At 36.3% G+C, this 60,948-nt stretch overlaps 1 protein-coding gene across 1 annotated transcript; it reads left to right on the top strand.

Moving 5' to 3' along the window:
• The first annotated feature begins 18,492 nt into the window (after positions 1 to 18,492).
• SCEL (sciellin) lies at positions 18,493 to 60,591 on the top strand. The gene is made up of 17 exons (XM_086479780.1): positions 18,493 to 18,535; positions 23,881 to 23,995; positions 24,651 to 24,713; positions 25,026 to 25,097; positions 30,497 to 30,565; positions 32,391 to 32,456; positions 33,669 to 33,734; positions 35,802 to 35,834; positions 37,081 to 37,152; positions 47,997 to 48,056; positions 49,700 to 49,756; positions 51,078 to 51,137; positions 52,650 to 52,739; positions 56,157 to 56,231; positions 57,540 to 57,648; positions 59,442 to 59,544; positions 60,575 to 60,591. Exons 1-17 carry the CDS (start codon positions 18,493 to 18,495, stop codon positions 60,589 to 60,591), a joined length of 1,170 nt encoding a protein of 389 aa, XP_086335906.1.
• The last annotated feature ends 357 nt before the right edge of the window (positions 60,592 to 60,948 follow it).

Consider the following 60,948-nt stretch of genomic DNA (forward strand, 5'->3'; position numbering starts at 1 on the left):
AGAGCTCGTTTCCAGACTGGTGTAAACCACCTAACAGCACACTACAACTATGGGGTGGTCTTGTCCTACCCTGTATCTTTCTGTTTTTTGCGATATGCTTTGCTTCAGTTCTTTTGATTGTGAGACTTGGAGTGAATAGGATCTGTTTACTGACCTGACCAAAGCAATCTAAAGGACTAGTGGGAGAAAACGGCCCAGAGCAGGACAGGGAAAGCAGAACTGTTTCTTTTGGTGTGATTGTGGTAATAGATCAGTTCAAACTGATAACGAAATCACACCCTTTCTGTTTCCTGCAAAGCCCATTGTCAACACCTGTCAACACCTGTTTACTGGATCACTGCACTGTACAGTTAGATAAGTGACAGAGATACTGATTCATGACAATCTTTGTAGTGTTTCCTGAATGGGTAGTCTCTGCAGTTACACCTTTGACAATTTAGGAAACTGACCTTACAAAACCCTGAGAAAAATTGTATTAAGAGTCTATAGCTGAACTTGCCCTTCTGCATGAACCTTGGAGGGCTGCTTGTCTGTGGCATTGTCTTCAATACCTCAGTTGCAGCTGAGCAACCATCCTTTCTCACCCTGTGCATTGTTTGCCTTTATTTGCTCCTTCCGCAGCATAAATGTTAATCTGTTCCAATGACAAACCGTGTGGAAGGAATAGTTGACATGCCACACATTGTTCATGACATAGTTCTCATGCAACATCACTGCTCATCCTGTCTCTCTTCATTTGATTACAGTTTTTCTAAAATGTAAGATTTCTGGTGAAAGGTTTGTTCTATTTTTTATATAAACACTTCTATCATTGCTTAAAAAACAGTAGGAAACATTAATCTTCATATACAAGGTACAGTTCTCAAAACCCTTCATGAGCACAGTAGGATTTGCATTGTCAGTATATGAGATCAGACTGATCTTTGACCTTCTAGATTCTTTTCTGCTTTCTTCCATTTTCTCTTTGACATCTTCCTTCACTTTTATTTCAGCTCCTCTTCAATTACTTTGCTACCTACTTCCAAATTTCAGACTCCATCTGCTCTGCTTCTTCCAAATGTCACACTTGGAAGTCATGTCCCCACTCTGCTGTTTTCGTGAACTAAGTTTTGGTCTGGCTAGCAATGATTTTTGTGTGTCATAGTGTCCTCTTAATTACCTTCAGAAGGAGGAATTTAAAAGGTATATTTTCTCAAATAACTAAATACTGGACCTTTTGGTGCTGAATGTTTCTATTATACAGACTGTTGGATAGCGCTGTAGGTACTGTAGTATAGTGCCATGTGAGAGATCCAAAATCTAACATTTACCAGTCGGGGGAAAAAAAGTTATTTTAAAATGTTCCCTAGAGAGTGAGGTTGAATCCTTGCAAAGAAAGACTTCATTATTTGCAGTAATAGCAGGCTGAAGTTTGTATATACATTGTGCTCTGCTAATTTGATTCTTCTAGTCTAAGCAAGGGATTGAAATGGATGTTCCAGCCATGTCTTGTGAAACCCATTTAAGAAAGATTGCGCTCATTTTCAGTTGGGATAATCCTTAGTTCCAGTAGAATACCCAGCAAAAATTACCCAGTAGTTCTCCAAGGCTCAAAGCCAATGCTGTGTGTATAAAAGGTTTAAAATTTTGCCCGTTCTCCATGCAAAAGTTCTGAAAAACAAGAAAATTCAGGTTCAAAATCATGTGACTTTCGCCAAGGTTCCTGGGAACTTGCAGCCCAGACTTTGGACTCGGGTATTTCAGACCTTAAAGTTGTGGCTCTACCAACAGTAGCAAATAACTTCTGCGCTGCTCTGAGTGGAGAAATAGTTTGATTCAAGTGTTGCTTGTCCTCACCACAGCTATTTTTACAGAAAACCACAAGATTTTACTGGCTGGACTTGATGGCATGTGAATTCTGCTTTCCAAAGAGTATGAAGAACAGCAGTTCTGGCAGTTTCATTTCCTGACTGATGGCAAAAAAAAAAAAAAAAAGGAAAAAAGACAGCGACCAGTGTGACACAACTGCTACACTGGATTTTGTGGTATCACTTAAATAGAGAGGCAGGGTGCAGCTCAGCTGTTTGTAACCACAGAAACAGAAAAAGTTATTTGGAAGGAAGGAGGAAGTACTCCAAATCTACTATGTCTCAAACCTGACAGTGTCTCTTTAAAATGTTCTTAAACCTGTTTAACACGCCCCTACTTTTCACCACTCCCTTGGAACATGCACCTCTTATAGCAACTTGTAAATCAAGAAAAACCAAACCCAGCAATTTATTCTCCAGTCTGTGGTGGCTATTTTCACACACCCAACCTGGCCATATAATTAAGCTACAACATAGCTAGCTGACTTGAGGTTTCTGCTTCAACCTAAAATGAGTTTAGCAGTGTGAGTTTAAGTTTCAAATATTCTGGAGCAGAATTGTGTATTTAAACATGAAAATTAAGAAAAGATAAAGAATTCAAAGATGAGGATTTAGGCACAATACTATGGAGGTCCTGCTCACAGGTTCGTAGAAGATGCCAAACCTCATTTATGCTGGTTTGTATGCAGCTCAGGGATCTGAACAGGGTGAATATAGTTACTTACAAGTAAAGCAGTTAAATCCAAAAATTTTGCTATAGCTAGAGGGTTCAAATTCAGAAAGATCTGGCATGTTCCTTCTAAAAATAGAAGGAATATTTCCTCTGTATGTGTGAATGAAAGGGACAGAACTGCCAGGAAAGCACAATGATTTTTTGGTTTCTCTCTCTCCTCTCATCTTACAATTTCTCTGTGGGTGAGACTCCCACGTGGCCAGATTATAGTTGCCTTGTCACACTTTTTTGTAAGTGGCTGCAGTGCAGTAGGGAAGCTGTTTTCTACAATACATCAGAGAACATGCAGTTTGCTTGAGAATGAGACAAACTTTGACGTAGTACAGATGCAGTAATGCTGAGGCTGCGGAATGAGCTTTGCAACTTGAATTTTCGCCAGACACAGAGAAAAAAAAGATCTGCATGCTTGTTTCCTTTTTCCTTTTAATTTTGCAAGAAGTCATCGCTTTCTGCAAAAGCAAAAATTTTATTTGAAATCCTGCCATTACATGGCATTCATCTGACATGTCTGTTTACAGTTTAGATGCCTACATCTGACTTGTCATCTTATCCCTTTCAAGACAGTGGAGAGAAATAGTAACTTCTAGAGCCCAGTGCTCTGACCTACTTTAGTCATCTGCGTTAGAGCAAGATTACATTAGGGGTGTCTTGAGTGACAAATGTAGAGGTAAAAGCCTAGCTTTTGATGTAGCTTAGCTTTTTTGTTAAATAGGGCCTGTGATGGAAAGTCTTGCCCAGCTCTGAGGAAACAAGTGTTTGAAAATAGCTGTCAACAGTTTGGCTTCTCCTTTCATTTAGTAGAATTCAGATTATTTACTTAGACATTAATTGGCATTTAGTTTTCTCAGACTAATACCCTGCACAAAGGTCCAGAGCAGCCCGCACTTGAAATTACTAGGCTCTTGACAGTATGCTCCTGTAGCACCATGGCAGGATCTGGAACTTCAGGAATGGATCCAGGACTCTATGATTACATCCAGATAATTGTAATAATTCTGTTCTGACTCTTGCCCTTGTAATATCACTCAAATTATTTTGAAATCATCCTGGTTTAAAGCCCAGCCTTGTTTTCATTGCACTTAACAACAACAGCAACAAAAACAAATGAAAAAACACTTCAGCTCAATTCTTCATATACTGAACACTAAAACTCATGTAAAAGATTTTTCTTCTCCCGACATTCTTTCTGAAGTACTCACAGTTCCGAACACAATTATTCAGAAGAATATAATTTACTCAGAATAAAAGAGAAGGAGAAGTTGATATTTAAAATGTACTAATTGTACATTTTACCATTGTAACAGTCTATCGATCAGTTTATATCAAAGGACAAGAATTTTCTAAAGGCAAGAAGAGAGCTCAGTTGTTTCTTCAGCTTCTCAGCCCATGAAGCCCTGCTTGCAGACGTGTTAATTTAGGAAATGTATTCTCATTTCTTTCACATAGTTCTGTTTGTGTTTGAAATCTGCACCTGAAATTTATTCCTTGGAATACGCTTGGAAATGCCATTAGTCCTTCCGCTTCTATGGACAGGGGAGGAAAATGAGACAGCTGAATTCTTTTCCAAAGAAGCTGGGAGATCAATGTGGAGGGAAGACGCCACTTCTGTGATACCATTTTCTATTTTATTCCTCCAGATTACCTACATTTCAACACATACCATAAATGTGCCTTGCTATTTTATCTGTTATTTGAACAGGTGAACAATTTTGTTTGACTGCAAAGGTATTTATGAGTAAGGAAAGGGTCTTAAACATGTGCTAACGAAATACAATGCTCTCCATATTTACCTATATGCATACTCTCCACATTTGTCACGTTACTAGAGAAGAAATTCAGTATGAAGAAACTAAAATGACAACGCTGAATGAGTCTCAGCTGAGGGGCTCCTTCACTAAGAAGACTGGCTTATTTTAATACCTAAAGCACCAATGTTCTACAAAAATTTGGTATCATCTTGATTGTATTGCTAATTGTTTACATCAACATCAAAGAATTAGGAAATAATTTTAATGTGATTTTAGTTATGTGCCTTACAGAAATTTTGTCCATAGGAGCATAGCATAGCAGTGGCAGTCCTTGGTCAGCCCAAAGGTCTGTTTAGTCCAATATTCTGTCTTCAACATTGGCCAAAAGCAGATGCTCAGGGAAGAGCAGAAAAACAGGGAAAGCAGGTAAGTTGCTTTCCCTTAATGCCCTTACAGTCCCTATCAATTTACACATTAGGGTCTGTCTTAGTCAAGCGTAGTTTTTGTTCACTTAGTAAGCATCAATGGATTTCTCTTCCACGAGCTTGTCTTGTTCCTTATTGAACTATTTTATGTATAGGTACACACACATGCATATATAAGTATTTATATACATACACAAGTACACACACACAAGTGCAGATATACTTCCTAGAATCATAGAATGGTTTGGGTTTGAAACTGTTGCATTTCTTAAAGTATTGGAAACAGCTTCATGCAGCAAGGACAGTTTACATACATATTGAAGGAAGAAACTCTCTTTTTCTTTCCTTTTTATTTTTTTTTCTTCTTCCTACTAGCATAATTTTGATGCCAAATAGCTTTCGAACTGGGGGAGAGTTGGAATACACCCTTCTCATACTCTTTGTGATTTTTGGACCACTTTTACCTCCTTTCAGGTATCCCTTCACCACACTAAAAGTATCTTAGCTGATGAATTTTTTCCTCGTGTGGGGAAGTAATTTTTTATCTTTGATCATCTTTTTTGTCCTTCTCTGAAGCTTTTTAAGTTCAACTCCATCCTTTCTTATTCCAATTTTTGGCCTTTGTCTTATTTCTGCAGTTATTGATTTAGGTATGCATTTTCTAACAACTCTTCTACAGGAAGTCATTCTGTGCTAACTGTACCACAGACAGCATCTTCCAGGAATGGGGAAGAACCTACTTTTCTTCCATGCTCATATTCAGCTTTGATGTGGAAAGAGAACAGGATCGCAATCTGTTACATTTGGCTGGCATGCATAGCAGTTATGTGTGCTGATAACACCAGTGTGGAGCCCACCTGTCAAATGAAGATTTCAATAAATAGGTGGGATATTGGTTCACTGGGGTTTTTAAATTGGTTTTTAAATGACAATCAATTTCTCAATCAACTCATTTGGTCCAAATAGTAAAAGAAAGAATCATCATCACAAGAGAAAAGGCTGCTTAGCCCTGGCAGATAATCCCAGCACAATACCAGGACAAGGAGAGAAACCCAGTCTATCAGATAAGTGTAATTTGAAGTTCTTCACATGGATATCATTTTATAAGGCAGATACAAATTTGAAGTTCTTCACATGAATATCGTTTTATGGGGCAGATACATCTCCTTACCTGCTCCATAAAAATGGAGGGGGGGGGGGGGGGAGGCAGGGGGTTTTCTCCTATGTATTTACGGCGCCTGTGACCAATTAATTGCTAGAAGAATATTTCAGATAGGGAGCAGGAAGAAACTTTCCCCTCCTTAACTTCTCCTCCTCTAATATCTTTTAACAAGGAGGCTTTCCCTGAGATCAGCACTGTTGGTTCTTTCCCAGAGCTCTCTCAGTGAGTATTTTTAGGTGATGGGGATATTACAAAGTCTTTCTTATTCTCTAATGAAAAAAGCATATGAATGTTCTTTGTTAATTCTTTGTTTTGGTAACACATTAACAGATAAGCTATTTATCAATAATGTAACCTACAAAACTGGCTGCAGCCCTTCAGCTGGTACCACACAGACGTCCTTTGACTCAGCCAGATTTTCAGAACAATTTTCCTTAGGTAACTGTTTTTATCAGTTACTCTTCGTGTTCTTCAGCTAAGGTAGTAATGGCAGCAGTGCAAGATCAAGATACAAGTTTAGCATACTATGGACCATATTTTCAGGGACCTCTGCAAGGTATTTCACTCATTTGCAGAGTAGAGCAATATTCAAATTGTGGGAAAAACAAGCTCACTAACGTTGAAAATTGTTTATCTCCATGAAATGTGCCAGCACTTGCTATGAGTAGCATTTTTTTCTGCCAAGCAATTCTAGAACGGAAAACAGAAGATTCTGCTCAGCCATTTTCTGTGGCAACTAGAAGCAGTGAAAAGGTTTAGACGTTTTGCATACTATTTATAGCAGTTTTTTTTCTTCCTTCTTTAGTTTATGAACTTTGCCACACCTTTTGGGAGAACAATGGGCTGCCAAATACATCTGCATTGTCACGAAGGTTTTCTCAGCATTTAAAAATGCGTATGAAAAAGCTCTGATGGTGCTCCTTCCTCTACTCAGGAAGGTGTGGTTAAACAACCAGACTGCATACCTTAACTAATCAGCTGAAAGGTCTTCCCCAGGAACGGCAAGCTGCAATAGCAATAGGAAATGTAAGCTGGGCTGGCAAAAGTTAATCTATAAAACACAATATTATTCCTGGTGCATTCTGGTATTTCATATCAGACTTACTGAAATGTTGTACTCGCTTTAACAGTAACATAATCTCGTGAAAGTGGCTTTAAGTTGTTCTGCCTCTGCACAACAGCTGTTGCTACGTGATATTACAAAATTACTCTTCTCTCTACCTATTTTAATCACCCAAGTGATAAAATTCTGAAAAGTACAACATAAAAAGAAAAAGGAGAATTCCATATATAGTATCTAAATATTCATTTAGACAGTGGTGGGACCAATATCTATATGTTATAGTAAAAGGGCTGTAACATTATTCTCTCTCCAATGACTATTTAAACTTTAGGGAGGTAGAAAAACTATGGTAATTCTGTTACCTCTCACAAAAAAACATCTTATAACTCAGTGGTTAAGGTCGTCTTCTGGTAAAAATGGGCTGCTGCCAAAAGGAGGAATGATTTGTGCTTGGGTTTAGCCATAGACTAAGTGACTTTTCCAGCTGGTAGGCTGTTGCTTTCCTGTCCAGTCCTTTGAAAGGATTAGGCATGCTTGGAGATGAGCTTTGCATGTGGATTAGGCAGAGGAATTCTGACTTTCTGCTACCAAGGGAGGAAAGAAGTTGTTAAAAGTACCCCAGGTGCTTGGCACTGTCAGTAGTTGGCCTTTGCAAGGCTGCCCAGGACTTGCTTATCTACCTTTAAAACCTGCATCTTAGTCTGAGCTAGGGTGCCCATGGAGAAAGGGAGTTTCCATCTCACATCAGATCAGTAGTTTGTTTTATTTTGAGATGTCTGTCTAGGAGCAGGAAGATCAGAATCTTCAGGGGAAAGTTACAGAAATCCCATGGCAGTCTTGTGATAGAATAACCTGCCCATGGAAAAAAAAATCCTACTCCTTATTTCTCCCTCTCCTCTCTTTTGCAGTCATGAATGCTACTGTGATTCACACATGCATTTTGAGTTTGGTTCCGAGTCGTACATACCTCTTGGTAAGGATGTACCCATAGGCAATATGTTCCCTTTGTTAATTATTTTGACCAGGGGTGAAAAGTACTTCTGTACATAGACAGGTCCCAGGTATCCCCTTATTTTATGTAGGGCTGGACTAGGAATTAAGAGAGAAGCAATCTTTGTGTTAGTCACCTTCAAGAGGAAGGTGTCACCCTGTGCATGAGCACCATTTTCTTTGCTATGTTCAGTAGTATATATGTTTGCTGCACTGGGTTCTTTTTTCCCTTAGCCTGTTAGAACTGTTGCCTACATATGTAGGTGATCTTACACCAAGCATAAGGAAGAAGAATGTGGAGGTAGCACAGATGGACAACTCACTTACCAGATAAAGGTTACATTAACTAGCTGCATCTGCCTGCTAAATGCTGCATGGCAGCTGGCCATCATCCACTGCTGACACTTATCTATATGTTTTAGAGTATTTAGTTTTAGTCATCTTTTGACATGAGTTATGTCAAACACAATTCATTTCAGAAAAGTCAGGTCCAGTGAGTAGGACCATATTAGTTAAATAAGGAGGGGTAGGACCTCGGCTTCAGCAGTGTCCTCTGTTTGTCCATGCCATTATCATGCAGGGTCCTTGACACTGTTTTGTTCCTGACAATTAGTTATCTCTGAAAGAAACATTGAGCATGGAACTTTCTAGTACAAGCCCTGTACTGTTTCCGGTAGGAGTGTGGATGAGGCCACAGAGTTCTTTTTGGAAAACAAGTTTAGCGACATATATACAAACCACACTGTGCCACTTGCCCTCGGGCCAGAGATTGGGCTTCGGTATGTTTAACTTAATAGGATAAGTGTAGCTGCTTTATCTGTATCCTAAAACTAAAATTTTGGACAGCACTTGTTAGAATGCCTTTAAATCTTTTAGACAAACCAGTTATTATTATGACATCTTATAACCCAGAACACAATGATTTACCAATCCTGCTTGGGAAGTCTGAAGTATTAAAAGACTTTTGTTTTGGAGGACTGCATGTATGAAAAAAATGTATTTGGTAATGTATTCCTCCCTTTTTTGGAGGAGTCACAGAATGGTATTTGTCCAAAAATTTGCCTGCTGAGTCATTGCTCATTCCCATCTCTCTCTTGTGAATCTGCATTAAAGCTCAATAGAGCTAGGCTGCATTGTGCTGTATTCATATGATGGCCATCGGATAAACCGTAATAAGGACGTGGAGGTAGCACAATATTTTGCAGTATGTTTTGTACATAAAAATGGAAACTCAACAAAAATGAACACATAATCATGTAGAGAAAATCCATCTTACTAGCAATCAAGGGACATAGACTTTGTAGAAAAGTATAAACTAAAGCTAAGTGCACAGAACACAATCATCTTGTTCAGAGAAAGGCAGCAATTGGGAAGTACGATAATGTATTGCCACTGTAGGGTGCTACATGCATTTGACTTTAATACCACTGAATAGGCCATTCAAATCTAAATGATGGCATTTCTGAACTAGTTATGTTCACTTTTCTGCCAGTGCTACTCTACTTTAAGAGTCAACATCCCCTACTGGCAGTTTCTTAGGAAGCATTTTAAGAATTCTGTGGATGACAAATAAGCTTAAGCCTCCACTTTTGATGAGGTATTTAAAATGAGCTTGCTAGAAATGGCCTTCAAAATATGTTGGCAATCTAGGCAGCAAGAGGTGATGACCTCTGATTACTAATCGGCAATGTATCCCTATTGCTTGTTATTAATAAATTAGAAAGAGAAGTTAATTTATGGAGGAATTCTAAGACATTTCTTGTTTTCTCTCATAAATCATGTCAGGTCATACACTCTGCTAATGTAAATCAAGCTATCAATCAGAATGATTTTGGTGGAGTTATATCCCATAATATCAGCTAAGGATGTGGTCATTTATGTTTGTGTCTAATTTTCAGAGAAGGTCGTCTTTTTTCTTGCGAAAATGGCGAGCAAAAGCAGAATATTTACCTAACTCCCAAAAAGCAGATTACATAGTTATTATGGTGATAGGTAGATATGAAATTAGTTACTGACATTGCTAAAGCACTTTACTGTTTGAACTAAAAAAAAAATAAAATCCTTCAACTCTGATAAATCAATAGTAAAGCATGGCCCAATGTGGTGAACTAGTAGATTAGGTAAATTACATCCTTTGATTAAAAGTCGTTGGCAGACAATACAGAAGCATATAAACACTTGTAGATTTTGCATTGCTCTTTTTTGATACCGCTGAAAAATCTATGTCCAGAATACTATCTGTTTGTGCTACAACTGGGGAATTTTCTTGCAAGCGAGAAAAGGAATAAGGAAGACAATGCAAATTCTGATATAGTTTGAGCAGTTAAATTTCACTGTATCTATATTTCTGTCTCTCCTTCAGTTAAATAAGGACCTTAAACTAGAGAATGAAAAGAAAACTGTTCTCTAAATCTTATTGCAGAACAGTTCACACAGCCCGGGGGATGGCTGGATTTGTGATACATCTTATTTGTTAGCAAGGACTCCAGATTATTTTGGGTAGCAGAACAGGCTTGCTGTGCCCCATAATTTCTTCTCTGTGTTCAGAGGTCATAAATACAGGAAAATATCAATTTAATTTCTCCAGACTGTATTGGTTGCATCTCTATTTGTGTTTCTCAAATGATTTGGCTAAAGAAGGCAGCACTGTGAGACAGGTTAAGCTTATCTCTGATTTACAAGCAGAACTCTACTGATTAAATGTAAAATGATAACAAATTAGTGTCATGCAGCACCTGGATGGTGAAAGAAAAACGCTTCAAAAAGATATTCCTAGTCTCAGTTGGTATTATAAATCAAAGCTATATGTCCATTTCAACTCAAAGTGTATGTATAATTTTTTTAAGCTAATTCCCATTGTGCATTACTTATGAGGAAAGACATCTGTTTCATTTGGGAGGCATGCGTGTTAAAATTGTAAAATGGTAATATGTCTGTAAAAAGATAATTTTGTAAAATTTTCTTCTCGATCATAGAAAGATAAACATATAGTTCACTGCACCTGAACATGCCAGGACCACTATAAGTATTTTTCACTTTCAGAAACCTGGAAAATGAGATGTACAAAGTTCAGAAAGGTTTGCTTCTTTATTTGTGTTCATTAATTCTGAAACTTGTGGTAGCTAGTAGTTTTTACTTGATATTTTCTTGTCTGCTGCTCTGCTTCATCCGCTGTATTTCATCAGATATAATCAATGTTTAGACCTTAACTTCATGCTAATAAGTACCAAGCCTATGAAGAGGTAACCATCAGCAAAAATAAGGACATTAGAAATATGGCTAAGGAGACATTTACTAAGTTAATTTGTGTTAGAGTTTGCTTTTTTTTTGTGTTGAAAGAAACTCTTAATTTTCACAAAAGACAATAGGACTAAAGGTTACTCAGAATCTTGTATAACCACATCTTACATATTTCATTACAAAAGCTCCCCAAATATAAAATAAGTGTGGGCTTGTATAAGATACTTTAAAAATAGACTGTGTCTTAAACAGAACGATAGGGTCATATAGAGCATTCCTATAAGGAAGTTTATATTCCTTGCTACTGTATTTATTAATAGTAAGGCAGTTCTTAGCCTACTGAGAAACGTATTGCAGCCATTGTAAAGAAAAAAAAAAAGTGAAGGCAGCCTTTTCTTTCTGTTTGTTACTGGCTGTACTGAAGGAGAATGCAAATGTGAACAGATAAGGGGCTTGCAACAAGATCTCGTGTGGGAGGGTTTTTCCCCCACAGAGCTTTTGCCTTTGCCCACGTACTAAAACCGCGCAAATACTTCATGCTTATCAGATTCCAGTGTGTGTTCCCCTCATAACATTTCTGCAGAATTTTCCTTTGATGAAATATGGTGTTCATGTCCACTTGTGTAAATACCCGAAACCCTCTAGCTGAGATGCAGCCCTATAGCTCTCCAATGTATTTTTCTGTGGAAAATCCGAATGAGTGTAGTATATTTTTTCCAAATAGTAATTGCTCAATTTTCTGTTTCAAGGTCTGTAAAAGCATTCCATTTTGTGAAACCCAGCCTGACTGCACTTGAAAGGTACAGCAAGCACAGAAGTATAACAACTCACTGGTACTTTTAATTGATCTGGTATTTCTACAAGGTGCCACCCTTTTCCACACCTCCTACCTCCTCCTTAAGTGACTCAGCCTCTGAAGAATCTCTTGACTTTTCAGACAGCTGGATGGGGAAGGACAGTTCAGTGCTCTGTCTGCTTTGATTGTACCTCACTTCCAGGTACCTCCAGGTTGACTTATCACACTGAGCCACGCTAGGACACTAACTTCTACCATACCTAGGTAAGGGCATTTACTTTTCTGGTTTTATATACCACATATTGAAAGTCATACATTTTCAGATGTTCTGTGATTTCCTAGTGTCCAACTCAGGATCCCACTTCAAAGGATATGATTTTCAAGAAGTGTGGAGAACTTGACTATGAAAACCCAGCTCTTAAAGTGTCTTAGTTTAGGTGTTCAAATTCCCTGGACGTTTCTGAAATGTTCTCTTGGCCATACTATCTTAATTACTTCATTATATACATTATATTGTTAATTGTAATTTATTTTACTGCTATTTCTCTCATGACAAACTCACTGTTCAGATCATTTTTCCCAAATGACTGTTTTAATGTCATTTTTGCTCTTTGGTTTGCTTTAGTGTTCCTTTATTCTTTACTCGGAATTTTTATTTAAAATTAAAGAGTCTCATATTAATCTCATTTAATCATATTTGCTTCAAGTATATGATTTTCAAAAAAAAAAAGCAAGTTTGCTTTTTAAGAACAAACTACTTCTGAAGTATCTCAAAATCGTTTCCACCCTTGCTAAAGGTATAGCAAAAATACCTATTCTGCTTTGATACAATGACTTATCTGCACCATGAATGGAACCTATGTATAAACAGGAAGCATTCTTCCCTAAAAAAAAATATAGTGAAACGAAAGGAATGAGTTGAATAAAAAAGTCTAAAATTATCACCCACCTTCTCCACTCTATTAAAAAAAGAGCACCATTTAGAACTGATTATATAGTTCTAATTTGAAAGCATGTAAATTTGTTTTCTGACTTAGCAGCTGATTTTGCATTAGTGACAGGTCCAAAGCTTAATTTCTTTCAAAACAGAATCTCCTCCACCCATGTCCTGAAAAACCAGTTCTGAGAGCTCTTTCTGCTACAAATAGATGAATGATTTCTGTCGTACATTCACGTGTTCTCTAGTGCTACTTTGCCTGTTCTAACCTTGCCTGTTTTCTCTTCTACAAACATACACATTATTCCTATTCTCTGCAAGGGTTGTTGTCAATTCTGTGGCCTAAACTGTACAGTAAGATACTAATTTAAACACAATGTATTATTTCCAGAAGTTTACAAATGTATTATATGACTATTGCTCTGATATGTAACTCTCAAAAAAATATTTACTCTAGGAATATATTTTTGTTGTTCTTTAATGTCTGTAAAATAAATGTAGTTATTTTTACATGTAGTTTTCAGCAAAAGGACAAAAAGACTAACTAATTACCAAATAAAGAGAATCATATTACTTATAATTTTGAAGGATATAAATGATACTTGAGTGTTTATTTGTTAAGCTCTGAGTACCCACTTGGTACTGTGCTGAGTTAACAACACAATTGTGCTTTTACTTCATGTCCTGACCTACAGTCTTGAGCTACGGCAGTGGATACTGGTGACAATTTTGGAGGGAATAAAGTTGAGCATCGGTTGTAAGTACAGATCTGCACCTGACAGAGTGGGCCTTTAAGGCTATTTAGGAGATCATATGCTTGACTGAAATCGCAAGTTTGGAACAGTTTTGGATGGCTCTAGCTGTGATGGTGATTTGAAAAACAACCTTTACCTGCAATCATAGAGTAGCGTAGCAAAGAGTAGTCAGCAAGCTGTGGCTGTGTAAGGCCAGGTATAAGAAACCTGTTTGTTCCAGCTGACATTTTATCTGGACATGCCAAACTCAGTGGCTTCTCTACAATCCAGGCTGCTTTAGCAATGCAGCAGAAGAAGCTGGAAGACAGGAAAATTCTGAAACTTTTTTTTTTTTTATCTAGTTGTTTATCTACAACTTTTTATATCAGCTAGTTCATTAATAATAGTAGGAAGTTTGATATTTTATGCATTCACATTTGGCAATGCTTTATATGAAAAACTTCAGTATAAAAACAAATGTTTTGACTTTAAGAGAAGAAGGTGTACCTCCCTCAACACTCCTTCAACATCTACTATGTTGAATTACTTATTATACAGTGTGATGATATGCGGTACCTCTAAGCTGTGGAAAGAAATATTGTTTATTAAAATACATATAAACTGAATATTTATAAATAAGGTCTTAATCACTGTCATAGCTAGAAGCCAAAGAACAAAGACTTTTTTGGTTTTAACTAGTTCAGTCTGATGTGGAAAACATGATTCTTACAGGAAATGTTTCTATTATTCTTATGTATTTTTTTAAATACAGCAATGCATTTATGTGAAACTTAATTACGTAGAAAGCTACAGCCAAGAACAGAAGAAGGAAGGCAAGAGGACTCTGTGTTGGAAGAATGGGTGTGTTCAGATCAGCTGAAGCCAGGAAGGTCTCACTTTGAGAATTTAAGGCAGACCTGAGGTCTTCTGCTGATCAGTCACTGCAGGATGTGGAAAGGAGCTGTAGAAGTGTGAATATGGCTATCTGTGATAAAAATAGAATTGAAGACCTGTGCTGCTTTCTGAATAACTTGCTACCAGCTTGGAGGAGCATTTGACTTTCCCTGAAGTCATGACTGATTTTTTTTTCTGGATTTCTTTAGGATTATATTTGGATGTACCCAAAAAATGGGTGAAGGTCTGAGTCCTGGATTGGCATGTTTTAAAACATGAGGCAGTTCTAACTTTCTTTAAAGTTTCCTGACGCTGTTTTAAAATGCAAATTACAATGGAGCTGCATTCCTGTTTGTTTTTGTTTTGCATTCCAGCTGAGTTGTTTTGCTTCAGTGGTTGAGGTCTTACTAAGAATGCCTGAACCTAATTTACTACTATACTATACTATAGAAGCCTATAACTTCTTTCTCTCACAATTTCATTTACAAAGATAAAAAAACTTTTCTATTTTAATCTCCCTTGAGCTACGGGCTGAAGATAAGCAGTTCACTGACCTGTGTGAATAGTGGAATGGTTCCACATCTTCATGAGCTGAACTTTTTAAACTAATGTGATCCTCACAGTCTTCACTGCCCTTTCCACATACACAGACACACACACACTTAGTTCACGATAGTGAAGACCAAGAAAAAAATGCTCTGATGAGTTGTGTGCTGCCTCTTTGCGCAAGATTCTTCTTGTTTCTTAGATCTTGAAATTTAAATCTTACTCTGATGAATCTCTGCTAGAGATTAAAGTAGGACTCTTTTTTAAATTTGCATTTATATTTCAATGAATTAATCTTTGATATACAACTTGAAAGTCTGGAAGCAAGAAGTAAACCTTGAGGACAATATGGCGGTATTCTGTAAGGCTTAAATGCCTCTGTTTAAAATTTCAGAATATCTGGCACATTTTCAGTGCTGACTGTAAAAGGGAGTGTGCCTGTTTCTTATATTTATTTATGCATACTACTTTTGGGCTGGGAGATTAGGCAGTAGTTTATTCTGAATGCTGTACTCATGTGCAACGGAAATACTGTTTTGCTCTAAAAACATTAAAATATGAATATAGGACAAGAGACAAAACACAGTTTTAACGAAATGGTGGAGGATGAAAGAAACACACTTGCTGCACTTTCTTTTGTCATGCATGGACACAAGCAGGAGTTGCAAACCTGCTTTCCAGTTGCTTTTCAGGGTCTCAGTGTCATTAATGCTTTTGTAGTTATTTTGTAGATTTTAAAGACAAGCCTCAAAATGCACATATTTTTTACTTCGGTGATAATTTATATTTCAGAATCAATGTCTGAGGCTTTCTTATTTATTCTTAACAAAGGTGTGTGATAATTCCTTGCCAGTTCTGTGAGAAATTTCCGTTTCTATTATGAATCTATGGAAAGGAAGGCTATAGTATAACATGAAGTCTACATTGCAGTTTCCTGAAATTTTTAATAAGGAATATTTAAATTGCAAAATGTGTATTTTTAACAAGGGATTCTAAGACTTAGAATGACCACATTTGGTTTAATTTCCAGAAAAGAAGCCTCCGTTTTCGAAGTTTTATGATTCATTTCCCTTAGGAAACAGACTTTCTAATAAAAGTCTTTAATAGAAAATAATTACAAGTTCCTTCTATACAAACCACTGCTTCTTCTCCAGATGAAGAAATGCCAGCAGTCATTGCTTGTGAAATATACTGACATGTCAAGCTTCCTGTTTTCCTGGGACTGACTGATATAAAACCAGTATCAGATGTCCAGCTGTTGCTAAGCTGAAAACATAAGTAAATAAAAGTCCTTTCTATCATCTTGTGACAGTTCAGGAAAATCTATAGCAAGATTATTATCTAAACCTGATTGCTTGATAACCTACCTGAAGAGTTTCTAGGAAATTCAGTGCATATCTGCTTAAAACATTGTATCAGTAATTTTGAAAGATATTTTATAACATATTGCAAAATAAATAAGGCTCACCATCTCCCTGAGCATATTTTTTATTGGGTGGGAACCAGATCCATCAGTCACATGTTTTCTACACGCGCTGTGTCAATGATCAAATACCAACATCTAAGGTTAAAAGAAAGGAGTGTGGGTCAGAGCCTTCCAATCAACATGCCAGAATTTTAAACTCTTATAAACACGTGGAATTGCACAACTGGGTAAGATATATGCAGACTTTCAGACTCTGAACAAAAAATATTATTTTTGTATTTTTATCTTTACTTTCGAAAAAGATGTGTATTTGTTTACATCCAGATTTTGGTTTCCTGCTTTATTTTCTTGGTAATCATAAGCTTTTTTAGCAACTGTATGGCAGTAAAAACACAGAAAAGAAAAATCTTCTCTAAGAGCAATTAATTGTGGCAACCACTAGTTTTACATGTTTTAGTGTCAGTATTACTTTTAGTATTTTTGCTAAGTTTTTGCCAAAATTCAACATCTTTTTCACGTTCCATCAGTAAAGAAACAGGCACAGGCTCCGGTTCTCTCAATCCACTCTGTCTTAGGAGAGTGAGCAATGCACTCTATGTCTGCAAAAAGACCAGGACAACTGTGTCACCCAGAGAACCAGGAATGTTTCTAATTTTTAATGACTGCTTCTGTCACAAAAAATGTTTTGTCATGCTTCTGTAAACTTTAGTAGCCTGACCAGCAGAGTAGGTTGGGAGCTTTTCAGCTTAATGTTGTTTTCTTGGAAAATGCTGCTTTTCAAAAAGCAATCAATTTGCTAAAGAGGGTTAGTTTTGTCCACAGTCTTAAGTCAATGTTAGGATTGCTTTTTTTGTATTTAAGGGGGAATTTTTTGTCATTGAAATTTTGTTATGTTCTGCTTGATGCTTTCTCTAGGAAAGCTGATATTCAAAATCCAGTTTCAAAGCATAGCATGAAATCTTTTGAGTGGCTCAACTCCCAAATTTTATTTATTTTTTTTAAATCAGCAGTCTCAGAGGATCATTTTTTAACCTGTTTTGAGGTAGGGAAGAAGTCAGTGACTGGAAAACTACTACAGGGCCTCTGTCCTGGACCTCCGTGTTAGCTGCAGGCCACTGAAGCTGTGAGACCTGTCAGTGGGGCTGGGTGAGCCCACGTGTGCTCGAGGCACTGCTCTGAGCCACAGGCTATCATCCTACCATTAAGCTAATCACCTCACCCCATTCTTCATTACTCTGTCTTGTCCTCTGAAGGCTCTCATAACCCTGCATGTTCTCAGGGAATCACAGAATCACAGAATGGTAGGGGTTGGAAGGGACCTCTGGAGATCATCTAGTCCAACCCCCCTGCTAAAGCAAGTTTGCCTAGAGCAGGTCGAACAGGACTGCATCCAGGTGGGTTTTGAATACCTCCAGTGAAGGAGACTCCACAACCTCCCTAGGCAGCCTGTTCCAGTGTTCTGTCACCCTTAATGTAAAGAAGTTTTTCCTCATGTTGAGGCGGAACTTCCTGTGCTCCAATTTGTGCCCATTGTCCATTGTCCTGTCACTGGGCACCACTGAAAAGAGTCTGGCCCCATCCTCTTGACCCTTTAGATATTTATAAGTGTTGATAAGGACCCCTCTTGGTCTCTTCTCCCAACAAGGAGCTCCCGACAAGGAAAAGGAGGTAGAGGCAGTGCAACAGGCAGAGACACAGGGCAGGAATACATATAGTCATCACCAGGGAGGGAAAAGCTACCACCATGCCTGAGCTTTAGTTCAAAGGGGTCTGCAGCTAGTGCTAAGTCATTCCTCCCTATCAGACTAAACTTGTACGAGCAGGTGATCAAAGTGGCGAATGAACTTAAACTGTCTTTGGGGCTGATTCCTAATTTCACTGCCAACTCTCTCTTCTTTTTTTTTTCATTTTTTTTTTTAGATTCTCACAGAAGGACACCCCACTGAACAAAATGTCAGCTTTCAGCACACGAAAACAGTCTCCTAATCAAAGTGGTAATACTGAGTCTCCTTCATTTTTTGCTCTCAGGACACTTGGAGGTCGAGGCACAGTCTCCCACCTTTCTAAGCATCACCATGCCCATTGCACAGCTCCCTCATAGGGTATGCCGCCACTCTTCGGCATTGACAGGCTGGTTATTAGATTCATGGTAGGACCTGCTTCAGCAGCAAAGCTAGTGGTGGTGTTTATGGGCTTTCGCTGGCAGAGGTTCAAGCCAAAACAACACACTAGGCAGTGTAGTGTGGTGGAGCCAGGGAGCCAGGCAGTGTAATGCAAGATGGTGGTTCCCTCTGTTGGGGCCAGTGGTTGCTGTGGAAGCCTCACAGGAGCATGGCAGCTGGGAGAGGGGTGGGCAGACAGAGCATCCGTCGATCTCATCACCGTGTCTTTGACTCACTCAAGGGAGATGAGGAGAAATTGAGGAAAATTAGAATGTGGGGAGGGGAAAGAAACTCATTGTCAGACAGGATTGTTTGTTCCTCTGGAGGGATAAAGCTGCAGGAGGGCTGGAGTTCGCTTCCTATGCAGAGAAATGACCAGAGGTAAGCTGGAAACATGATGAAATTTTCCATTTCCCTGGAATCTACAAAATACTTCTAAAGACTGAAAGTTTTTGAGGTGCATGAGCCTGGTTTGGGTGGGACATGCCAGGCCTAAGTACACCAAAATGGGTGCAGCCATGGCAGGGAGTAGCTTGGCTCTACTGTGTTAAGGCCATAAGCTTTTTACTGCCAAAATAAGAAGGGGATAAGCTCCATCAGCCTGTGTTCATGTAATCTGAACTGTTGTGTCAGATCTATGTTTAATTCTTTAATTGAAATGTGGGAGACAATTAATTAGACTAGAAATGAAAATTCTACAGCAAACCCAAGGCCTCATGCATTAGCAAATTGCTTGTGATGTTTCTTGAAAAGAAAACACAATGTTCTTTGGCTACCACCTTTATAGGAGAATTCCCAAATCCCCTTGTTTGCACTACGAAATTAAGAAAGCCATGATTTCTGAGAAATTCAAGTAATTTTTGGGTAGGTGATAACAGTTTTCCTAAAATGCTATCAGAAAAAATACAATATTGCACATGCAAGGTTCATTTTAGTGAACCTTAAATATATAGAAATGTTTATGTTATGTTCATGTCATTGAAGAGTTCAGAGGAGGTTATGGCTGACAGTAGAGCACAGATTAAAATGTACTGCAGACAGTTGAAAGCATTTTTGGTTAAAACTATTAGTATGAAAGAAATGCTGGAATCATTTCCACCCCTTTAGCTGCCATCAGCTATCCTTGCTCTAGAGAAGTTTTATCTCTGGAATGCATATACATAAACTAGCATTTTTGCTACTTTTGAAAATGAACTTTTTTTTTTTTTTAAATGCAGATGATTGTACCAAATTAAAAACATCCAAGTATTTATGAGGATGGGAAGGTACAGTTTTTGCTATTGAATCTTAATTCAAATCCATAATTATCAAATGTTGCAAAGTTTTTAACTATCTATGTATGTTCATCCAAGTCCCTATTACATCCCAGTCATTGCTAGTATTATCAGTATATTCAAAACAATAAATATTTAGAGCAAATGCACTTAATATAGTCTTGTTTGCTAATTACAACTCTATTCTTGACGGTGGCTATGAGACAATGCTATTGTTTAAAGTAATGAAGGTCCTTCCTCTTCTTGGTTTGCAAGAAGTGTTTATTTTACTACATATTTTAATGAACCACTGGAGCTATGCAGGCGAGGCTGGGATGTCTTAATTTTTTGAAGTCTTTAGAGTTAAATAATATTTTAACAAATATTTTTAAGAGAAAGACTAGTTCAATTGGCAGTGAACAGGCTGATGCAGAAATCATAGACTCATAGAATGGTTTGGGTTGGAAGGGATCTTAAAGATCGTCTAGTTCCAACCTCCCTGCCATGGGCAAAGACACCTTCCACTGGATTACGTTGCTCAAAGCCCCATCTAACCTGGCCTTGAACACTTCCAGGGAGGGGGCAGCCACAACTTCTCTGGGCAACCTTTTCCTTTTCCAGTGTCTCACCACCCTCACCGTAAAAAAATTCTGCCTAACATCTAATCTAAATCTCACCTCTTTCAGCTTTAAACTGTTACCCCTCATCCTACCACTACACTCCCTGGTAAAGCATCCCTCCTGATCTTCCCTGTAGGCCCCCTTGAAGTACTGGAAGGCCACTATAAGGTCTCCCCAGAACCTTCTCTTCTCCAGGCTGAACAACACCAACTCTCTCAGCCTGTCCTCATAACAGAGGTGCTCCAGCCACTGATCATCTTTGTGCCTCTCCTCTGGACTCACTCCAACAGGTCCATACCTTTCTTGTGCTGGGGGCCCCAGAGTTGGATGCAGTACTCCAGGTAGGGTCTCATGAGAGTGGAATGGAGGGGGAGAATCACCTCCCTTGACCTGCTGGCCACACTTCTTTTGCTGCAGCCCAGGATGCCATTGGCTTTGATGCTATTGGCTTTCTGGGCTGCAAAGGCACATTGCTAGGTCATGTTGAGCTTCTCATCAACCAACACCCCCAAGTCCTTTTCTTCAGGACTGCTCTCAATCCATGCATTGCCCAGCCTGTATCTGTGCTTGGGATTGCCTTGACCCACGTGCAGGACCTTGCACTTGGACTTGATGAACTTCATGAGGTTCTCACCGGCCCACCTTTCAAGGCTGTCAAGGTCCCTCTGGATGACCTCCCTTCCCTCCAGTGTGTCAGCTGCACCACACAGCTTGGTGTCATCAGCAAACTTGCTGAGTGTGTACTCAATCCCGCTGTCCATGTTGCTGACAAAGAAGTTAAATGGCACTGGTCCCAATACTTACCCCTGAAGGAGGCCACTTGTCACTGATTTCCACTCAAACATTGGGCCATTGACTGTGACTCTATGAGTGTGAAAATCCAGCCAATTCGTTATCTGCCGAGTGGTCCATCTGTCAAATCCATGTCTCTCCAATTTAGAGACAAGGATGTCATGCTGGACAGTGTCAAATGCTTTGCGCAACTCCAGATAGATGACATCAGTTGCTCTTCCCTTATCCACCAACGCTGTAACCCTGTCATAGAAGGGCACCAAAACTGTCAGGCACAATTTGCCCTTACTGAAATCATGTTGGCTGTCACCAATCACCTTCTTATTTTCCATGTGCCCTAGCATAGTTTCCAGGAGGATCCGCTCCATGATCTTGCTGGCCGCAGAGGTGAGACTGTCTGTAGTTCCCTGGGTCTTCTTTTTTTCCCTTTTTAAAAATGGGCTTTATGTTTCGCCTTTTACAGTGGGAACTTCACTGGACTGCCACGACTTCTCAAATAGGATGGGTAGTGGCTTAGCAACTTCATCATTCAATGAGGATAGACGACTTTTTGTTCTTAATCTACTGTGGTTGTCAGCACATTCTTACAAATCTCATTTTTGATGTGCCTGTTCATTCCTTAATGGTCTCAAAGGGCTGCATCTATGCTGCTCAAAAAAGGAAAGCCAAACATTGTAGTCAGGACCAAGATACAGCAACACACATCTGTGCTATCACAGCTATGTCTCTTAAATGTTTATCACTTCTCCAGCAGCTCAGTCTTGGAGAGAGCTGGTCCAACACAGAGCCAGAGAATGTTTGCAACCAGGCAAACATGAATGATGGGTCTAGTCCTTTAATTCCTTCACTGGCCTTCTTTTATTTGGCAGTATGGATATATCTACAGTGAATTGCAACAGATAAGAGCAGACAGTTTGGGTTACAGTCAGACATACATTTTCATAATGAATTGTAACTTTCTGCTGCGGTATTTTTCTTTCATGAGAAAAATATATTTAAAAAATCAGTCTTGGCCATTGTCACTTAAAAGAAATGTTTTGGTGCTTTATTATGATTTGGTCTTCCACTCACTATTTGTCATTTTTCATGTTATAACTACAGTTGAAGTTCTTATATTAAAAGCAATTTACATTTTCTTGTAAATCACAGCAGAATGACAAAACATGGCTCTGACAAATGACATAATACTGACTGCATGTATTTTCTGTGAAGTGTGGTCTTTTGATACACAATCTTTATAGTCACATGTCCTTGCTGAACACCAGATAGCGATGTCTTCTGAAATCTGGTCAGTGTTGAACCTGAACCCCTTTTGCATGGGTGCTCAGAGAGTGAGGAATTCAAGGAAAACCCAGGAAACTCAGTATTCTTCATCAGTCAGTTTGTTGATTAATTGGATGCTGTTGACAAAGGTTTTGCGTATTTAATGCTTCACCTTCTCTGGGAAAGTTTGGGGCAAGTATCACAATTAAAAAATGGAGTTTCTATTTGGGCTCAACATCTAGTCTTCCATTTTAAAGGTTGATGTTAAAGTGGCACAACAACATTCCCTGTCACCTCAAACAGGCTGATGATATGAAAGTTAAGTGGGAAGAAAAAGAACTAAGAATACTGGGCAATAGTCATTGAATATTTTTTTTGCTTCTAGGCCAAACTCCTCATAAAAGAAAACCAAAGGAGATAAATATCAGCTTTCTCATACAGTGAGGAATATATATTCTCACAAATCAAGTGAACATTATGTTGTTAGTTCCTCAATATACTAAATATCAGATGGGATATGTTGGGAAAAGATAATTTAGATTGTTTTCACAAGTAAATAAGGCTTCCATGTTCATACAGTGTGTTAGTGTGCATGTCTGTCTGTCCTTCCTAATAACCTTTGAAACCATACAACAATTTCAGTTAAATCTGATGTAAATATATAGATCTTAAAGGTATTGCTTTTATTAAATGTTCAGTCAAACTAGATAGCTGGTTAGAAAAGAGTCTCTGTTATTCGGCCACTGAGGAAAAAGCTTCAGAGGGTGTCTGACCCTTCTGAGAAATGTGAAAGTCCCCACGTGTTGGGCTGGATGCAGGGGGAGGACCGTGTGATCATCTCAAGATCAGCTTTCATTAGAAATTTGCATCCTGTCACACATCTGCAAATACAAAAACCACAGACAACACCCCAGGAAACAGGATTCATTAGTTTGACTTTCTGTTGTACGTGCATTTCATAATTCCTTTATCAGATCTGTGATATTTCTTTACATTAAAAATATATGAAGCTGTTTCATATTAAGGATGAAAATTATTTTAGTTTGGTAAACTGGGCTTCTACAGTCCGTTCAAGGTTGAAGGGATTAAGCCACAAACTTTTCAAGGAAATGGTTTGCACTAAACAGGAGTGATAGCTGAAGATTCAATTTGTGCTAAACTTTTACATACTTCAGCCTTTCTAATAGTACTTCAAGTTTCCCAAGTTATCCCATATGTTCATTTTCAACACATTTCTCTGCATTTGCAGATAAGAGTCCCTCTGTTGCAATTAAAAGCAGACAACAAGCTACTCATGATATTAATAAACGACGGACCCTTTTGCAAGATAACAGCTGGATAAAGAAAAGGCCTGAAGAGGAAAGGTAAGAAAGATATGATTGACATTTATTCTGTATTTAGTTCAGTATGCCATGTATATTTTCTTGGAGTGTCTACTTTTTCATGAATGGTATCGACCAGAATTACGTAAAGTTAATCAAATAACTGTTATTTGTTTATCTTGATGAGGTATTGATTGCCTTTTGGAAGCATTTGTTTGCTGGACTTTTACTGAGTATGTTTTTCATTGGGGCTTTTGAGCACTGAGCATTTAATGAGATGTCAGGCTTCTGCACTACAAGAAAAATCCTACATTTCATATATTTAGGTTGCAAGAATATGATCTGACTTTTTTTTTTTACAAGCATGAAGATTATAAATTTTGGCAAGTTCTTTTAAGGAGCTTAAGTCAGAATCAGTTGAAATTTACTCTAATGCAAACTAGGACTTGTATTATAGTAGAAACTCCACCTTGACACCAGGCCCTCATTATCTGGTCCATTAACAGTACATAGGAAGAGAGAATCCTTGCTCCAAAATATCTGGAGTCATCTAGTGCAGAGATCTGTAGCTGGTGTGATTATGGCAGTAGCAGACAGCTGTGAAATCTGATGGAGGAAAGAAATCTTTTGCCAAGAAACAATTTTCTATTTTTAGTATTCAAATTTTAACTAACCACTATTTTTCTTTTGCTTGAAGTGCTGATGAAAACTATGGAAGGGCTGTGCTTAATCAATACAAATCCCAAGATAGCCTACACAGGTACAGTAGAGTCTCTGAATCACTGTTCTAATGATATTGCCAAAGAAAACTGAGTACCCTTTTACTCTATCCTGTTTATAGCAAGAGCTTGCTTTTTTCAGTTTTAGTCTATACATGTCTCCACTGTAAATCTGACTCCGATGTCAATAGTTGTTAAGTTGACCATTGCAGTGGTGCAGGGTTGGATCTGTTGACACCTGGATAGCCTGAAATCCTGTATGATACCTTAATTTGAGACATATATTGTTTTATTGGTGATGAGTTGTTTAATCAAAGCAGTAACCAAAGTTGCATTTCTAATCTTTTTTATAGCAGTAGCACAAGTGAAAAGGAAGATCAGAAAGCTGTACTTGGACGATACAGGTCTGATACTACGTTGGACAGGTAGGGCTTTTTTCTATATGTATTTTGTGATTCTCAAACCTGTTGAGAGGTCTTAAAAATTAAAGCATGAATGAAATCAGTGAGTTTTAAAAATTTTGTTATTTATTAAGCTTCTAAATAGAAGACTTTGAATGATTTTTGCATGGCAGCAAATGGAAATGTGATTTGAGAAAAGGTTCTTTTGACATCTTGCTCTTCTTTTTCTGTATCAATTTTGGTGTATTCTTGTCCTCATAAATATAAGTATCTCTGCACAGATGACAACTACTCCTCCCCAAGTTCCTGTTTTTCAAACTTTAAGTCGAAGTGCTATCTCCAATAGTTAGGTGCAACACGGCTAAACTCCTAGTTCTTTGCAAATCCTTACTCATACTTCATACCATGATCAGTACAAATATCAGAATCATATGCTTATCATACAGGTGCTTAATTTGAATGTCCTTTTCAGCCTTGACCTCTGTTGAGTTAAGACATGATCATGTTTGTGTTTGCAGATTCTTTCTGCATTATGTCTTCAAAATTCAGGCCCCATTAACATCAGATATCCACAACATGCCAAGGCTATGAGCACCAGCACTCAAATAGACACTGTGGGAAAAGTGCACTCATTTGGCTGGATCTTAGCACTGTGTTATTTTGTTTAATGATCCTTACTTCTGTTGTAAGAAATACAAAAATTGTTATGCAAAATTTACCTTCATCATAGAAGTCTGGAACAGAATAAGCTACAGAGCTGTATGATGTCATCCCTCCATTGATTCTTCTACAGGCCAGTGAACCTTGATGTATTTGTTCACTCATCACAAGGAAGCCATTCTGTAACTTCAATTCACCTGTTGCTCTTCTTTGTATCTTTTGTGTTTCCATATTGGTCTTTTTGATCTGGGTGTCCAAATCTCCATGCAGGTATTTAAGATGGGCAAACACCTTGTATATATAGAGGAGTATAATAATGGCTTCTGGTTCATTTCCTATTCCTTCCCTCATACCTCATATTGAACTTGCTCTTTTGAGTGCTGCTGAGAATTAAGCTTTCATTTTCACAACATTATCTATATAATTCCAAGACCTCTTTCCTGAGTGATAGTAGCTGGTTCTGAGATAAATTGTTTTTCTCAGCAGGCATTACTTTGTATTTAAGAAAAGTGAATGTCTTTTAGACATTAGACATGCCGTTTTAGAAATCTGACATGTTAGCAGTTGACTTCTGAAAGCCTTGCCAGTCAGCATATGTTTTGACTACCATGAGTTAGTGTCATTGGCAAGCAACATCATCTCACTCTCCTTCTTTTCCAGATGACTCATAAACATATGGAAAACCAGGTTCTTGTACAGATCCCTCCTTCCACTCTGAAAATAGTCGTTTATTCCAAACCTTTGATTCTCACTTTTTAAACAGTTATTTATGCATGAAGGACCTTCTCCATTACCACATAGGAGATCAGTTTATTTAAGAGACCCTAAAGCAAATTTCTGTGAAGCCCTTTGGAAATCCAAGTTGAATATATGAGCTATGTCATTCTTATCCACATGCTCATTGACTTAAAATAATTTTTAAGTCTTAGTTTTCATGCATGGTAGCCTTGATTAGAAGTGATAGGACAATTCCAGTTTCTACAGTGTCACTGAGCAGCATTATCCTTTTGTTTCTTATCTATCTATGCCTTTTTGCTTTATGCTCAGATATTGTCTGAATTATTTTAGGTTGTAAGCTGACTGTCTTTGTGGTGTTTTTTTTTTAAAACACAAATACCTAACAGAAAAGGTTCTTAATATGCAACAAATGACAGAGAACGCAATGAATGGATTATAGGTGTGAATATGCACTTCTGATAACTGATGTGGAGTACGTCCATAAATGGAGTGAATAATGAAGGTTGTACCTTGAAATTATCACAATGAGGAGGTCAAAAGTTGTTTATTTTTCCTCACACATCACTGGTCTTCTCAAAACTGGAATATAGCCATTCCAGGATTAATTTGTGCACACCCATTGCCAGTAGGCACTTCTAATAAGGGATGACCACGTGTTCTGCATCTCCTCAAACTTGCAACCTAAGGCATAAAAGGGTGTGGTGGTGTATTTTCTCTTAGCACCTTTTTGTAGCCTGCAGTCAAATTTGGTACTTCTGCTTCTTCTGTAAAGGATATTTTCCACCAGGTACAATTCCCTTATTTTCTTATAAATTATTTCTGGCAAGCGTAACATAGTATAGAAGTCTCTAAGCTTAGAACAGACCAGTTTGCAGAACAACTACGTTGTTTAGTTGCCTGTGTGGAAAAGAAGCATTCATTTTTAAATTTTTTTCTGTTCAAAACTAAAAGTCAGAGTTGAAAATGGGGAGTGTTCCTAGAATGTAGAATAAAGCCTAAAGGACTGCTCCTAGTAGACAGTTCTTGAGAAGAATTACCTTGGTATTGGAGATCTCTCAGAGATGTTTACAGAATTATTGTAAGTTATGTTGTCTATATGGAAAATAATTTTTGTCTAGCTAAGATGCTGCAAAATAGTAGTCTTCTATCCTGCAAAAGGTCTTTAGGAGTTACCTGTTTTCAAGCCAGATACTGGAATGAATGCCTTTCCACAATTCTGCTTTGCTTCTCTTCTGGCCATGACTGTAATATTCCAAAAGACAAGGAGTTAAAGAATTTGCATCCAGCTGGATGAATGTCTTTTCAATAGCTAGTTTTCAAAATGGGAAAATAGTAATTGAAATTCTAATTTAAAAAATCCAAACCAAAACATTTCAGGAGTATAGGCGTAATTTTGAGTTCTTCATTGCATGTGTAAATGTGACAATAAACGTACCTAAAAGCCATATTAAGTACAGCTTTTTGCTTCCTGGATACTTCCATATCCATGTTTGAAGAAGTTATTGTTTGATAGGAATTTTGCCTAACCCAATATCTACAAAATTTGAACATCACTTCCAGTATTAAGGACCTGGGAGAGACGTTGAAGATGACTACATGCAATTGCATCATTGACTGCGAACACAAGAAAATACCAAACAATGTTAAGTTGTTAACAGACATCCATAGCTTGATGGCAGTAGGTGCACATGTACCTGTACTGGCATGTAGATCTACACATCATAATTCGGACAACAATTGCATTGTGCAGATGATCTTAGACAGCCTTTCTGGATGGGAGGAAAAAATTTTATTTATCCTTTTATTTCTCTCTTGTTATTAGCAAATAACTAAATATTTGACAAAAGATGGGAGAAAACTTAAAAATCAGATAGTGATGATGAAAATTACATTGCTATTTTTCCAAGTACTAAAGGCTACTAAATCCAGAATAGCTTTCAGGAAGAATAAATCCTAACTGCATTTATAGCAATTAGATCTGAAGAGATGGAACTGAAGAAAATGAGAGACTTTAATTGTCCGCTTTATTAATAATCTAATCCTTTGGAATGGTAGAAATTATTAGAAAAGGAACTGAGAGCAAACCAGAAACCACTGTTCAGTCATGGTATGAACCTGTTTTGCACATCTTGAACACTGCATGCAGCATTTCACTTATGTGAAGAAACTACCATAGAACCAGAAAAAAATGAAGAGGAAGGTGAGAAAGGATGATCACAGGGATAGAATAGCTTTCATATGCGGAATGTCTGAAGGGACAAAGATCCCTCAGCTTGGAAAAGAGTGATACAGGGAAAGTAAATAAGGAAGGAGTATCTTCTGTTTGTTGCACTGTAAAAATGAGGAGATACTCTATAAAATGTTTAGGTAATGATTTAAAGAAAAATAAAGAAAAAAAGAACATTTGTTTTTGACTTAGCACTTATATGAATTGTAGGAGTCACCACCACAGGATATTGTGGAGGCCAGAAATTTAAATTGGTTCAGAAAAACGTTAGGTGGGTAACTGGATTATTGATCCAAAGGTGTCTGTTGGAGACAGCAACCTGGGTGCAAGCAGAAGATATTCTTTGACCACTGCTTATCAGAAGCTTAAAAGTTGCACAAGGATAAGTTAATATTATACTTGCCTTTCTTCTTTCACTTTTTTCAAAGCTTCTGCTACATTGGGCAGCAGTGGAGTAGGATGCCAGATGGACCCTTTAAGTCTTTAAAAAGAGCAAATACAGAACTACTTAAAGTATTGGGCTGAAGTTTTGAATATACAAAATGAAACATGAAAGAAATGCTGGTTCATTGGATAGTTGTGAATTAGAAGAAATGCTCATGTTTGCATCCGCAGTAATACTAGCAAGTTTGGTGAGACCTCTAGTGATCTTTCGAGTAACTGTAACTGCCGGTCACAGTCACAAACTGCCTGTGACATGAGATGTTTGCACAATCAAATTTGAGATTTGGAAAAGGCATAGAGCACGTGTTGGTGCAGATTGTGTTCCACAGCTCACTGGAAGGCTTTTTATTAAATACAACAGTATTCTGTGATACTTGGCTGAAGGCAGGATATAAAAAATTTCGTACATAATATTAGATCATAGTTCTAGGATTATTTATATTGTATCTATAGCTTCAGTTTATAGATGGGAATAGATAACTAAAATTAAGTCATTTCTGTATGTAAATGAGTTGTAGCTTAAAATGTGTTTCAGCTGGTTTAACCAAATATTTAAGATACCCCTCTCAACTTAGTATTTGTAACCTATGTCAGTGTACATCACTTTATATTTGAGCTTTTCAGAGTCCCCCTGTTCTTGTTAAAGATGTTCCATATAAGGGAGGAAAGTTGAAATAAGTACTTAAGCTGTTTCAGCTGCAATAGCTACATGGTGCTTTCTGTGAAAATTAGGAAGGGTTTTAGGCAACTATAGAATCCTTAAAGGGCTTGAAAAATCATGTGGTTCTTTCTTAGTGTAAATTTCATGGCTTAATAAAATCATTTCAAGCACAAAGAAGCTAACTTCTTTGATAGATAATATTCCTGTGGGTCACTACCATGCTTTCTCAGGGATTTTACACCAGAGTATTTTCAAGTCACATTGATCCCTAAAAGCTGTAAAGAAAATGAAGCTGTTGCATCTCTCAAGGTATGGTGAGGGAGAGGGAAAGAAGATAGTTTATGTACTGCTTGACTAAACATTGCTTTCTTTCTAGTATTCTGATCTCATTCAAAGGAGTTGTAATAAATCAACTGTTAACAACAATGAGGCTTGTTACAGTATATCAATTAGTGTTTGAACACAACCTTTTAAAATAGTTCTTTTTCAGTGAGCTACTTAGACTCTTCAGCTATTAATATACTAAATTTATATTAATTAAGCTTCTGTTCTATACCTCTTTTGATACTGAGGTGTTTTTAATCTCTACACAGAGCAAAGTGATACTCCATCTTTTAACTTCATTGAAATAGTTTTTTTAAGTAAAAAAAAAATCTAGAATGTGTATTATAAATAATTTCCGTGTTTCTGCAGAATTCCAGCCAGAAGTGATATTGATAAAATAAATAAGTCCCCAACTCTGAATAATAAGCAAAGCAACAGGTATGAGTTTTGGAAACTTTATCATTAAATCATTATGTATCATCATTTATCATGTCATTTATGATGCGTTGTCATCTAAGTATTATATATTATCATAACTTTTCATTACATGTGCATACCAAGAATATATTGAGAAATTATTTGTATGGCATATGACCAAACAGTAGGCTTAATTTCACCACCTGACATCTGGAATGCAGATGTTTTTATCTAGATTATCATAGACACTTTTTATAGTCAGTGAGGAGAAAAAGGGTCTTTTGGAGGACAATTCATCTCATGTCTCTCAGATATTTTCTTTGGAATAAGAGCAATTTTCCTTAAAAATATCTCCATATAGATTAAAAGAGAGACTACTACTCAGATTACACATTTACTCAGCACAGCAATTATTCAAGAAACACAGTATTTTAAATACAAAAGAGAAAGTATAAGACTTTTGAAAACAGTTCAGTGTTGTGGGTGTGTTCTAGAGCTCTACATTTCTCTGCACGAATTCTATCAAATACAATATGTGTTTCTGAGGACAGACTATATGAAAAAATTCTAATTAAGATTTTCAGTGGAAATGCCATTAATCATTGCCAATGGAAAACTTGAGTACCAAAACATAAAAAATACTTTTTTGATAGACAGGCTAACTGATTTTTCCAGTTGAAAGCTTTTCTTTTGTCAGAAGGTCAGGCTTTTGTTTAAAACAGGTTGAAACCAATTCTTAATTTAAAATAAGCACAAAATTTTTGACATGTTATTAAAAAGTTGTTATGAGTCAGAGATGGCCGCTTTGTATATGTAATATGACTATACAACACTGAAAATTTATTTTCGAAAGAACTTACAGCTCTTACCTAATTGAAATTTTTATTTAAAAAATGAAAGTCAGAAGAGTCCAGCCACCATGCTTATAAATGTAAAGGGACAAATACATCACTTCGTGCCTTCATCAATGTCAGTAGTGTTCTATCAGTAATAAATTACACTGAATATAGTTGCTAGTGAAGACTGAGCACAGCAATTAAATCATCTTGCAAAGCATTGCGATATTAGTCTGAAAAGCAAATGAGCATCTCTGGCATTTAAAGTTCAAGTGAGGTCATTCTTTTAAATTATGATTTTGCACCATTATGTTGTAAATCATGGTGATGATGACACATGAAACATCATATAAATTGGATTTTATATTATTTTGTCCGGATACAATTTTTTAATAGAGCTACCATGAATTCAGAGGTGGGACTTAAGTGAGGCTTAAACGGTATATGCTTTTTCCTGCCAGAGAGCTATAAAATGATTTGTAAAGCTCTGCTCTTCAGTTATTCTCATTACATTAAGAATTGCAGAGGACAAGACAATAACTTTTTGACAAACTTTATGAGAAAAATCACTGGCTTGGAATTTATTTAGTTAGGAGTAAGAAGAACACTGGCTCCTTTTACAGGCATATCATAAAATAGAGCAGCATTGTCATAATTGAATAAAACCCATAAAATTTAAGTATGAAAAATAAGAATATTAATATTTTGGTGGTTGGAGACTGAAGTGTAGGTACAGAAGTAAAGATTTTGAGAAGTCAGAAATTACTTTGGATATCATGTAAAAACACATCTGTTCTCTAAGCTTCGGAATCCCTTAAGGTGTCCCAAATCTTGTATCCTTTGAGGTATTTCCAAAATTTCATTTGGCATATATAAACATAGTCTTACCAGTTACCATACAGAGTTGTATCATTCTGATAGTAGAAACATGATTTCCTAGCATTGTTTTTTTTTCATTTAAAATTATACACTTATTGAAGATAAATTAATTAAGTATATTTCCTCAACAGACAATCTTGGACTCCTAATGCAGCATCCACAAACACTGCTGCAACTTCTCCAATCAAGAAAAAAAGGTATTCATTGCCACCATTGCTTGGTTGCAGAGGATATATAGCACTCTATTAAACCTCAGTAATGTATCACAATTACATAAAAAATATTACTAACTTTCTCCTCTAGCGCACTCTAACTGCAGCAAGCTTCAAGAATTAAACTTTCACATGCTCTGGCTTTCTGCATGGCAGTACTGTGTTGCAAGGTTGTCTCTGTAGAGCCAGTCTTGTGAGTCCAGTGGACATCGCACAACAGATGCTAACTCTTTGCTGCAGCCCCTAACTCAGCTAGCATATGCCTTTTCAGTGTCTAAATTTAAGGCATTGTAGCTCACTGTAGTTGCAGGCAGCTGAAATCTCTGATGCCAAAGTTGACCCTGTGCTGTTGTAGTATGTATGAACCACATGATTTTCTTCATGATATTGGCTTTAAAATTTTGGATTTCAGATAGTATTATCTAGGCAAGAATAAAAACAAGGTAGAACACAAAGAACTACATTTTTAATTTAAGATGTACCGCTGGTGATAGCCATATTTTTATGCACACTTCCCAGCTGCAAATTCTGTCTGTTTGTGATTTTCTCTTCCGTATTTCATGCAGAAAAATTGTGATCAGTAGAATTATGAAAGTAGAAATTAAAATGTCAGCGTTTTTGTATTAACAGCCCTGCTTGTTTGGTGGAAGTTTATGGTGTTTTCAGCCCAGCAGTTTTCTTCAGGCTCTTTGAAGATGTGAAAGACCATCACTGAATTGCCCTGTTTGTGGTGCAGTTGCTTTTTCCTCACAAACAATTGCTGGATTGATAGCTTTGAGAGAAAGCAAAAAAAAAAAAAAAAAGAACTGAAAGTGCTTGTGATGTTTACGTGACCTCTAATACCAGCCTGAATGTGCTGATACTTGACACCCTTTCCTTTGTGAATTTTATCTGGTTGCCCTTCTCATGAATGATCCATTTATTTGTGCCATTCAGGTTGCATTAAAGACCACCTAGAGTCAAAGAATACATTTTTCACAAGAATAGTTAAAATTACTATACGATTTTCAATTCTTTTCAGTTTTCTGGGAAAAAAAAAGGGTCTAAAAAATATCTGCATGCAGTATTTCAAAATACCAATAATTTAAGAAAAGTTCCAGGTATTTCTACATCACTTCCAATATTTTAACGTTCATATGCTGTTCAGTCTGATAGCATTAAACTAATACTTAAAAACTTATTTGTTAACACTAACAGGCAATCTTGGATGCCTCCCCCAGTTTTGAGTAATAAGACCACGACAGAAACAGTGGAAACCAAACAGTAAGTACTGATGATCACTATTTATTTCCTAATTCTTGTCTAGAGCTTATTATGGGAGTAAGCCGAAAGAGCAATTCTTTGAGGGACTGAGTTTGATGAGTAAGATGGCATCGGAAGAGAAAACATCCCATGCTGAAATATTTGTTTGGGCTCTTAGCAGCTTGATGCCCAGCATTGACTGATGTCTGAGTATATGACGTGCCAGTGACTTGAGGTTACATAAGTGCTTCCAAAATTTTTCTACAATGCTTGTGTGCTTTCTTCATGGCTTTTCTTTGGACTGTTCGATTTAGCTCTCCACAAGACAAATGTGCTAGAGAGTAACTAGACACAAAAGCAGGAATCTATTGGTGTCATTTGGTCTGACAGCCAGGGGCTAACCCTGATCGCTTTTGGTTAACAGTGTGGACAAATCCTCAAGACCTGCTTAGTCATCTCTCAGTAAGGAGTCCAAGAAACTGGAAGAAAAGCTCAGGCTAAAGTTACTTAAAGATGAATGTTTAGTGTTTATTTCTGAAGTTGTCATTGCTTTCTGGCAGATCAGAAAGAGAACAGAGAACATTTCTTGTGCTCTCATCTAAAAGCAGAATATGGATGGTTCACAATACTAACGAATAAACTTTCATTATATTCTTTGCTTAGGTACCCTATTGGCTGCAGCATGGTCTTGTGCTTCCTTAGTTTTAATCTGGGAAACTTCAAACATGAGTCTCATGCATATCAATGATGAAAATTGAATGAAACAGAAATGAATGGATACATTGTCATGCTAGGTATAATTCCTTGGTAGACCATTGCCTAGGGAGTTTATGGAAACTGTCACTGGAAGCTTTAAGATGAATCCTTAAAACAAGTTTAGCAATTATTTTTAATCTTATTCTGTGTTTACTACTGTCCATCCATTAGGCCAAGATTCAAAGTCACTCACCACGCAGCAGAAAGATAGCTCCTAGATGCTAATGTTTATTCTCTTTTAAGTCAGTGCTTACTAGATATTTTTAATATGTCAACTGTGAGGAATTTAACTGGCTTCATTTCAATATCTCACTATGATCATGGTAATTTTGAAAGCATAGGATAGGATGCATACTCCATATGGCATCTGCCCAGCTTCCAACAAAAAGCTGCGATTTCTGTGTCCTTCTCAACGCTAATTATCCAGTTACTCCTCTACTCTCATAGTTCAGACAAGACTGAAATACAGGCATATTCTTTCTGGAGCTTTCATGCCCTTCCTGGATCATATAACAACAATATTCAAAGGACAATTGGTTAAACAGTGATAGGCATTGAAAGATTAACTTTTTTGCCTTTTAAAAGTGCTTCGAAGATGTGAAAGTTATGTCAAATTGTGAATATTACTATAACTAATAATAGCCACCAAAGGGAAGCCTTTTACTTGCCTGTGAGTTTCAGGAAATAAAGTGCTATGCATAGATGCTAATAACTACAGTTTTAAAAGGTCAGTATCAGTCTTAAAGATGGGTGGAGCAAAGAGCTGTGTCTTTTCTTCAAATATGAGAATGGCTGATTGTTCTGCTCTCCTCAGTTCAGCAATCATGGATTTGTGGGGGTTTTTTGGTCAGGGTTTATTATTTACTGACCTTTTCTGATTCTGAGACCTGATTCGAGCCTTCTATAGTCAAATGTGACATGTAAACTTCTAGAGTGCTTTGCCTTGGTTCCAAGCTGATTAAGCACTCTTTAAGGAATACTTAAAAAAAAATGTCAGTTGAAGCTAAGAATATAAGCAGCTCACTGTAGTTGAGTTTTTTGGTTGTGAATTGTGTGCTGAAAACAAAACACTATTGATCAGAATGATTGACTGGAGAATGTTAATTGAAGATTACTGTCTTAGTAACATATAAAGAATATGATTAGAATTTAGTATTACACTACTTGAGTTAAACATGTTATAGTCCACATTAAGAAACAAAGAAAGACACTGCCTTGGAAGGAGGAAAAGTAAAATTAATTGCTGTTGACTGATCTAAAATCTTGCAAAGTGCTTTGATACTAGCATTTTGCTACTTGTTTTCTGAAATGTTTACTCTTTTCTTTCTCTAGGACCACTTCAGAAAATTCAGAGGCTGCAACAACGTATGTCTTGTTTACTTTGCTTCTTAGTAGATTTAGAAATGCAACATACTCCCATGCATAAACCTTGATTATTATTTTACATTATTTATAATACAAAGACTGTATAATTTACCTGGGAAGGTTCCTCCATAGTCAATGTCACAGAAGCGCATGAAGAAGACTTCCTTCATTGCAGAAATGTAATTATTTTCACACAGCTTAGAAGACTGCGTTGGAAATTTATTCAAATTGAAAATATTTTTCAATTTACCAACTGTAACTGCATAAAAAATTAAAAACTGCTTCATGATTTTAGTTATATGCTCTAAAGAGAGAGTGAAAAAGAAAGCGTGAGCAAAGCGAAGAAAAAGAAAGTGGTAAATAAAAAAGCCATGCACATGCGAAGGCCTGTAATAAAAGGGATTAGCATAAGATGAATTGACATAAAGTACTCTAAACTTACTCGAGTGTCTGCAAAGGTTGCTCTAATTTTAGAAAACGAATTTATTAAATTAATTCGTTAATTAAATATACATTTTGTGTGGTCTAAATTAGGAAAAGATTACTTAACCAACCTGTAATTTCATGGCTTGTAATTAAGACAGCTACACATAGTCATATTTTAGTCATAGTTTAGTTGCCATTCTAATAGGAAGATTCTCTAAAGAAGCATGTAACTTTTATTTCCAACTGTATCAGCCACCTTCTTTCTTTCTTATAATTACTCATAATTTTAGTATTCCTGTAGTGACCAATCTGATGATTCACACGAATAAGTAAAAATAGGAAAGTGTAATTGCTTACTTATTTAGTTTTTAAAAAAATCAATACTTTGCTAAATAGTTAAAATGTTAGTCTTTACTAAATAAGTAAAATTTATTTAGTAGGTAGTAGAAAAGTATTTAAAAGTTCCTTCGTTACTAAAATAATTTTGAAAGAGTAAAGAAACTCCACTTTATTCTATATCCATACTAACAAAACAGCTAGTCTTGGAATACTAATTTTTCAAAAGGCTCAGTGGATGCAGTAATCTAGTGAACTAAAGCATTACATAGCTGTTTATATATTTTTAATATATAATTCTTTGTATATATTATATATATATACATATATACAAAATTAAAGAAAAAATCCGAAAAAAATTTCTCAGAGAAAACACAAACTCAATGTGATCACACTTGTAATATCTAAAATGGTAACCCATTTAAACTATATGATCCAAATGTCTTCTTTTGGGTTAAGTATGTTTTCACCATTCTTGTTGCAGGGCTGCCTTTTCACTAGAACAGGTGACCCCTCAGAAATCGAAGACTGATGTGGATGATAAAGCTGCAGCAAGGTAACAGAAGTAGATATGATCAAAGCAATGTTTTGATAAACATTGATAAATGTGATAAATGTAATATTAAGTACTCAATTTGCTTGATTCCCGTATTTGATAGGTCATTCAGACATGATGTGTGATAAATGAAGCATTTATCTAGTTCTAACAATTGGCCTAGAAGTACAAACTTTGAGTTCCATCTCATTGACTTGCTAAGTTATCTCAGATGTTTCATTTTTTATTCTTTCAGCTGGTCTAGCCCACACCTTAGAGCCGTGTATTGTTGCTGCAAATGTTTGGAAACAGATGAATTGCAGTAGTATGGATTATATAGGATGTTTTCTTTGGTCTTCAATAAATTGTGGGAGAGATAATATCTACACATTACTATGGATATAAAAAAAAACTCAGCTAGTGCATTGCAGTGTTAACATTTTAAATAGTAAAACCCCAACATATACCATTCAGTGTGACAAAATTACTACATTTAAACAGATGGACTTCTTCTTGTGGTATGAGTCAGATGGCATATGTACTAATATATCTTGGAAAGTGTACAGAATACCATGAAAACTATTGGTGGAAAAGACACAGATTTTTTTTTACTGAAATTCCAGCAAATTTTAAGTTTCTCTACTGATGGAGATGCTACATTTTTCAAAACAATCAGCAACAACGATGCAAAAAATTTGACTCTGTGACCTTGATCAGAATAAAATGCCTGAATACGCAATTAAAAATGAATGATTAAGAAACAGATTTGTAGATATGCACTGAAAATGACAGTAACTCATTTTGCAGTTTCTACCTGGAGGTATTAAATGGTACAGCTTTCTGAGGTCTGAAGCCACAGTCTTCTTTTGAATCATGCCCCTCTCCCCCAAAGCCCCCAATATGTAAAAAAAGTACAAAATAATTAAGAAAAACATCCAGAAGATGTCTGACACTGTAATCCCTAGGAAAAATGCACTGTTTCAGTGAAACATTTTCCTGTCAACAAATGGGGGAGATACTAGAGAATTAAATACGCCACTGTATTAACTAGGGAAGTCACAACCATTTTTCACTCCTAAAGGCTTGTTTAAGTCTTACTTAATCCCCACCCTCAATCAGTTCGCATTCATCATCCCCCGGTGGCTCTCATTACCATACCAAGCTTTGTATTCCCATCCCTCCATTCGTGGAGAGCTGGAGGAATATTTTACTGGTCTGCAAGTTTCTATGGTAACATTGCACTGCTACAGCTATTTGTGTCAGTATATAAACTATAAGTAGCCTGAAATCTTAGTGGGCAAAATTCAGCCCTCTCTACTCCTGCTGTAATTCCTTTACATTTGGCTGGTTCTTCAGATGTCATCCATCTGCTGCTGATGTGTTAGCTTCACAAAACTACAGATTTTTGTTAAATTTGTGCTAACTGAAAATGTATTAAGCAGCTGGCAGCAGAAGTGCCTTTTTTTCTATTAAAGATATCATATAGATGCTACACTTTGGGCACAAATGATTGTGCCACACAAGGGAAGTAAACAGTTACACAAGAAGTATTTTATTTATCATTTATTAGAATAAAATTTTATCTTATATTATTTAATTTCCTGCATTTTTACTTAGAAAGGAAAGATTTTCAGGTCATGCTTTTTAAAGTCATACTTAATTGATTGTTTGTCTTTTGCTCAGGATTCTGATAGGGATGCTAAAGGAATAATGAATAAATTTCAGTATAAAATAAGTGGAAAATGGCAACTGGTTTTCTAGAAAACTGCTCATGAATGCAAGGAAAATCTTTTGGAAGGGATTTACCTGAAAACGATGTCAGATACTATCTCTTTTGGCTAAAAGTGTAAGTTTCATTGTCTACCGTTCCATGCAAGGCCTAGCACTGGTTCTGTTAGCATAAAAAGCAATTTTTGTATTGTTTTCAAGTACAACAGTGAGATGTGGCATCCATCTTAAAACATAGATTATACAATAATATATATAGCATATCTGGAGGCATGGACATACGGACCTCAACCTTTTGGATGTGATTAACAGAATGGAATAGGCATCTCGTGATTAGTTAGGGGATCTGTAGGTAGCCTAGACAATGTAAGTAGGCTAGAATCCAGAAAAAGTAAAGATAACCACTGTCTAATGATTGTGTATTTTTCAGAGCATAACAGGTTGTCCTCAAATCAGGTCCCTTGGTACCTCACAAATGCAGCAGCATATGAGCACTGCATCGGATACATAAAGAGACATTTTTCTGATTTACTCAATGGGTCTTTTATTCATTGCTTATCAAGTTCTTTTTGTGTTTTATTTCCCTTTCAGTGGAGATGCCAGATTGTCACTTTGTGGGTTTTTTCATTACAGAAATGTAGCAACCATTAAATGCAGGTGTTTAAAAAAATGCATTTTTAAAAGAACCATGTTCTGTGGGCAATCCTGTTAAACCACTTCAAACATCCCGAGGGTGTTTAACAGAGCTTTAGTCAACCTTCCATTAATGATTATAGTTAGGATGCAAAAATGTGTATTTCTATAAGTTGCTTTTATATGGGGTTCACTTGTATTCAACTACGCTCCTTCCTTCCATACGACCTATACAGAAAGTAACAGTATTTGCCACACTGGGCCACGTTTACCAGTGCAGTAACAAAGGTATTACCACCAAAAGATGCAGAGTAATCAACAAGCCATATTTCCAAGAGTTCGTAAGTTGTAGAATTAATAAATTTATCCTTTATTTTGCATAGATATATCAGAATTTGTGTTGGACATTCTTGAGGAGAAGCTTTTGGGGTGATAGCAACAGGGGCTATATAAGAACATAGAGAGAGATCTCACTCCACTCTTAAAACAACCATAGTGAGATTGGTACCAGTGAATGACTACTAGTCTTTCGGGGCACAGGGCATATTGTAGAAACTTTTACATGAGCAAGTCTTTTTGATCTGCTATCAACAGCAGAGTTAGGCTAAGGAAAATATTTCAGCTGCGTATTTGTATGTATGTGGGTGGGGGAGGCAATTTCTAGGGAACAGAAACAAGGAACTAGAGTATTTTTCTGACATAATTAAGCAGACACTATATTCTTGGCTCTTTAGCATTTTATTTTCTACACACTGAATATTAGTTCTGCACAGGGTTTTCCTATACTGTGCAGGGTAATGCACTATAATTACTCCTGCCAGATAGTAGCAAATTTAGGCAATGCTGTAAATATGTTTATATTTTGCTCCTTTTTAATGATATTCTTATTTGACGCAAAATGTGTTGCCAGTTTTAATTATAAAAGACTGAAAGAACAACACATTAATTACGTGTGCTTAAACTAGCTCTTGAAACAAGGACACGCTTTTCTGTGTCTATCAACATTTGGGAACTTTAAAGAGTGGAAAAAATAAGATACAGATTTTTTTTTCAAATTATTTAAAAAATACGAGTACATTGATATTGACTTGGAATTTTCCAAACCAACGGAATTAAAACCGTCATGTCAGGTCTCCTAAATGAACATTTATTGGTAAAACTTCTATTGTTCTAGAGCTGTAAAGAGCACAAAACTGACAGAACATGTAGGTGCATTTTGAGGCATTGGCCAATTATGTGTTCCAAATACATGAAAAAGATAAATCCGGTCTATGGAGAGAGACAGAAAATTTCAAACAGCCACTAGAAACATCCTAGAGAATTATCTTAGGTTGGACTAAAGTTTAGAAGGACAAAATTAGAAGGCATGACTCCCATGCTGGGTATTCCTGTGTGACTTTTCCATTGTGATGTCTTTCTTATTTGCCTTCATTTTTTAGTGAGACCTTCAGGAGACCTCTAAAGTGTTCTGGAGGACACTTGTGTCACTCCAAAAATGTTGGAAGCAAGGATACTAAAACAGAACTCACATAGGCATACCCATAACTCAGTAGTCGTAACTGCAGCCAGATCTTGCTTTGGATACAATGACAGTTTTTCTTTATGGTAAAGTGAAGTGGCTTTACACTTTCTAAATTGGTTTTGATAGTACAAATTAATACAGTCGTTTTTGACGATACATTTTTGCATTTCAGCAGAAGGCACTTCCTAATGACAGGGACCTTCTGCCTCTCAACTCTGGCAGATTTGGCATTCAGTGGAATGCTGGTTTACAGTTTTTCTCCATGTTGATATGAATTATTTGCTGTAGCAGAGCTTATGTGAAGAGATCCAAGTTCACTATTCCTAACTGAAAAGTTAATAGAGTGTTTACAGGGTGATACATGTCCTCCAAGCAAAACTGAGTAAGTTGTTGTCATTTTTTCAGTGATCTTTCCCAGTCTACCTTCTATAAAACATTCTGATCAACAGCTTCTTCCTCTGTATTTAACTCCAAAATCCTCTGGGCTAAGCATTACACTAGTTTTGGCACAGTATAAATTGGCTTTCACAGTTGACTGCAGACCTCTTCTGTTCCCTCATCCTCAGCTGTTATTGATGAAATGTCTGAATGAGGGCTCCTGGCACTGATTAGTGAGCATAGCAGTGTGGAAGGAAATGCATCCTCCTTCAGAATAAATGCCACCCTTTTCTCAAAGAACTTCTTTATTTATTCTCAGTTACACATGAAAAAGTCTGATACAGGGACAGTAAGGCAGCCATGGATGGCAGATCAAAATTCAGCTGGCCCATGATGTTAAGCTTTATCTAGTGAGATGCCTGACATACTTAATATATTCTAGACCAACTCTTTTAATTCATATTTGAAAGATCCAGTTGGCAATTGGTTTTTGTCATCTTCTGTGCTGACATGACTAGGTCAGAAATGCCCTTCAGGTTTTAGCCAGTTTTGGTTAGTGTGTTCTTTGCATCATGTCAGAAGAAGAAGTGTTAGTCAGAATGCTTTGTAGGTCAACTGGGAGAGATCACTGAAGAAAGGACAACAGATGCAACTTCTTTTGTATCACATTTAGAAATATTATACCATCTATTAGACATAGGGAGTCACCTCAGTAGTTTTTATAATCCTGCTCAGGGCTTTTAACAGAAACAGATGGAGATCTATTAAAAATACTGTTCATGACTCCTTTAATAGATCTGCCTCTGGATTGCTGATGATGATGCTGATGATGACAGAGTGAGTAGATCTGAAACCTCACTGAGTATCCTGAGATTTGACATGAAATGCTCCACTGATTAAAGACATTATAGCAAGTCTTCTGAAATCTGTGTGGTCCTTCAGTTTTCTGGTCCATAAAACAATACCTACAATATTGGTGCTTGGGTATTATGTCAACTGTTTGTATATCAGCAAAGAGGGATGACAAAATTCTAGGTAACAAGGAAAGAATGCCTTCAGGAATTAGGGAACGTTTGGAACTAGAAATGGGCTCAGCAAGACTTCTACAGGTTAAGTAAGCATTCAGTGAACGACTAAGGAGTTGCGGTCACATACTCTCCTGCCTGATACATGAGGTTCAACAGCAAGGCTGGGGTCTGTTTAAAATTTTGTTTCTCACTTTCTTTCCCACACACGTCCAGGATCAATATTAATTTGGCCTCAGCATAAGGACAGTCAGAAAAATGTGATCAAACTTTTAAAATCTATTTTTGTGGATTTTTTTCTTCATTGTCTTCAAAATTTGAAAATACAAACATTAGAAAGGTTTTCATTGCTTTTCTCATACAACTAATGACATCACTAAAGCTCTTTTGTAGGCATGGTTCACATGTTTCTTGTTTCTATGACATTTGAAACTTTATCTGAATGTTTTGAAGATTAAAAACAAAACAAAACAAACCCCAAAACCTATTAGCTCTGCTTGAATGTGTGGATGGGATTCATTTGTGTTTTCATTTTTGATGGTAATTGGACTCGTGACCAGTTAAACCAGAACTATTATCATCAAAATAAGTGAGATTCACAAACATATCTCACAGAGCGGGACTGAAAAGTATTAGATTTTTCTCTCAAGTGAACTGAGTTAGAAATTAAATGCAGACTGAAAGTGAAAGTAAAATATAGACAATCCAATTTCTCTTCATTTTAATTTCCCTTTTTGTTTTTGTCTGAGAGGCATAGGGGTCCCAGATATGGCAGAATAGGAGTGTCTGGTTAAACTAAGCCATAAATTTTGCATGCAGCCTGCCTTGACAGCTTTTTTTAAACGTACTTTATTTTCTTTGCTAGCCTTTTATTCTGCTGGACTCTCTTCATTAGTTGTCGAATTTCTAATCCTATTTTACACAAGCAGCTAGAGGCAAAATAGCAGACAGCAGAGCAAAATTCATGGTTAACAAGTTTATAGCATGAGGGCCACAGTGGCCCAGTTGCAAATAGGTTTTTCTGCCCTATAGAGTGGGGCTTTCTTGTAGATTTGCAGTGCAATTGTAAGCATTTTTCTGCAAAGGCATGTTAAAGGCAGAATAGACTTTTTTTCTGGAGGTGGTCACTTACAAAGGGAAAAGTAAATGAATCAACAGAATTGTCTTCCATACTTCAGTGATGATAACCACACTTAGGTCTTAATCAAAGTCTAATCTAATCTAATGAATTTTATAATTGAATTCATAATTTTTTTCAATACTTGATCCTTCTGTACAAAACGTGATACAAAATCCTTTGTACTGCTGTTCCAATTATACAGAATACAAATATATATATTTGTTATCCTGAGTTAGGTGCTCCTAAAAAATTTCAGTCATGTCCTGTGGCTGTATTAAAATATTTCATCTTCTTGAATTTATGAGCAAACTATATATTCTCTTCCTGGCAGGCTGTCTAACCTACCTCATTCTCATCCATTTTGGAAAACAGTCACCGTAGGCAGAATGTTCACAGTGATGTAACAGCTGTCTGAAAATACTATGCTTGGAGGTGGCATCCTTTGGAATGACCTATGAAAAATGTCAGCATCTATTACAAGCCACCTACCATATTTGGAAGATATTTCCCCAAGTTTGTCTAAACTGCTTTGTGTAGAAGTTTCATGCTGCTGTTTTCCATCATCATCTATATTTTAAAAAATCACTGACAATTCAAGAAGTATGAATTCAATTCGGCCAGCCTTGAGCACTGAAGTAGTTTATTTTTTCAAATGACAGTTGTACCTGCAACCAGAAAGACTTCTCCTCAACAGCCTTTCACTGCGCCTAATATTCTTATATTCAAGGAGCTTCTTTAATGTGTGAACATACAGTTATCTCTTCCCCACTTTAATACTTGACAACTTTTTTAGAAGTATTAGAAAAGGTATAAATCGTGTTGCTGATTTTTAGCATGCTAACAACTATCAAAAGAAACCTGAACTGAAATTGTGTTTAGGCTCTGTACTGCCCATCCACTCTAATTTTTAATGTGAGACTGGGTTATGTGGTGGTATCAACACTAGTGCCCACAGTTTGATATTGCTAAAGTAAATGTTGCTTTGCTAACAATGAGAAATTTAAAAAATCAGCAAAAGTATGCCCTGAACTTAATAAGATTAATTCTGACCTACCCACTATGTCCTGCAGTTTGCCCTACTTTACATTTTATCCTTTTATAAATAACAGCTCTCAAACTTTAACTTTAGCTGCTAATAACTGGAACTACGCTTGAACCAGTACCTTGAACTTGCATATCCTATGACCTCTCCTTTGCACTAGCCAGTGACCTCAAGGCAAAAAACTTGCAAGATGTCAGCCCTGATTACTTGCTGTAGTCATGTCAAGCAGATGTTTCATGATGGTGAAAGTTCGAGAAGTGTTAGCAGTGCAATAAATTAATACCTTCTAAGGGTTGTGTTTTACAGAAGTGATGTTCCATAGGAACCATAAAGTGTAGCTGAACAAGTCAGTCAGCATGTACTTTTGTGCTGTAATCTGCAACTACAACAGTTTCTGTTCACTTATTCGGACTCTTCAGTGTTGGCGTTCTATAAATCAGGCTGCTGGTTGACAAGGAGTGCACATGCAGCCTACGCTTTTATTACTTTTCTTAATATCCCTTTGGACAGCAAGTAAAATCTCCCTTGCAAGCCAGTCAGTGCATTGGGATATTCAAAGCACTGAAAATAATGTATGAGGAAGTAAGAAAATGCTGTTGGCTACAAAGTCATGATGATTTAAAGCCTACAGAAGGGAACCGATTCATCTGTCCCTTGGGTTGCACCAAAGATTAATATGGGACAATAAACACATTTCTGAAGGAATGATTCTCAAATTATCAGAAGTTTGTAAATTTTTTTTTTATGGTTTCCAAATAGGCAGTAGGTCAGGGTTGAACTATTTTAGATAACTCCTCTTTTTTTGTTTGAAAACTTTGTGCAAAGTGAATGGAACTATTTAAGGTAAAGCAAATCTGAAGTTACCTGGGAAGAGTGTTAAAATACGTGTGAAAACTTAAAAAGATCATGTTTTAAAGCCAGAAACTCCCTGCTGATCTTGAGGGAATTTCTTCCTTCCCGGTTGACAGAAAAATGTTACCTACAACAAGAACTAGTATATAAGTGATATAACTTCCCAGTGTTCTACAATCAATTTCTATAGCATTATTAACTCAATTATGTAGCATTCAATACAAAACCATTAATATATTTTTACATTTCATGCAAAGACTAACACAGAAATTTCTAGTATTTGGGCCTTGTGGTGGGACCATATTTTATCTGCATTGTGTTTGATTATTTTGATAGGAATTATATAAATATAATGAAATATATATGTCTTCAATTAATTTATCTGATTCTGAAAGAAGAACCCCCAGGAATTATTAAAAAATACGAAATTGAAAACTGTAAAAAAGTGAATGCAAAATTTTATATCTATACCATGAGTAAAAATTTCAAATTTATCTGTTTCACTGAGCTAAGTCTTACAAAAAGCATGTTAGAATTTGGTTCTCCACATGCTTATATTCCTTTGAAAATCAGACATAGGAGCATACTGGCCTGCAGGGCACAGCTTTGCTACTGTCACAGCCTTTCTGTTGCTCCATGGTGTGAAAGTCCGCAGAAGTAAGCACAAAGGCTACTGATAACCCTGCTGAGTAAACTGCATATAGACCCATGATTGCAGCCAGAATGAACAGGAGTCCCAAATCTCCTGCTTTCTATGTTTTGGGTGAATATGCAACACTGAGGCCGATATATATGTGAGGGTTGCATAGCACATAAAGATCATAACTGAGGTAGCTGCAATTGTGAAGCTTCAGTGGGCTTTATAGAAGACTTGAGATGCATATTTTAAATGCCTCTAAGAACATAAAGGAATGGAGGAGGCAGGAGGCAAGAATAATAACGCGTATTTTAGTCAAGCCAGACATGTGCACAGCTGGAGGATTTTTCTTAACAAAAATTGCAAAAATATAAGTTAACAAAGTAACTACCTGAGGTCTTACTAGACTTACTATCGTATTAGTGTTGCTGACTCCAAGTACTGAGGAAGCAATTTGCCATCTAGCTCATAAAGGAAAGGATATTTTTGGATAAACACAAGAATCCAGCTTCTGCAGGAAAACACTGAAAAGTGTGAAATCTGTGGCAATATAAAAAGAATTGGCAGAAATATATAATATGTAGATTTATTAATTACTGATATGGAATTCCAGCTAAATGGTAGTAGACTCTCCTTGTATTGAACTGGTTTTGTTTCATTCCTAAGCAAACTGAGATCTTGATAATCTCATCAAAGGGAGCCCCAAAGCTAACAAACATGACCGAGACAAAATCTCAAAAGGCTGTCTTTATCTTTCACTGAGATGTTGTTTCATGACAGAACTGTTCAGAATGAAATGTCAGTAATGAGACGTATGGAACATTGTTGACTACCAGGTTATAGAACAGGTCCTACAGCAGGGGCACTCTCATACCACCGTGGGCATCACTCTTTTCCCATTGGTTTCTTTTGAGGAGTCAATTTTTCAATATTTTGTAGTGAGTTAAGGTTACTGGAAGGTAACTTTGTAGGTAAAGTTCCTGGAAGTTTTTCAGTAGAGGAGTTTGCAGCTGGAAAATGCATTTTTGCAGAAATTAAGTGTTTTATAGAAACATTAACACCAGTGCAATCCTTTGAAAGGAAATAAAAGCAGTCAAAGTAACACCTCATGTTTTGACTTGATACTACTGAATGTTCCTTTCAAAGAGTATAAAAGACATTGATTTACATTTCTATTTTGAATAGTTATTTTACATTAATATAGATTATATGTTTAATGTTAGTATATTGAAAAAATAAAATTAATTATCCAACAAGATCTAATTCAAGGAAGACTTTTTTTTTTTTCCTTACATCAGATAACAATAGTAAATCACATCTGATCGCTTTTATGGAAGTTCAAGAATCAGTGATGTAACTAGTTCTCAGCATCCCTCAGTTTAAACATGAACTTTATTGTGAGAAGGGAGAGTTTAATTGGGAAGGGGCTGGCCTACATAGCCTACCAAATAATGGACCTTTCTGACTAATTTAGTCAGAAAGACTTAGTCTGTAATTACTTTTTAGGTAATAAATTATTCTTGCACATGTCAGGAATACTTGGCTAATTGTATTATCTGGTAAAGTTTTTTGTTATATCACAGCATGTTGGGGTCAGGCACTTTTTGAAGTTGTCTGTAACACATGTTCAGGGGGAATTATCCTTTTTGATATAAGTATTAGGCATAACTTGTTTCCAAAACATAATTTGGTCCTCTTATTCCAGAAAGAGTGTGTGCTTATGTGAATATGGGGGGCATACGGCTGTGTCTATGAATATCTTTGAATTACTAAAATGATGTATGCTTTGAATTTTTCATCAGTTTGATTTTGTCTTTCATAAAGAATGTGTCAATTACAATTTCTTTTTAAGTGAGCATTTAATTTGGCTAATTGACAGTTGGCTATACTAATTGTGATTTGTTCTAATTTTCATTCTGTCTCTAAAGGAACCAAGATCTTGATAACCTCACCAAAGTGAATCAGAGTTCTTTCACAAGTGACAAGGAGTAAGTCTTCAAAGCTTCTCAGGCCCTGCTTTTCTAAGGCAGTGAGTAGTCTGTAACTATGAGAATGTCAGGAAAGGTAATGTTGCAAATCTGTAAAATGTTTACAGATTAATAAGTAGCGTTCCTTATACAGAATGATGAATATAAAAATATACTAATTAGCTGGCATGTGCACTATCAACTAAACAAGTAGTACCTATGGCAAGTTTCCATACCTGCTGTACATGCTTCCTTAATAAAACTACTAAAGAAATATTTTAATATAGTTAGAGAAGGGGCATTAAACGAAATATTGTAGAACTCATGGATGATAATTGTTGTCCCAATGGGGTGTGAGAAAGCATTTCAGTTAGCAAGGGCAGTAATCCATAAAGAACAGCTTGAACTTGCATTTTTGAACAGCACATCAATTCAGTGTGTTTCAGGCCAAGTATCTTCTGGTCTGTAAGCAGCGCTTCAGCATACAGAAAGAAAGGAACCGCCAGGGTACTGTGCTAGTAAGAGATATGTAATATTTGTCACACCTAACAGCAAAATTCTACAGATAGCTTCAGGAATGATGTTCTAAACAGCAGCAGCACTGTCAACTGTGGCAACACAATCAAATGTTGCTAACGTGATCATCTATTTTACAGTAGACAATCTCACATACATGCATACATACATATGTATATATATATGTACACTTAGCACTAACCTGTAAGTTTATTATGATTTTTTTGCAAAATATAATTCACAGAGCATTTATTAGGATAGAGTTCAAGACTTCGAGACACTACAGAAATTTAGGACGCATCCAAAGTTTAAAGATCAATAAGCCTATTATGGATTGAAGTGAAAGTTACCAGTTTCACAGAGCTAACTTAGCCTTTTGCTTTTGATCCCTACTTTTACCTAAAGAGAATCAGAGTTTTTTACATTAGTTAGAGGCTTTTCATAGGTCATTCCATTCTCTAATTCACTGAACCATTTTAAAACAATTTAAAAAAAAAAAATCCAGAGGAAAAACTAGCCATCAGTTTAATTGTATTTATAAAGTTTTAAAAATATTTACTTATACATAAATTTTATGAGTCTTTGGATGCTAACATTTTCAGTATAAGTAAGACATAATCAATGCTTTGTTAACTATGATGACATACGGAGGTAATTTCTTGTCATTCCAGAAGCAAAAATATGTGGACATTAGGACATATTTTTAGGTGTCGTAGAAGTTTCTTAGTTTAAATAAAACCATGGGTTTTTTTGCAAATTAATGATGCAAACAAGGTTTAAGCTGCGTGGAGCCTGTAAATTAATATTAAATTCTTTGAAAGTTCATGTTTCTCCTTCACTATTTTCACTGGCAAAGAGCAATCTTAAACTATGGCATTGATATGATTAAACAAAGCCTTTTAATTTTCTTGGCTGTACTAGATAATATTTTTTATTTAATTGTACAGAATTGCACCTTGCTAGTGGAAAATTGTAAACATTTTTTTATTATGGTAAATAATGTAAGTATCTGCAAATTTTGAACATAAATTTAATTAACAATTTACTTTTTTTCTTTGATATGTATGCATAAATATATTTCTTACTACACTATACCTCCTCCCATAGGGTGAATATATTTTAACAGTTGTATTTTTTTGTTGTTTCAGAGGAAAAGACCTTGAGGATTTTACTGAAATAAATACTGCTGGACAGAAAAATAAGAGGCAAGGCTGTCATGATCTTACCCTTATATACTTACAAAATGTTTGTGGTTGGTTGGATATTAGTATTAATACGTTCTGTTCTGTAAAAATCATTAGAGGAGTCAAAATTAGTATTTTTATTTGCTTTAAACCATAGAATTTTAACTCTTTAAAATTCCTCATTAAATGCAGGCTAGTAAATATAAATAATTCAGTATGGAAGAAACACAGGTAGTACTTGACTTTATCTTACTGGAACTCTAAATAGTCAGTGCATGACCTCAGAGTTCTTTAAATTAATGTGAAATGCTCTGTCAAACTAAAAATTACCCTTTAAATACAAAAGAGGAGTATCATAAATAAATTTTTTAAATCATCTTTTTTCTTAGTATCATTATTGATTTTCAAGTAAGAACCAGTGTGGACTTTTTTTAATCTTAAACAGTTCTTCAATGGATAACATTCTTAATTTTAATTACACACCATTCAATATGTTAATGTAAAATTATATTAATATATTATATAGATGACATATGTTAATATATGAAATTTATTATAAGAAAACAGCTTTTTCACAGACAGTGATTTATGAGTTACTAGTCATATGGCCCTAGAGATTGTATACAACCCCAGATAACAGCAGTTGTTAGAGGAACTTGGACTGGATATAACAACAAAGCAAGTAACACACTTTATTATTTCCATTGCTCATGGTGCTGGTGTCTGTACTGAATGAAATTATGTTATCAAGTTAAAATGATAGAGCCATAGTCAGTTTAGAAGATATAGACAGGCCCTCCAATGTCGCATAGCAGCACAATGTAACACAGCAGTCATAAACCGAAACAAGAAAGATTCAGACTGGGTGTTAAGGAGGACTGTCCAGAAGTGGAGGAGGTTGTCTGGAGAGGTTTTGCCATCTCTGTCCTCGGAGGTTTTCAAGACCCAACTAGAAAAAGTCCTGAGCAACCTGGTCTGACCTCAGAGCTGCCCCTGCTTTGAACACGAGGTTGGACTAGAGACCTCCCAAGGTCCCTGAATTCCAACCTGAATTATCCAACAATATTATAATGAGCTTAGAATTTTTGAGTAGTTTGTCGCTCTTTTGTAGTGTCACACTGGGAAGAAACTAAAAAGTATTGAAGTTTGAACTGATAACTCTTACCTCATAACTAACTAAACACTTCTAATATGAAACAATTGTGATACATAGTGTAGTCAGGAATCTTTCTTGTGAAATGCATATAATTTTCTTGTTCAACATAAGTAATTCAACCCATTTAATATGTTTAGGTCAAATCAAATAATTTGATTAATTCTGAGGTCTTTCTCACTTTCACAGAGATGAGGACCTTGGTGATCACACTGAAGTCAAATCTGTTGATGATCAAAGTAAAAAGCGGTGAGACTCAGTTCATAGTTCTCTCTAAAATTTAAAGAGCCAATATCAAGAGTTGCAGCTGTTTAGTGAGGTACCAGAAAACATGAATTCTTAATACAAGCAAGCAGAATTTGCATAACTTGAGTAAGATATCTGCGTTATTTCTAAAATGAGACTGATTAACCAAATATAACAATATAGCTGCATGGATTTTGATAATAAGTAATTACTCAAACCTATAATCTCCTGTAGTAAATGAAAATGCCTGGTGACAAGATTGTCATAGGTATTTTTGTGCTTATCTAGGTCTTTTGTGAACTCAGCTGTTAGGATCTCAAAGAAATATAAGTAAATGCACTCACAGTTCGAAAGTTTCACTGCTACTAGATTTCATTGTTTGCAAAAAATAAGATTCATTTTGGTCAATTAAAGTGAAGTTAGAATTATGTTTTTAGGTACCGTTTGGATGATATCTGTTTGAGTCTTCCATTTAGTTATATATCTAAATGAAGAGGAAGAACTTAGCTATCTGTATAAATAAGCAGGTTTGCTATTTATTAATACAAAATATTTTAATCCTAGCAGTCCCACTTCACAATCTGACCAGAAAAGCATATACTGAATATCTACGGTGAATGAGTTTCTCTTTTAGTTCTGAAAGGAGGTCTGCCCGATTAGGAGTCAAGCACAATAGAGGGTGCTGCTTCATGCAGCATGCTATGCATATAAAACAGTGACCAGCACTAAGCAAGATTCATTCAGCAGAGCTTCAGACCTTGGCAAGCTCACTGAAATAAATCAAGCTGCAGCCCAAACATCCAGAGTTAAGGCTTATAATCATCAAGTTGTTTCAGAATATAACCTTTGGCAAAACCAAACAAGAACAGCCTTTGTCTGAGCTGCTTTGTAAAATCAACAAAAACATTATCAGCACTTATTCCTTAAATCCTGTAATTTGTCTGACAAGGTTTATTTTTATGTTTAGTTGCATGTCAAGTTTGTGGCAGGGAAAACTGGAGGAGACAAGTTTCCTTTGTTTGAATCGTGATCCTGCTTTTTAAAATAAGATTCTACGTATCTGTTTAGCTGGTCATTCCTAATAAAAACATAACCGTAGTATACCCAAAAAAAAGAAAATTTGGAACTAAAATATAGTAAAAGCAAGAATAAAACATTACAGAATACTGCCAAGAAAATGCAGAACGTTATCAACCACTGAGACATTTCTGCACAGTCGGAAACCTCAGTGGGCACTCTTGGGGAAACTAGAGCTCAATTAAAGTTAGATGAAGTTTCTGATGTGGATATATCTACCAGCATAAACTAGAGGACTTAAAATTATAGGTCAGTGATTCCATTATTTTTCACAAACCACAATTTATTAACAGTAAGAAAAAGATAAATTTATTTTACTTACTGTTTCCAGCTCAAGCTTCTACATTTATAGCTGTAAGTGTAACTGAAAGCTGTGTAGTTGAAAATGAATTTTAAAACTGTTTGTTTTCTTGTTGTGCGGTTTCTTTTTTTTTTTAGGATAACTGAGCAAACATTTGAAAATCCTCCAAGGGCTCCAAATTATCTCTCAGAAAGAAACTACTCCAGTGACCGTGCAAAAAAGACCAGGTACTGTAGACAATGAATTGAGAACCGTAACACCTGAAGTGACATATTTCTTGTGAAAAAAATTAAGAGAAACCATCTTTATGCAAGAAATTTCAAGGATATTTAGAAAACTCACACTGATTGCTGGAATCATGCCAGCCCCCTTCCAAATTTTGCTTCCAGGATCCCACACATAGAAGCCTACAAAGCGTAGCTCTAGTGCACAGAGTGGTGAGCACAAGACATACCCTGTGTAGCTCTGGAGATGTAGCTGAGGCATGAAATTTTGGAGAGCAGTTAAGCCAGAATTCTTATAGAATCAGTAGAGGAAAGGCATTTCCTGCATGTTAGATACACCATGCTCTCAGGGAGCTTATTTCTTTCCGAGGCTGTAAGGAAAACATTACACTCTTCACTCAAGTGCCTTGTGAAGTTCCTAAAACTAAATGGGATGAATCAGAACCCATGTATCATCTCATATTGCAATCACTGAAACTGTAACATGGGTTTCTGACTTTTTGACCTGGTACAAACTATTTTAAAAACCATTTCTTTTGCAATACTCTTGCTGTAGTAGAATTCTGTCTCTACAAGCACACGTATTGCAAATCTGACTGATATTTGATAGAACTAAACACCAGGTCTGTTTATAACAGGAAATCATTGAAATAAAGGAAACAATATATTTTTCTCCACAGTCAAAATGTATTTTCAAGAAATACGACAACAAAAAATGAATGAAAGACCTTTTTGGATTAGGAAAACCTCTCTTCATTACCAACCCACGCATCTATGTAGATTAATTAAGTATTAATGTAGACAGGATTGTTTAAAGACATAGTCCTACACATAAGGTGTTGTATTGCTGCGTAGTGGTCGTGAACTGTCTGAGTCAAGGCTGATGACTTGGAAGGGAGAGGAGGAATCTTCTATTGAGCCTTACTAATAGGAAAAATGGCAGTCACAGTCTGGTATTTTATCAGAACTATGGCCAATGTCCCAATCCTTAAGCTTATGCACATCTGTGTCTTGGTGTGGGTATGACTGGGCACAGGATCTTTGATCTCTCATTTTCTTACATTTTCTATAGGAGGTTGGAGTGTGGTTGGAATTTGTGTATTCTGAAAGTTGCACATGGCATTGAAGGCCAAGTCCATAAATTGGCTGAGAACAAAAGAAAATCCAAACAGCATACAGTTTAAGACTCAAAATGAATATTCAACACAAAAAATTATTAGCATTTTGCAGCATTTTGCTGACATACTGCTTCTGAAGGTTAATGTTCTGATTATCTCTGAAAATTAAAATAGAGAACAATAGTACAAGAATGGCAGGCAAAGAATGTGCTTCAATATGCAGTGTTACCTTACACTTGACAAAATGTATAGCCCCTACCTGAAGCTCTAATCCCAATTTAATTTATGAAAGCTTACTAAATGAATGGTCTTTGCAGGTTATTCTTTCAGGGTTTATGCAATAGGTTCTACAGAGTATTTATTGTTGAGTAGTTTGCTGTATAAACAAGTCACACCGTAGCAAGTAAAGGAGTGGGAGATATGAAAGAAGGGACTTGATCAGATACGCAGTTCTCAGGCTGCATTGTGGCTCAGTTTCAACTTAGCGTTTTGTCAAGCTGTCTGGCTATGCATTTATTTGAAAAGGTTCTGAGTTTCCTCACACTTTCCGTTGGCAAGTGTAGAAACCTTTGCTGTAGCTTCATATTCTTTTTGTTCTATACAGCACATTTATTTTTTTTTGAAGATGTGGTTACGTATATTTTTGAGTATTTAAATCATAATACCCTAGCCAGTTATTATACTCCAAGTGACGCTGTTCTCTACACTAGGACACTTGAGGAAAGTGTTTTTCTCTATACAACTTTCTATAAGATAACCAGTGCTATTTTCAGGCATGCTGCATCTAAATACTTACATTAAGTGAGCAATGCACAGTACTTATTTTGCCCTGATCTCAACCCTGATTTACTAGATAGCTTGAAACGTCAACCTGACTCACCACTAGATTCTGCAGCTAAATACAATGAATTAAATGGAAGATTTGAGAAAAGTAAGCTTAACAACAAAAAGAAGCACAGACAGGCTCATAGTTTATAGGAACAGATAGATCATGCTCCTATGTCACTTTTCAGTATAACAAGAAACTTTAGGCACTTGTACCATCAATATAGTCCACCCCGCATGTGTTGTGCATGTGTCTAGCTTGGTCGGGGCAAAAATAGCCAGGAAAATTCTTTTAAAAGGTGATCGCTTCGCTTTGGTTTGCTTTCCTACTTAGTAAGCCTACTTTCATCTTGCCTGAAATGTAAATGGAGCACTGGGTGTTCATTTTGAGGACACAATTTCTCTGTGGTGAGATAACTCAGGTTGGCTACCTTGCTATTAAATAACAAGCATATTGTTATGTTCCTTGAAACGTAAGTAAAACAAATATCATTTAAGCTTCTTAGTAACTGCACAATTTTAATTCCTTTCTAGTGTTGTGTAGAAATCAAGACAGACATATACACATTACAAAAGGTATTTAGAAAAGTGTATCTGGGCTGTGTAATAGCTTACATGTGCATGTTATCAGTCTGTTAAACTTTCCCTAAAAAAAAGACGTTCTGCAAATATACACGATTATAAAAAATTGTTCCTAACATTGCAAAACATTATTTAAGAGTGATATGAAACATGTAACAATTACCATATACCTTAGGAATTTCTGGAGGAATAGGATAATTAAATCAGTTCAGAAATGTTCAAAACATGTATGGCAAGATGACTTCTTCAGGTGTCACATACATGCTAATCCCTTCCACGCAAACAAAACTGACAGTTAAGTAGCTAGAACTGGGACTGTTAAAAAAGGAAGATTTAACTTCCCTGACAGTTAAATTCAATATATTCCTTCCTACTCTGATACAAGGAACAATACAGTTACTGTAGTGAACACAAATCACACATTGAACAGCCTGTATTATAAAGGCCCTCCCTCTGCTTCTAAGGACATGTTGTAATTTTGTTTGGCTGTTTGACAGCTCTTTGAGGACTAGTGAAAGAAGGGGGAAAAAAGGGAAAAACGCAGTGTGTCACCATTTCCTGATTTGTATCATTTAGGTTGGGACATCAGCACAGGCAAACCCAATGCCATCATGTAGATTTTCCTCAATGGGCTTGTGTATTTAATTTTGAAATGTTGAAGAATCATTCAACAACAGAACACAGTCTAAGGACACTATATTTCTAATTTATGCTTCTTATTTGATATATTTTTCTTGATGGTTGTGAAAATACAGAAAAAGAACTCATCACCAAGTAAGATTTTTTTTTACAAGCATGTTGCATTGGTTTAATTTGCATATTAGCATCAGTGTAGTGAAACCTTTAAAAATAAAAAGTACTGTTTAGTGATTGCTATGCACTCACTGCTTCACAGCAAATCATCATATGGTGCCTATGAAGAAAATATAACTGGAAATACTATCAAAACTGTTTACTCTACTTCTGATCGGTAAGTACACATTAATAACATTGCTGAGTATCAAAAGACGCAGACATTTTGTATAAGCATTCAAGTTTTTACACAAAAGAGAGCGGTGGAAGTCACCATTAGGCTCATCAGACAGCTTTTCACACAGAGCTCCCTTTCAGAGGGATCTTGCCATCAAATCATTACCACAGTTCAGCAGCCTAATGTTATGTTAGGCTTGTCACAGCTGACATTTGAAAATATCTATAGAAACAATAGCCAATGCCTTAAGCGACAGAGTTGGCTTCGTGATTATGTAGGTTTCTACCTCGGGCAGCTGCTTACTCTGCAAAATTTCCTTCCTTTGTGAGAACGGTGTCTGTAAGGACCAACTTTATGTACAGATCTGGAGGAATATGTTCACATGACAATGCTGTTAAAAACTCTATGTTTTCACACCAGTTAAGATATTCCCAAATATAAGATAGATATTTGCTCAATCAATGCTAATATCTTACCTCATGGGGAAAAGAAAAAATAAATGTGCCTGCTATTTTCAGTGCAGATAATTTGGACAGTCCCGTTACTTGGAAATACTGAAACAGAAAAACTTGTATCTTTTCCAACGTATGTATAAGGAACTCTGGGAATGATTAAATATTAGTACAATGGTTTATTGTTCAGTGGAAAGGAGTAAGACCAGTTGGTTTTGTAGTGCAAAGCCAACACCAACAGTTGTATCTGGAGAAACTACAGATTGATGTCACATAAGAATGCAAAAAGAGCTTAGAAAAATTTAAAAAATATTACAGTTATGAATACCAGATAGGCTGTTCTGTACATGTGTTCACTATAACTGCCATGAAGGTAGGATTTCTGTTTGCCGTGCAGAAAATTAAAAATGTTTTCAGGCACTTCCGCAACATAGAGGAGAATTCTGTATCAGACTGATCAAATGATGGCAGTTTAAATTGAACTACCAATTTAATTTTGTGATTAAAACATCAAAATCATTACCCTCCACTTCATCCCCATGTAGTATACATGCTCCCAGACATTCAGCAGCTTAATACAGTCTCATTACTGTTTGAAATCATCAGAAGACCGCTCTTTCTATCAAGGTATTTTTGCTACTTGACAATTATGCTCAGCAATTTTCCCATCATAGAGCATGTATATTACACCTGTCAGCTAGAATGGAGAGAATATACACATGACATTCTTCCATTTATGGCCGTTGTACAGTATACAAATGTCTTTCCCACGTAGTGCACTAAGTTTATCAATTTCCTCCTTGAGATTTCAATGATAGCTCTTTTTCTGACAGCTGATGTTATATTATATACACAGGAGTATAATTGGAAAAGATATATGTACATACTGCAGGAAGCCCTTGGGCATAGATGCCAAAATGATCTTAGATGCCTTGCAAATTTGCTGTCATTCGACTTGCTTCAAGGTAAGATTTCACCTGCTACTAAGAAATATCATTTGAATGCAATACCTGCATTATATTACACATACAATAAGAGAATATTTAGGCCTTAAGCATTCTCCACCTGGGAGAAAAGGAAGGCTTGCACATTGGAGGAGAAGATTAATGTAGGAAATACTAGTCTCTCTCTCTCTCGCCCCTACACAATCCCTTCCTCTTTCTTTCCATCTCTCTCTCTCCCTCTTCCTCTACTCTCCCTCTCCCTGCCTCTCCCTCTCTCTTGCAGCCATGAGGATAAAGGATGCCGTGGAATGTATCCTGAATGTCCTACACATTTATAAGCCTTCAGTTATACATGCTTCCAGTCTGATATATTGAATTATGTCTTACTTATACTTTCTTCATATTGTAAATAATTTTTTTAATGAAGTTTTGTAGATGTTCTTGATTATGTGACATCTAAAACCACGGCTTGTGCAGAAGCCACAATTAAAGACATTAGTAAGAGGTATTTAAGCCATAGAGTGAAATCATTTTACGCACTGGCATCAAAGATTTGGTTAAAATTTGGTTCTTATGGATAGTTTCTGCTGTAGGATAAAATATTGCTGAAATTGAATATGTCTTTGCCTCAGTCTCGTTTATTAAAAATTATGTAAAAAATTTTTTTCCTATTTCCGATAAGAATGAAAGCACAGAAGACATTTTTTTTGCTTATCATTCCAAAGCCTAAGCCTCAGCCTAAAATTCACTCTTAAACTTTTCTCAGAGTTTGCCTACCAGTGCTCAGCTCTCTAGTCTGTTTTCTTTCTGCCTCATTTGTCTCAATTCTGCTTGCATCTCCACACAGAGCTTGTTGTCCTAACAAACAATACTCCGCAAAATCACTGCATTAGCATAGCTCATTTTTCTGACCAGTCTTGCATAGCTTTTACTTCTGCTTCCTACAGCAGTTCTGTTAGCCTGTTACTACATGAAAAGTAAGCCACAGCAGAACACAGCAGTAAGGTTGTGCTTAACATGTATGAAATTACATATGCTTTCTGTCTCATATGGACTTTCTGAGCTCTGTGAGCACTAGAAATGCAATTTCTTCCATGGAAATCACTATGCAATACCTCCTCAATAAGAGTATTGCAAGTAAATACAAACTCAGGTTTGCTTCCATTCTTTTTTATATAGATCAGCCCACATAAAGAGGAATGGGCTTTTTATGCAGTTAGGAGTGTTAACATGTTGGTATTGGCTGAATTATCTGTTAAATACTTAATCTTATTTTTAAAGTTAGATACTTTTTGCTACCTATTCCCAAGCAGGGACCTGTCTGGCCAGCAAAATTCAGCTTTAGTGTAATGACACATTTATGAAAGCATTGGCAAAAAATTAAACAACTAATGTAGGTCTGTGGTTCATGCTTGGAGTTATGTATTTAGCTAAGTAGTGCCATTTCTCATCATTAATATTAATTTAGCTCCTTACAAATACCCTGTATCCATTAGAGATTTGCATGTAGCTGACAGCACTACCCTTTGGAAATGTCTGGGGAAGGAAGGGGTTAGTGAGTATAACAAGAACATAGGAAACCAGTTGAGACTTAGGTATTTGATTTTTAAATGTCTAAAGGTGAGATATTCAGATGTCTAATTTACTGTTCATTACAACTACTCTTTCAAAGTTCAGACCTGGTGATATTGCAGTACTCATAACCCTATTCTGATATGGGGTTGCTTACTTCCTAAAAGACAGCATGCTGAGAATGAACATTAGAAAAGGGTTTAATTCTAATTTTTCTTGTTACTTTTACTTGTGTGTTGAAGTGTGAAGTATGTAAAAGACCACTGGAAGACCTGAAAGCTGGAGACAGCATTTGGATTTACAGACAAACTGTGCACTGTGAACCTTGCTATTCCAAAGTTAAAGGTAAGATCCAAGATGTATTATACTGAACAATGTAAAGAACTTCATTCAAATAACTTCAGTATATTACACCACAGCTATGGCTTTTGCTCATGTCTGTGTACTTAAACCTTTCCAAAGTATTTCATTCAGTAAGACTGAGTTGCTTAGGATGATATCCAACCCCAGGCTCTAGACACAATATTTATTCTGCACCTGTGAGGGAGATCTCTTAAGGTCTCACTGTAATCTGTAGAGTCCTACCTGTGCAGTCAATGGAGACACCCACAGTGACTGAGGCAATGGCACCTTGCCCTGAAAGTGACAAGAATAAATTGCAAGGCCATCTGAGAATCAGGTTGTTCTACTGAAATGAATAAACCAGAGCTCAGAGGTATTTTCACCTAATGTAGTCATTGTGACCAATAAAGAGAAGATATAAAATCTATTAAATCTTAATGAAAATATTATACTATGAGTACCATTCTTACCTTTGTAAGGAGCATAGTGAATAAACAAATAAGTAAGGCAGTGAAGAATGAAGCTTTTGTTTTATTAATTTTTCTAGAAGTTGCTAGATTTTAAGCCTTCTCTGTTCACGGCAACTATTAATTCATAATACTATAAATCAATACCTCTGCAACAAATAAAGACAAATGGAAACATAGATGAAATGTTCTAATAAGCTGGTCTTCATCCATTACTTCTGAGATATGATCATGTTAACTAAAATTATATTAATCAATTTGTTTTGTTAAAATACCTTGTGTTATTATATCATTGCAAAATTCGATGGGAAGACTGAATTTTGCGATTAACTAGATTATAAAATTAATAAGGTATTGCGAGAGATCTAAAGCTGTAGAAAGACATACCAAGGGTCTGTATATTAAGCATTATAAATTGACATATCCTATTTCAGCAAATGACAAGATGGGACAGTCAGACTTCAGTAGATTTTCTAAAAAAATAAATTGATCTAAAGTTTCCTTGTGTGACATTTAGAGAATACTGATTTGCTTGGCATTTCTGATCAATCTTTTCTCTCTTGCAGAAAAATGGATCTACTAATTTTGACGTACAGAAAGCAGGATTAAGAAGTTACATTAGTATTTAGTTAAGTGTATTGGCCTGTTAATTCCAACTACTATAGAAAATGATTAATTTTTATTGCCAGGAACAAATAGTATGAAGGCAGTCCTACTCCATGGTTCCCAAAGGAATTAATTTCATGAGAATTTAGATGCCTTTTCATACATGCATTCCAGGAATGAAAATAAGATATTGTTCAGTATATTCATCAGATCTGTGAAACTGCTAAACTGTATGTAAAACTAATTATAATTTATTGAAATTCTCTGAACAGCAGGTCATACCTACACATATGTTTGAAGGGGCTGTATTCTCTACTGAAAACACAGCTCCTCA

The sequence above is a fragment of the Leptosomus discolor genome, chromosome 1 (assembly GCF_034619465.1).
Source record: "Leptosomus discolor isolate bLepDis1 chromosome 1, bLepDis1.hap2, whole genome shotgun sequence".
NCBI lineage: Eukaryota > Metazoa > Chordata > Aves > Leptosomiformes > Leptosomidae > Leptosomus > Leptosomus discolor.

Bases quoted from the DNA above. Each gene is read 5' to 3' on its own strand.
- SCEL (XM_086479780.1), top strand. From the start codon at position 18,493: ATGTCAGCTTTCAGCACACGAAAACAGTCTCCTAATCAAAGTG. The intron at 18,536-23,880 runs GTAATACTGAGT...CTGCATTTGCAG, and splicing joins ACAGTCTCCTAATCAAAGTG to ATAAGAGTCCCTCTGTTGCA. The intron at 25,098-30,496 runs GTAGGGCTTTTT...GTGTTTCTGCAG, and splicing joins TCTGATACTACGTTGGACAG to AATTCCAGCCAGAAGTGATA.